Below are 72089 nucleotides of genomic sequence, written 5' to 3' on the forward strand. Positions count from 1 at the left end.
ATAATTAATTAGAGGCTAAAAAACAGACTTTGTTTCAGTATTTGTAAAAAAATATGTATTATACGTATGTATTTATAAAAGTCTACAAGAGAAGAAGAAAAAGAAATGCATGAGATAATTAAAAAATATGGAATTTTGAAAGGTTGTCTTAAATATATATAAAATTTTATGATTTTTTTCTTTTTGCAAAGCAAAATTTAAGAAATTATAAGGAAACTTGGTAGGGTGCAAACGCGATTTTTTTTGTTTCTTTTTGGGTTGGGGCCATTAGGGAAAAATGTATTAATTATATTAAATATAAAACAAAATAATAGAGTATATGTAATTGTGTTTGTGTATATATGTGTTGTATAAGTGAAAGTAATTTTTAGTTGTTGCTTTCATTGCTGCTGCTTGATGTGTTTGTTTTGTATTCTTTTTTGCTGCATGGAAATTTGTTGTTTTCTATTTTCATTCATATTTTGTTTTGCTGCTTCATTTTTGCCATTAACACTCTACTATTCCGATGGTGTGAGATCACGTTCCTGTTCATTTTCATTTAAGATTTGCGACAAGAGATCATGTACCGGTTCAAAGACCTTCTTCGCCCCTGTATTGGTTAGATTCTTATAATCGAACATATCATGATGACTAATGGAATTGTCCGTCTGTACAAGTCCCTTTGTTATATCCACTGTTTGTACACGATTAAGTCCGACAACTTTCTCCTTAACCAAACTATTGACTTGAGCATTTTTATCACGTAATTTATTTGCTTGATGGCCACGAGGTAGAAGAGACTGGAATGGAAAATGAAAACAAATAATTAAATAATGGAAATAATTGGAGATAAATTATGATAAGAATAATCGCCAAGGCATTTTAAAGGTCTTTTAATGAGGAATGTTTTGATAGAAACCCTTCAAACGAGGTCTTATATAATCGGAAGAACTTCTAAAAAGGTCTTCTATAATCAGAAGACCTACTAAGGAGGACTTCCATAAACAGGAGACCTTCATAAGACCTTTTAAAGAGGTCTTCTATAATCGGAAGACCTTCTATGGTGGTATTATATAAAAAGAAGACCATCTAATTAGGTCTTCTATAAATAGAAGACCTTCAAAGGAGGTATACTATAGACCGAAGACCTCCTAGGGTGATCTATAAATATAAGACCTTCTAAGGAGGTTTTCTACAAACTTTCTTCAATAAATAGAAGACTTTCAAAAGAGGTCTTTTATAGGCAGAAGACCTTTTAAAGAGGCCTTCTATAAACAGAAGACTTTCTATAAATTCTATAAATAGAAGATCTCCAAAGGAGATCTTTTATAATCTTCTATAAACAGAAGACCTTCTAAGGAAGTCTTATATAAACAGAAGACCTTCTAAGGAAGTCTTCTATAAACAGAAGACCTTCTAAGGAGGTCTTCTATAAACAGAAGACCTTCAAAGGAGGTCTGCAATAAACAGAACACCTTCTAAGGAGGTCTGCTATAAACAGAAGACTTTCTAAGGAGGTCTTCTATAAACAGAAGACCTTTTAAGGAGATCTTCTATATATAGAAGACCTTCCAAAGAGGTCTTCTACACACTAAAGATATCAAAAGTGGTATTCTATAGACGGACAGATTTTCAGAAAATCATTTATAAATGTTACAACATCTGGAGAACTTTAAGGGATCTTAATCCGAATCAATCCGCATCATATCTGTTGACAAAGTTAAATACTGACATAGACAAAAATTTTTTCAAAACCCTTGTCTTCTAATATTTTGGGCCGATATATTGAGGACTATTTAACATAGTGTCCGAGACACAACAATAAAGTCCATCCTCTTATTCTATATAGTTATCCTCAGATTCCCCATCCTGTGATTTTCTTTATAAAAAATATTCCCCTTTTTTAAGTCTCTTTTTTTCTACTCACAGGCAATACAATATATGTATCCGGTAATCTCGAACGTATTCTTTGTACAATTTCATAAATACCATCGGCTATCTCTTCTGCTTTGCTGTCGACATTATTTGTGCCAACATGGAGGACAACGATTTTTGGCTTGACATTATCCAATTCACCGTTTTCGATGCGCCACAGTACATTTTCACAACGATCGCCACGTATACTAAAATTAAGGCTATGCATTGGGGCGAAATAATGATGCCATGTTTCCGTATCCTGCAGCGTTTCGAGTATACAATCGCCAATGAAAATGACGTCAGGGTCTTTTTCACGGCACTCGGAAATGAAACGTTTGTGTATGCTAAGAAGGGGAAGGGCATAAAGAGAAAAACAACTTAAAAACGAATTTTTAATATTAAAAGTGTCCTTACCTCAGCCATCTATCATCACCATCGTCATCGGTTCTTTGGGTGGGCACGGCACAAGGATTCATATTTAAAAAACAAAAAAGGCTTCCTGTGTTTTCTCTCTCACCTAAAGCCAAAAAGCAATGCAAGAACTGTTGGGATTGTTTGCTTTTTTTGGGTGTTGTCTTTCGGAGTAATATTATGATTTTTTCCGACCCTTTATTTCGATTTGTTTGCTTGCCAATTTCACTTGTATTGACGGAAATTTTTGTTGTTTTTTCTTTGCAAAAAAATGTAGTTGAATTTTATGTTTTTTGCAATAGGCGAGACTACAAAATAGTCTTCTATAGATCGACTTTCGAATAATCGGCTTTGTAGCTATTACAACGATAAATTAATTATCGATTATGTTTTCCGCTAAGCTCAGTGGCGACATATTCAAGCGAATGACTTTTGGTGCAACTTTTTTTAAAATTCCCAGCGGTAACACTGATTGAATTGATAGTGAATTTCCGAAATTCGCAAGATTTGTCATATCACAAAATGCAACCCTGTGACACAACTCCGTTTGTGTTATTACTTCATCGTGAATGGTATGCGCGAACAAAAAGAAGCACTATTGCCATTTCTTTCATTCCCCCACCATTCTTACTAGAATATTTTCATTTGACTTGTCATTAGGCGAAAAAATCTTGAAACGAACGGTAGCAGAACGCCGCGCAAAGCGGAAACTTTTCTTTGACGAGAAAAAAAGAAAGAAATGAAAAAACATAAAAAAAATATTCTATTAAAAGTGCAACAAAATAATTGAAAATAAATGAAAAGCATTACTAAGTCAATGATCAATTAATGAAAAGAATAAATGAAGTAGCGAATTAGTTGGCTACCGGCTATAAAGAAAGAAAAAGTAGAGCAATAAAAAAATCTAGAATTTTGTGATTTCTGATAAAGAAGTGGTGAAGTCTGTGAAAATTCGATATGATTATTGCAACAAACAGACGAATGTGATTGGCAAAAGAAAAAGTAAAGAATAAGTTTGTTGTTTTTATTATAAAAGAAGTCATGTGTATTTTTTTTAATGTGAAGTGTGGTGCCCTATAACACTTAATAATTTTTTTAAGTAAATTTACATTTGACTTGTATAACATACGTATGTGCGTGTGTATATCACGGGTCATTTCAATTCTTTGCGGAAAAAAAAACTCAACCATCAGCAGTATCAGCAACAACAACAGCAAAGACCAAACAAAATATTCTTTGCAAAAAACATTGTTCAAATCAAATTGGTTTGTTGTTGGTATTCTTGTTGGCTCACTGCTGCTGTTTAGTGGGGTTCTCTTCCTCCCTCATACATAGAGAGAAAAAAAAACGCTGTGTCAAAGTGTGTGCTCGTGTGTGTGCGTTTTCGTGTTAAGAAAAAAGAAAACAACACACGAAATCAACCAGCTGCTTTTTGTTTTGTTGTGACAAAGTGTTGTTGTTTATGCGCTTTTTCTCTGTCTCTCCCGCTCACAGTTCGTTCATAGTGCTGCTCAGCTGTTTTTAATTTTACCGGACATTTAGTCAATTGTCATTTGGTCATTGTTTGACAAGTTTTCTATATTTTTTCCACCCCCACAACATCAAGAAAAAGAAGTACAAAAAAAAAAAGAACAACCCACCACCCCTCCGTCTTGCCAAAGAAAAACAACGGGAAAAAAGAAAACAAACAAATAAACGGACTTAACATTTGATTGCTTGCCGCTCTGTATCTCTCTCTCTCTCATTAAAAATAACAACGACAGCTGAACTGTGTTCTCAATCTTTTTGTTGGCAATGGGGGTGCTGCCACAACAAAATTTCTTTTGAATGAATTTGCCAAAATAGTTATTATCATAATTTAAATTTAGACATAAAAAGGAAACAAATAGGAAATTACAATTCTTACGTCTTTATTGGACGGAATAGCAGCATCAGCAGCAACAACTACAAAAATTCATTGCCAAAATGGATATTATTGGTGTGATACGAACAACGGCCCAGGATTATGGTGATATTTTTTCAGATGCCTGGTGGCATCTGCTCAATATGGAGTTTAAAACGGCGGTAAGTGGAAATTGTATGCAATATAAGTTAGTATATACGTGAGTGTGTGTTTTCTATTAGGATTATTAAAATAACAACAAAAAAAAAATAATCTTTTATTTTTTATAAGGGGCTAGTTTTTTGTTGTTGTTGCCTAAAAACTATTGCGTCTTTTTGTTTGCTGCCCCTATTATTGCTCCAATTCTCCTCCAATGTTAAATTGTCACATTTCTTTCTTATCATCGACACTGCTTGGGCGTTTGTGTTTTTATTATTTTTTTCTTCTTTGTCTTTATTATTCATTTTATGGCCTCTATTGTTGTGGTCGGTAGTATTTCCTTTTTCATTGAAAATACTTTGAATAGTTGAATATTTTTTATTGTCGTTTTTTTTTTGCTTCTAAAGTCGGATTATTGCTGCTTCATTCAGTGAATGCTTAGATCTGCGCGAGGTACCATAAAGAAGTTGTGGAACATTTTTAGCTTAGGGTCTCTGTTGATCTATACCGATGAATTGGAATATATAAAAACCTTTGTGGTCTATACAGATCAATTGATATTTATAAAGACCTTTCCTCTATGAAACGATGTCAACGCTGCTGGCTACGGCTACATAATCTCTTTTTAAGTAGTTTCAAAACAGCACGGTCTGGACACTGTGTTTTCAACGATTTAATTTTGTCGAAATCCATATTTCCTGACATGCACCTCCAAATTTTCGTTGAGATTTTACCTCATGCATATTAAAATTAATCCGATGAAATTCTAATTATATAAATGTACTTATTTTTCATGTTGTCCACACTTCTTTAGATATGGTCTTCCAAAATTCCACTAAGATCCTCATATTGATTTCCTCCGTTTTTTTGATTGTGGGTGACGATTTAAGACTTTCTCCTATAGACCGATTCCAACACCGACTACGCTAAAAATAATTAAATAAAATAGTTTCTATGGGTGGTTGGATTTTGGCCAGGGATTTACTTTTCGATTGGACTTTTAAATAGAATAGTATCGGAGAGGACCGATTATCATATTTTTGCAATCAATATGTCTTTACCTCAGATACTGTAATCAGAACTACACTATCTACACACATAAAAGACGAAGAGTAAACCATGATAGGACAACATACCATAAAACTATTTTTACAGCACTTGACCAAAAAGCCTTTGGTACCGTCAACCACGCCAAGCTGTTCGCGGACATAGACAAGACAAACCTCCGGCCTTGTTTGAAACGTTGGCGTCCACATTTGATGGCGTCAAAAATGTACAGAAACAGGAAGTCCAAAGTCCTTAGAGTGAAAAAGGAAGTTCCCCAAAGAGCGGTGACATCTCCGGAATTGTTAAACCTCTTACTTTACCTTCATAGCAGGCTTGTGACAGAACATTTGTTTCAAAGCCAAGCTTAAAAAAAGATTTCCAGAGGTGTCGGTGTTGCCCGCAGCTCTTCCAATTTGAATGGTCATGTTTCGAAATGTTCTCTTTCACTTGATCTTTCCATCTAATTCGTGGGCTTCCCCTTCTGGATGGGCTATCTGTAGACTCGCTTTTATATGCCTTTTGTGCTTGGCCATCCTCATCCATTCTCACAACGAGACCTAGCCAATGTAGCCGCTGCAGCTCGATCGATCCGTTTGACCATGACGATGTCCGAGAATAGATGGTACAACTCATGGTTCGTTTGACGGCTATATTTAACGTAAAAGCATATCGGCCCATAGATCTTTTGGAGAATTTTCCTCTCAAACACTCCAAGAGATGCCTCATATGCCTGCGTAAGTAAGGTCCCATGCTCCAGACCCATATAACAGCACGGTTAGTAGCAACGACTTGTAGAGTGGGAGTTTGGTCTGGCGGAAGGTAGCCTTGTTTCTAAACTGTTTACCATAGTAGCAACTGCTATCGCCTTGTCTGAATACTCGTTCGGCATTAAAGGGTTCCGATAGTTCCTCTCCGACTTTAACTGTTGATATTGCGCCAATTAAAGTTATCCTGCATAGCAGTATTAATTTTACAGGAATTTAGAACGCAGATAAGGCTTTAAACACCTCTGAACGGATAGGGCTGTTGAATTCGATTTATACTCGACGAATGTGTTTTTGTGGATCTTTTCCAGGATTTGGCGCAGAGTGTAAATCTGGTCTATGTTGGATTTGCGGGTCTGAAGCCGCATGGGTATGGTCCAATAATTTCATTGACCATTAGCTTTAGTCGTTCGCACAGTACGCTGGGTAGCATTTTATATGTGATATGAGAAGGAGACTAATTCCTCTCTAGTTGGAACTTAACGCCTTGTCTTCTTTTTTGTGCACGAGACACAGGATACTGAGGTTCCCATCATTGGGCATACATTCCTCTAGGCAAATTGTACTAATCAGCTGATGCATGCTCCTGATCAGCGTTTGACCACCGGCCTTGAATAGTTTCTGAAATTCCACAACCATCGGACGACACAGAACTCGTAATGTATGCGGATGATTGTACTTTCATGGTGTCGGGTCCTATTATTGATGACATTTTTGTGATATTAAACAGGTTCTACATATATCATCTTGTAAATGTCATCCATCTGAGGAGTATGAAAATATCCGTCATTAAATCATCAGCCACTCTGTTCACCACATCGACAGCTGAAATGAAGCTCTCGCTGAACATAATAATCGATGAAGAACTAATTTCGATCACGAACTCCCCCAAGATAATGGATGAAACGTTCGATAGATAACCTTTTTAAGTCTTCTGCACAAGGCAATGCTTTATGCGATATGGCGAGAAGAAAAGGATATTTTGTCACCCTTTCCAATTGGTTCAGGAAAATGCATTGCCAATAAAGATCATAATCCTTATGGCGATGGGTTCACAATGATTGAAGCGGAAGAATTTCAATGATCGCATCAGTCGGGGGCCAAAATCCTACAGAGTAATATTTGGGCAGCGTGTAACGGTTTCATTGGCCGTTTGAAGGCCATAATTCGTGCCAAAGATGATCAATTGCAACAAATCTAAATTTCTTCTAAAATTTGATGTTATTTCTGAAATTTTTCGCGTTTGACTTTGTTGCAGTTATTTAACCCACCCTGTATTATTTTGTTCTAATTCCAATGATTGTGTATGATAATTATTTACATACATATATTGTATATATTTCTAAAATTTCCCACAATCTAAACCTCCTATCCAAGGTCATTATTGTATTCAAATCAATTCCATTCCTTTGATTTAAAATTTTTTTCATAAAAACAACCTTTCTAAACACAACAAAAACCTACGAATGTATTGAAAAAATAGAACAATAAAACTGATAACCCACTTTGGTTTTATTTTTTAATACTTACCATAATCCTTACCCTCCCTCCGTCTCAACACCACAAATAATTCCTACTTCTAACAAAAAAACAATAATAAAGAATTCAAAAGCAAAAAAACTAAATAAAATCCGAACATATCATTATCAGAAATCAAATAAAGTGCATTTTAAATGCCTGTGCAGTTTTCTGCCGGCAGTTAGCTGAAGTTCAATTGCAAATGAAATTTGTAGGTCACGGGTGGTGGAAGGTGTGAATTTGTCGTCATCGACATCAATTAAAGATTAATGTGTGTTATATAATTACTAATTATTATGGGCAACCATTTATATGCCATGCTTCATTGCTGGTGGTAGTAGTGGTATCTCGCCGACTACCAGTAGCTAATTAATTAATTGAATGTACCCATAAATGACAGAATTGTAGTGATAAGAACCACATGAGAGTATTTCACTACATGGGAAATATTTTTTTGACATGATGATCATGAATATGTCACTGTCAATGAAATAACCTAGAAATGGGGTGGCAAATCGAGATGTACAAGAGTCAGAATGAAGTCCGAAAATTCTACCAACGGGTAAAACACCAATCCGAAGACTTTGGTGCAGGCACATAAAGAAGAAAACCTGGTGACAGATACAGACAGCGTGCTAGGGATCTGGAAGGAGCATTTTGAAAAACTTTTGGTATCAAATAGTAGCAGTGAAGAACAATAATAGATGACTGTATAGAGTGTATACCACCTAACCAAGATAAAGTCAGAATAGCAATCAATCGTCTGAAGAATAATAAAGCAGCAGGTGCCGATGGGTTACAAGCCGAGCTAGGTCAAATGCTGGTAAGGAGCATGCACCAGCTGATTAGTACAATTTGGCTAGAAGAATGCATGCCCAATGATTGGAACCTCATCATCCTGTGTCCCGTGCACAAAAAAGGAGACAAGACGATATGTGCCAACAATAGAGGAATAAGTCTCCTACACATCGCATACAAAGTGCTATCCATCGTGTTGTGTGAACTACTGAAGCCAATGGTCGATGACATTATTAGACCATACCAGTGCGGCTTCAGACCTGGCAAATCCACCATTGACCAGATTTTCACTCTGCGCCAAATCCTGGAAAAAAAACCCCACGAAAAACACATCGGCACATTCCACCTATTCGTCGACTTTAAAGCCGCATTCGACAGCCCTATCCGTTCAGAGGTGTATAAGGCCATGTCTGCGTTTGACATTCCTGAAAAATTAATTCGGCTATGGAGGATAACTTTAACTGGCACAAGATCAGCAGTTAAAGTCGGAAAGGACCTCTCGGAGCCCTTTAATATCGAACGAGGATCCAGACAAGGTGACAGTTTGTCGTGTGACCTTTTTAACATCCTGCTGGAAAAGGTCATACGAGACGCAAAAGTGAACATAAATGGAACATATAAAAGCAAACTAGCTGATGGATGGAGAATACGTTGGAAAGATCAAGTCGAAGACAACATTGCCGAATTGGTCTTTCAAAATGGTCCGACGCGCCTGGAAATCTTTTCTAAGCTCGGCTTATGGAACGAAAGTTCTGTCAGAATATTTTTTGAAGGACCCACAGATGAGTAGATTTTGATATTTTTGTTAATTTCTTCCAGAGGTCTAAAATTTTATAAGAATATTTTTTCAAGGACTGCCAATGGTAAAAAATTTTTTAGAATTTTTCTTCAAGGACTTCGGGAGACCAAAAATATTTTTACCAGACGTTAGCGTTAGAACGATGGGTAAATTTTTTAAAGAATATTCTCTCAAGGACCAACAGGAATGAATTTATTATTTTTATCATCTCTTCTGTAGATGAAGAAGGTGCTGTTGAAGTGAATTAATTGCTTAAGGCATTTCTGATCATAGGTCCAGCAGTCATTGGAAAGCATTTTCGTGAATTATTATTTTTTTTTAATTATTTTTGGAGTATTCGATTTTCTTCAGAAAACAGATTGGCCTGCAATTTTTTTAGGAATATTTGTTTCAGCGACTTCCAGAGGCGTGCAATTATCTAAGAATATTTTTTCGTTGAATACCAGATGTATGCAATTTTTTGGGATTTTTTGTCGGTGACTACCAGATTTATTAAGATGATTTTTCAAGAACCAAGTTTTTAAGAATATTTTTTCAAGGACCAACAGGAATGAATTTATTAATTTTTACCATGCCTTCTGTGGATGACAAGAGGGGCTGAAGTGAATTAATTGCTTGAGTCATTTCTGATCATAGGTCCCCAACAGTCATTGAAAAGGATTTTCGTGCAATAATAATTATATTTTCAAACGATTTTTTTGAGAATATTTAATCCAGCAAAAATATTCTTTCTCTTTTAACATTTCCGAGTACAAATAAAATTCAATTATTTTTTAAATAATCCATACATAATTATGTGTCACGTCGTAGGGCAAAGGCTTACACGAATTAAAAAACGGACTGATAAGCGTTTTTTTCGCTGATCAATTTGGCATTTGAAATATAACAACAGTGAACTTTCTAACACCGAGACAACAACAGAAATTAGAAAAAGAAATCGAAAATTGTACTTTGAATTTATCAATACGATGATTATTCATTCTTTGTAATCGAAAACCCAGTGCTTTTGGTTACTTATCAAATTAGAACAAGTAATTATTTTCAGAATTATATTTAGATTCCGAAACATCTGGATCTGTGTGTTATCACTTTTTCTTTGGATTTCTAAAAGCTGGTAGAAATTGGAGCCTAAGACATTTTTTCTTAAACGATAGAGACCAGGGGATTTTTTAAAGGACCATCCAAAGAAGGTGTAAATTTTTTATAGAATATTTTTTCAAGCATCAACAAAATATGTCTTTGGTCTGTTGATCTTTATCTTCGGTCGGAGCATGGGCGCAAATGAGACTGATTATAGCATTTCGCTCATCTACTGGAGTGAATCCTGAGATCAGATTTTTAATTCTCCTGTTAACCATAAATCCGCAGCCAAATTCACGTCTCGTTTTATGCTGTTTTTTATTTTGTTTTCAAAAATAATATAAAAAAATATATAGAATATATCCCAGAAAATGTGTGCCAAAAAATCAGAGTCCAAAATAACATTCCCCTGTCCCCATCAATAACTGTATATTACGAAATATTTTTGCTCTTGAAATAATTGCCCGAGTTCATACAAAAAAAAAAAAAAAAAAAAAAAAACACTCAATATTTTCTATAACATGCCGTGCGAATTCTTCATAAAAAAGTAAATAATATTGGAGCGTGATTTTGCATTAATAAATATACACACATACATACTTGCACACACACATTTATTTTATTAATTTATACCCCATTCAAGTTAATAAGCGTGTGTTTTTTGTTGTTGAAAGAAATATTGACCAATTTGGTGCATGTTTTTTTTGCAATATTGTTTTTGGTTTTGTAATATCATTGCCTTTGATTGATATAATTTTCGATTTCTGACGCCTTCCTTTATTTCCGAGGTTTTGGAGTGTTGCTGGCGTACTTATGGTTGGTTTGTTTGCGGACAAACACCCAGCCAGCCAATCAGCCGGCTAACCAAGTACCCCATTCCTATATTTGTCGGTGCGCTTCGCAGATCATTGAACTTTTGTTGTCGACGACAGCAACAACAACAACATCGCCACCAAAGATATTCTAAATAAAGTCAATGACAATAATTTATTTTCTTGGCGATTTTGTTTATACATATATACATATTGTACATATGCATGTATTAATTTCTTTGTTTATATAATCCAATAATCTATTACTTTTTATATACGACTACAGTGAAACCATTGTAAAAATAATATTCGAAATTATAACAATTTAGAACCCTATTGAAATTGGAAAAAAAATCGGTTCCGATTTAGATATAGCTCCCATATATATTTTCGTCCGATTTTAGGTAAATAGTGCACCAAAGTCCGTATATATCCTTCGATTTGAACGAAATTTGGCACAGCGTACTGAAATAAGTCTAGAAAGATGTGTGCTAAGTTTTGTGAAAATTTGGATTTATAAGTAAATGAAGATCTCAAAATGTGGCCGAATGCGCAAAACATACGGAAATAAGTGTAACCTAACACGTGACGTGAAGTTTCGATGAAATCGGTTTAGATATCGATATTTGACATGTTCAATTTCATGTTAATGGTCCTTGAAAAACGAGACGTATATTAGGATTCCATCTGATGGATATACCTAAAGTGGTGAAGGGTATCATTAGTCGGCCCCGTCGGACTTTACTACTTTCCTTACTGGGTTTTCCTTGACCTAAACTTTTTATGGATAATTTTTCATCGATTATCTAGGACTCTGATATCCTAAAACATTTGTTTGGGTGGCAATGCACATTTCAATATATGAATATTTTAAGGACTGCCAAAGGATTATTTTAAGAACATAATTTTGAGCGACTACCTGATTTTTTTTTAGAAAAATAATTTTATTGACTACCAAAGTCAAAACAATATTAACATCGGTTACTAGAGGCTCAAAATTCTTTAAGAATATATATTTTGTTTGCGACATCAACATCATAGTTGACCCTATGATATAAGTTCTGAATCACTAGCTTTTGACATAAGCAAACCTTTCGCTACCTTCCATGGTCATTTGGATAATTGGTATATAGGTCGGTTCTACTGTTTGCAATTTCTTCTACACTTGCTTGGCCAAATTCTCTTGCTCCACTTCTGCTGAGTCTTCTCTGAAAGAGCCAGTTCTTTCAAAAGTTCCTTCTTCTCTATTTCCCATGAATTTTTTGCTGCCTAGATTTTCTCTGCAGTCGCCAACCAATTCACCTTTAAGTTCCTGAACTTGATATTCCAATTCGATGCGTTTATCTCTAGGCTCTTCATCCTTTTCTGCAACCTCTCTTTAAGGTAACCATTGGCGTCTTCTGATATTTTTAAAGCAAATTCCTTATTACTTGCCCGTAACTCCGCCACGTCACGGATTTTCTCTTCCAATTCTATATCATAGCATTCGTAAAATATATCGGACACAAACTTTGCAGATCTAATATTTCGTCGCACCTCCTCCAATGTACACATTTATATTACCTTATATATGATTGCGGGCAGTGTAGCATATTTTTGTGCCATAACCACTGCCTAATTATTTCCCATAAGTATAATTTATAATCATCATATATTTTGTTGTTGGTAATGTGTTTTTTTTTCTTTGTTTTGGCAAATTCTTTGGGAAATGCTCCCATTTTTTCTTCTTCAATGACAGCCATTGACTGTTTAAATGTGTGACGAATGACATCTCTATTATTTAAATATAGATACATATGTGGGCATATTTATACTAGAAGTTGTGTCAAAAAATTAGTCAAATGAGTAATAACCCTATAAGGGTTGAGTTTTTTTCTAGGAACAAAATAAGCATGGATATATACATTTTTTTTTTAAAGCGAGGTTTTATATTCGAAGGAAAGAATTGTTTTTTAAAAAGTATTTTTTCGAAACCTGCCAGAAACAATGATTTTTTAAAGAATATTGTTTTTTGAAGGCGTGGATTTTTAAAGAATATTTTTTTTTAATGGCCAACAGAAGAGTGTATTTAAAAAATATATATTTTTCAACGACCAACAGAAGTGGTGGATTTTCATTTTCGGTATCAGAGAATAATAGAGTTGAAGCATCTTCTTCGGAAGTATCAACTTTGTCAACAGTTTTACACAGAATAACTAAAAGTTCTACCCATTTGGTTTCAGCTACAAATAATGTTAAAAAAATGTTGGAAGGCCGAATTGGGTGATCATGGCCACGGCTTTCTTTTCTCCTTCCCAGTGAGCTGGTGTAATTATACCTTATTAATATGGTGTTATTATACCTTATTTGAGGATGCGATAGCCATCAACGTGCTGAAAAGGACTACTCATATTTGACTCGCCTAAAGCGTGCCTGGGTGTAACATTTGCCGATCGCGGTTTTTTCTCCTTCCCAGTGAGCTGGTATTGTTTTTATACCTTTGAGGATGCCATAGCCATCATCGTGTTGAATAAGACTATTTATATGTGACTCGTCTAAAGCTTGTCATAACACCGAAGCTCTGAACGCATAATTTTCGAAAAAGTTTCCGTACAGGAACGTTTTTTCCGCAATAAATAGAAGGAAAGGCCAACTCTTCAGAATCTGTATCAATTATCATGTCTATTTTACGACGACCATCGCCTAGAGCCATTACATTTTCAACATCCCTACGTTCAAACATTGTTTGTTGTACATCAGTACTGAGATTCGCTATTGCATATTCATCGACATGCGGAATATCATCCACAGTGGCTTCAGTAGATATCTGGTTTTCGAAAGTATTTAGGATTTCTTCTTTCTTATATAGGAATTCTTTTTTTGTAGCTATATAGTATTATGTCAAATCTGCAGAATCGCCTATCATAACACCGAAGCTCTGAACGCACAATTTTCGAATAAGTTTCCGCAATAAATAGAAGCAAAGGCCAACTCTTCAGAATAACAATAACAATTATCAAGTCTACTGGACGACGACTTTCGTCAGGTACCATTACAACTCATTGGTGAGGTACAATTTCAACATCTCTACATTTAAACATTGTTTGTTGTACACCAGGATTGAGATTCTCCATTGCATATTCATTGACATGCAAAATATCATCCACAGTGGCTTCAGTAGATAGCTGGTTTTCGAAAATATTAAGGACTTCTTACCGATCTTCTTGATTAGCCACAAACGTTACGATCTGTGAAGAATTAAAACCTTCAAACCAACGTTCATCAATTGTAATGCCAGGTTTAAGATACAGCTCTGTGTTGATCAAGTATCTGACTGCATAAATTACATTCACTACTCTGATTGTTTCACTCACATAATCATGCTGATATGCCATACGGCGATTAAGATGTAATTCTTGGAAGGGGAGTTACTGGTTCATTGACGGATATGGGCATGTTGACTACTGTTCCACGAATAGCTCTTTGTCTTTCGAAACCCAGCGCAATGATTATAATGAAAGGCAATCGTGCTGTGACCAATTATTCTTTTTTTCCATTCTTTATAGCTCGGCTGCAGGTTTTACAAAAAATATATAAACCATTGACCAAGGAAAATCTCTCCGACAAGTGAAAAATTCTGTTCTGAAAAATTTAAATTTGACATATCTTTGTTTTTGTAAGGTTCCACTTAGTGGGAAAACCATAATCCGCCGCAACACGTACATATTGGTCTTTCTTTAATAGTGTCATTATACGGCTGGAACTTCAGCTGATTTCGTCGTACAATTAACCGTGTTTATTCATTTTGCCTTTCTTCATGGGAAATACTATTCCTATGCCTTCTGCTTTATTCGGACTGAAGCATGTTGTTCCTAATCCTATTACTGTGGTTACGTCTTTTTATATATTTGTCGTAATAAGAGTCCCTAAACTAGGACAATTGCAATTTTTTTTTAATTTATTCTTAGTTCTTCATTCTCCATAACTATTAATTAACCTCGAAAGTGCAAATTAATTCCAATTTCCATATTTCAACGAAAAAAAAAAATGCCAATGGAAATTAAAAATCAATACCCAATCGACAATCAATTGGCTGTAGATGATTGACTTCTTACTGGCTGACTACTTGTCGAATAATTTCCCCCATTTCATGATTGTCTGGGAACATTTAATCGACAATGTCATCGTTTATTCAATTTAAATGTTTGTCATTTCAATTCAGCCGTCCTTTTGTGAGTGGCTCTGTGTGTGGGAAATAACAGAATTGGAAACACGTGAACGTGAACTACAATCGAACGTTTCAGCTGTTCTAGTTATTATTTATATTTTTGTATTTTGGGGTTTTGATATTATTATTTACGAATTAAATCTCGAATCGAAAAAAATCAAACTGGTTTACTTTTAGTCAATCGCGTATTTGATTTGGGAAGTGTGCCATATGCTTTATGGGGATGACGAGATTTGGAACTGGTTTTTTTTTTATTCTTCCTTTCTTTCATTTACTTTTTTGTTTATGAATTTTTTATTCAATAATTATTACTAAGTATTGTGTTATTGAACTGTTTGTGTTAATTGTTGCATGATTGCGGTTATTATTATTTTATTTCTTTGATTAATATTTTGGATTTTGAGGCGTGGTTGGGAAGGTTTGATTAAATTATTAATTTTGGGGGAAAAATCAAAAACAGCTGGGCAAGGTTTCACTATTGATAAATTTTCGATGGAAAATGTATAACAGCTGATTCTTTTCTATGGGAAAATATGTCACTGTATCGAATCTGAGACGAAAACGAAGTGTATAATTTAAATATGTCTATAGAATGAATGTTCCGAAGCTGTATAATTAACTCAAAATTAAAAAAATAACTAGTAAAAGATTCATTAGGTGTGGTCATCTAAACATTTTCTACCCTCCAACTGGTGGTGTGCATGTTGAAAGACAGGGCTACCGAAAATTACGCCTCTATATGGGAGATATATATTGAGAATTTTCTTCGAAAAATTTAAACTCTAGGGATATGCGGTTAAAAGCTTCGAAATATACAAATTGGAACCGAACCTTCATATGGAAGCTATGCCAAAATGGGGATATATATATAGGTATAACCAGAAACCCTAAATTATAACCTCTCATCTCTGCAAATGCGGGTAAAATCTTGAAAATACTAAAATTACTGAAGATGATGGTGTTTCTCACCCTTCATAGAATGCAGAATGCCAAATTACAATTATTTAGATGACAAATGGTCCATCTGAAAGGCCACCTGACTTTTTTAAGTTGACCTATTATGAAGATTAAAAATTATTTTAAAGTGACAATCGCAGTTTATATTCTTCGACTTATTTTTACAGGAAGATCTAGAGAAAATTTCAAGTTCATCGCGACAAATTTTTCTCAATTTGTACCAACATTTTTGCCCTCCGTATTTCCAAAACACGATACAAAAAGACCAGCAGGCCTTTATAGAGGTTTTCTATAGGCAAATGGAGTTTCTAGAAGTATTTCATATCCGGAACAACTTCTACATCCCTTACATAGACAAGAATACCTTCGCAGAGGTTTTCTATATGCTAACATTCTATAAAATTGAGAACTTTTAAAGGCCGAACACTTTTTATAGATTTTCGATTGTAGGCAGAAGAATTCTCTGAGAACTTCGGTCCACAAAAGCGCTTCCCGAGTTCTTCTATATAGGTAAAAACTACTAGACGTCTTCAATAATTACTATGGTTTAGTGGCTAATGAAACTTCTAGAAGTCTTTCATAGCCAGAATTAGTTCTACATTTCCTTTATAGACATACATATCTTTTCAGGACAGAAAGTCTTCCAGAGTTTTTTTATATATCTATATCTACTAGACGTCTTTTATAGACTGAGCAAACCTCGAAAAGACAGAAAAACTTTCTTCTTAGAAAAAAACTAAGACTTTCGAGAGGTATTTTATAGGCAGAATACTTTATACATATCTTCTATGGATAAAAGACCTTCAAAACTTTCCAGAAGAATTCCAAGAAGTCCGATAATCCGAAGAAGACATTGTGAAAGTATTAGCATATGTATACAAGTAAAAATCATCATAAGATCATATATCTTATTGTGTCTGATGTATGTATACACTTGGAAATAGTAGTGTAAATATGGAGACTCTTGAAAAAAGTAATAATAAAATAGTTCTGATGTTTGATGCTAGATTGTGCTATCCAAATGTTATCGTAGCGCAGGCACACACACACCAAATGAGAAATTATTTGTAATGTGTGGTAGAGACCCAAACCATAATGTTGATAAGATTGTAACTGAAGTATAGATGTCGCTATTTGGTCAAGTGGGCATAGTCAGTTTGGTTAGAAATAGGTGTAGATAGCCAATACAGAAACCTAATGGAAACTTCACCACATTTACCCTACTGGCATTTCATAGAAATTCTAAATTCCCAGAAGTCTTTAATAGACTCAATAAATAAATCGAGTAAGTTAAAAATTGAGAAATGATTGATGATTGTGGTTCACATTCGCTGACCCAAAATATAAAACCCGATTGTAAATACCAGTAGTATAAAAATGGATCATTATTAAAAACAATCAAATATTGTTCACACCACAACGCTATATTGCGAGGCTAATATTTTACCAAAGGTACGCACCAAATATTGCTGTCGTCATAAAGGCTAATCTTTATTACATTATTATGAAATCCAGATGTCGCTGATGTAAGGTCAAGTTCATGTGGTGCTGATATCGTAGCCAGCAACCTAATGCAATCAGAGTATTAGTAGATTCATCTCACCACATTTGATGTGTGCCTAAGCTACGGTAAACTATGAACACTAACATTTAACTGCAAAACATCTGAAACATCTATTATAGTATTTTTAAATTAGAGCCATAGGGAAGATTTTGATAACCCTTTTTTAGTAATATATTTTTGTAATATTTTACTATTAAGCCTTTCCCATTTTCGTACCAAAGGTTCTTTTCCGCACTGTACATCTCTGCGGAATGCACGTGCATTTATCCATGAAGAAGAGTAGTTGCAATAGCAGATTACCTGTTTTATTCTCAAGAATATCAATACTCAACTTCGAGTCTTTTGTGACACTATGAAAATAAACACTTCTGAAACCACTGCAGGAACATTGGTTCACTGTTGTTTAGAAATAAATGCTGTTGTTGTTGAATTTCTTTTCCCGCTGTCAATAATGTAATGTTACAGTAACCTCTAATTGAATAATTGTTCATATTATTGCACAACAAATTGTTTATGTTTCTGTTTTTTATTTTCTTAACAATATTATTAAAGATCGCTTAGTTTATAAATAATTTGCATACTTGTTGTTTACATTTTGAAGATAAAAAAAAACAAGAAAAATATAAAACACCACCTCTCACAACAGTAAATAGAAAAACCAGAATTTTTTTCTTCCTTATTTTTTATACGATTAGACAAACAGGGTTGCCAGTGTCATTATTTTTCGAAGACAAATGTTTGGTTTTTTTTTTTTAATTTGGAAATCAAAATCTCCCAGTTATTTCCTTTACTTTGGTGAGATTCCTCTATATGAGAGAGTTATCAATATAATGAAACTAGATACAACAACTTCGAGGAAGTATAGAATTTATTCTTTGAGTTCGATTGACTCCTGAATATGTGTAGAATATTGAATCTATATGTAAAAATCAGTAGTGTAAATATGGAGGTACATGAAAAAACAATAAGGAAGTAGTTGTGATGTTTGCTGCTAGATATTGCTGTCTAAATTTTACCATAGCGTAAGCACACACCAAATGTCGTGAAATATGTTGTAATAGATAGCAAAGACATACACCACAACATATCGTGTCGATAACATTGTTTCTGAAGTGTAGATGTCTCTACTTGGTCAAGTAGAGGCAATATATATTGATAGCGGATGCAGAAACCTAGTGCTATGATGATGTTTAAAGCTTCATTTCATCGCATTTGGTGAATATCTGAAATGCCATAAATTATGAACTGTAACATTTAGCCACAAGCATATCAACTATTTTTTTATTACTTTTCTGCAATGAGATCCCATATTTACCCTACTGATTTCCATAGAAATTCTGTATTCTAGCTTAAAAAAATTCGATCTTGATGTTTATAGCTAAATTTCATCACACTTGCTGAATGCGTTGAATTATGAACAGTGACATCTAGCCACAAGCATATCAACTATTTTTATTGCTTTTCTGCAATGAGTTCCCATATTTTCCCTACTGGTATTCCATAGAAATTCTATATTCTATGTGCCTTCAATATACAGAATTTTTCCCTTCTCAAATTTTTTAAACCACCCACAAGTGAATATCGTTAGAGCACTCCAGCATTTAAATGTGAACAAATCATTTGTGTCTCGTACCATCGCTCGTTACCGTGATACTGGTAGCGTAGCCCAACGTCAAGGAAGTGGACGGAAGATAACAGCAACATCAACATCGGCAAATATTGAAAAAAAGAGCTCGTGGTAAAGCCATTGAAATTCCAAAATGGGCAAGAACTTACACCACAACAGAAAGAAATAGGAAAAAAAAAAGAGCTAAAAAGTTGCTTCGCTTGGCCGAAAATGGTGAACTGCCGAATTCGGTTTTCTCCAATGAGAAAACAATCGTTGTCCAGCAGTTTGAAAACAAACAAAATGATCGTGTTTACTAGCCAAAGAGGTCAGCTGAAAATGTGCACCTTCGGTTGGTCACCAGAACTCAAGCGCAGGCCATGGTGATGGTGTGGGCCGTCATAACTGCCGATAGTCGCTCACCGCTCGTATTATTATCGCGAAAATATTCTTGAGGGTGTTTTAAAGCCTTGGGCACGTAAACATTTTGGCCGCAGACCTTGGACTTTTCAACAGGACTCAGCAACATCGCACTCAGCACGCGCCACCCAGCACACCAAAATCTCCGGATACCAATCCGTTGGACTGTTGTGTCAGGAGTATTTTGGAAAGCATGGGTGGCACTAAAAATACCAAGGTGTCGATCACATCAAGCAAGCGCTTCGCCGGGAATGGGTCAAAATACCGCAGAGCAATATTCGGGGCAGCGTGTTACGGTTTCATTGGCCGTTTGAAGGCCATAATTCGTGCCAAAGGTGACCAATTCGAACAAATATAAATTTATTCTAAAATTTGATGCTATTTGCGACATTTTTTGCATTCATTCAATAAAATTAAAAAAAAAAAATAAATTATGGCGTTTGACTTTGTTGCAGTTTTTTATCTCACCCTGTAATGGTTCAGATTTTTGTTGCGGAATAGTGCTTTCGAAATTGTACCGTGGTGGAAGCATACACCCAATTTTGTGTGTTGTGATCGCCAGCGAAAACACATACCACGACGAATAATTTCGATAGCATTGTCACTGAAGTGTAGATGTCTCTGCTTGATCAAGAAGAAATCAATAGGTATTGATAGAAAATTCAGAAACCTAATACAAGCAGAAGCATTATTGCTTTTCTGTAATGAATTCTCATATTTACCCTAATGATATTCCATAGAAATTCGGTATTATAGTAATGAGTTCTCATATGTGATGATATCTCTTATTTGCCCTACTTGTTTGGTCGAAAAGAAAACTGCCCTCAAACAAAAATGTAGCAACTCTTCATTTTACAAAAAATAAAGAAAATTGAAAAGTAAAAAAAGCAAGTGCATTTTTTATTACTATTTTTGTTTGTTTTGTTTTTGATATTTTTTCTTCTTCTTATTTGTTTTGATTTTAGTTTGTTTATCAAAATAAATATTTCAGTTGCATCCACAGCAGCAGCGGCAGCGATGTTTATGGCAATGACAATAACGCCTCGTTGCGGCATTGCCATTGAAAATTTTACAATATTTTTGTGAAAAAACTACAACAACAATTGTGATAATAATTGTCAGCAATAACAACTCATAGACAGACAACGTCATGAAAAATGTAAACAAGAAAAAAAACAGCAGAACAACAACAAAAACTCAACCTGAATAATTGACAGACTATAGCCGGCCCATTAAATTTTGTTTACCGTCAAACGTAATGTTGCGTGTCCGAGAAGCATCGAACAGTGTCGTTTAGCTAATGTAAATATCTTAGAATCAATTTGAGACACATCTATATACATATACATATGTATGTGCCTGTGGATTATTGAAATTTTGACGTTGTTGTTGCAGGTGCTATAAAGTGCTCGGCAGGTACAGTAGTCTGCAGCCAAACATTGGCACAATTTTTAATGGAGGCACATTTCTCTCGAAATCCATTTGTCTTCACTTACAGATAGGTGGTTTAGGGGGCATCAATAATTTTTGAGTCCTTCCAAAGGTATCATAAAAACAAAAGACCTTCTGGAGGATTCCAAGAAATTTAAAGTTATTCTATGGACGGACGACTCTCTAAAGAAGGTCCACAGACTGAAGTTTTCAACAAACAGAAGACCATTTTATAGGCATAACATCTTCCCAGGTAGACATATGATCTTCTAGAAGTATAAACATATCTTTCAACAGATAGAACAATCTATGGTACTTCATTTACAATTTTTAGACCCATATACGATATTCTATTCATAAAATACATCCTACAGGTTTCCTATACATAAAAAGACCCCTCAGATATCCTCTATAGATAGAAGGCTTCGCAGAAAATCTCTACAAATAGAAAGTCTCCTATTGAAAAAAATCACCTACACATTTCTATATATTTATAATATATATGGTGTTTGATGCTCGTATACATTTTGAACAAGTAGTGTAAATATGGAGGCTCATTAAAAAGTAATAAAAAAATAGTTCAGATGTTGGCACACACACACATACCAAATGAGAAATGATTTGTGATATATAGTAAAGATACAAACCATGATGTCGATAACAATGGAACTGAAGGATAAATATCGCTATTTGTTCGAGTGGACATAGAGTCAGTTTAGTTAGAAATAGATGTGTTGATAGCTAATATAGAAACATAATGCAATAATTTCACCAAATTTGCCCTACTGACATTCCATAGAAATTCTAAATTTCTAGAAGTTTTGCATTGACTTAAGAAGACACAAATCGAGAAAGGCTCCGTAGAAAATCTGTACAAATAGAAGGTCTTCTATTGAAAGAATTGAGATATTGAAGAATTGAATATTGAAAATTAATTAGCTAGAGAGTTTTTCCAAAGACAAATAGGAAGATTACCTTATTGTGGTCTTAATAGACTATAATTTTGTAGGAAGATAAGATTGAGAGATATTTGAAGAAGAAGTTAGCTATGAATCAAACACGAACCAATTAGCAAAATAAGTTGCATTGAAGACAGACAGACAGAATCCGATATATTTACGAAATATGACATTCCGGAGGTTTTCTATACAATTGAGATTATCTGAAGGTTCTCAATAAACAGAAAAGTTCTATAGGATTTCCTCAGACAACCAGCTATCTATGATCAACAGATAGAATACCCCTAACATTTTTGTAGAAATATTATACTTTCTAAGGGAAACATACCTCATAGAGTCCTCCATATATAGAAGGCCTATTATTAGTACTTTATAGACAGAGATCTTCTACAGATCTTCTACAGACCGTAGATCTACTACTAGCCTTCTTTAAATAGACCATTAGCTAGTGGTGTGTTTAATAGAAGAATAGAGGAATTCTTCAAGGGATAGATTAACCCATGATTTATTTTATTAATGCAGTATTCCCCGCTTAATTACCTCCACGCATAATTACCTTCCACGGTTAATTAATCCGATTTCAGAATACCCAGTTATTTTCAGTAAAATTCTTTACAAAATTGCACGTTTAATTACCCCCTTTTAATTACCCCTTTCATTTATTTGCCCCTAAATAACCTACTCCAAAGTAACCGTACCTTTAAATCTGTCCCATGTAATTACTCAATGTATTTTTTAAATCTGGCAACTTCACTTAAAATGGCTTACATTTGCTAGTGCACTTACCACACATGTGCACATAAAATTTATTGTTTTGAAAGTTTTCGTGAAATGTCTCCCAGAAATACATCTTTGTCTATCAAACTAAAGCTCCAGTTAATATCTCAAACAAAAAAAGAAAAAACAAAACACCAATGTCCACCGATATTTACCATTGCTGGGTAATTAACCGGGGTCCACATATAATTACCCTAGCGAGGTAATTAACCGTGCACGCTTAATTACCTTCCACGGATAATTACTCAAAAATCTTGAAATTTTCACTAAGGTAATTAATTTTCACTAAGGTAAGAAATCTTCCATTCATACAAGACCTCATAGAAATTTTCTATACATTGAAAATACCTTTTAGAGTTGCTCTTTACAAAGAAGGTATTTTATAGGTTATATAGATTTCCCCTTAGAGGTTTGCTACAGACAGAAGACCTATTAAATGCCCAGTTTAAACAAAAAACTTATCAGTGGCCTATTTAAAGAAACGTTCTCCTAGAGAACATCTCCTAGAGATCTCAATAGACAGAAAACCTTCTAAAAATTTTCAATGGACAGAAAGTCTCATAAAAATATCATTCAAGAAGGTTTCTATAACATCGAAATCTATCATAGACCTAATAATATATAATAAATTATCATCTGAAAGTCTTCTATAAACAGAAGAGCTTGTAAATGGACAGAAAACCTTGGGGATAAAATCTGGAGAGGCTTTCTATATAATTAAAGTCTTCTAGAAATTGTCCATAGTCAGAATAAAAGGTCCTCAATTATAAAAAGAAAAGTTTTCAGAACATGGTCTTATAGTATCAGAAGAACTTCTACTAATTCTTAATTGTCAAGAGGAAAAATACCAGAAAACATTCTGAAGATTTTCAAAAGCCAGAAGGCCTTATAGAAATCTTACTCTAAAGGCTTTCTATACCATTGAAATCTTCTATCTTAGACTGAAGAATTTGTAATCAAAGATCATCTGAAAGTCTTCAATAGGCAGAAGAGCTTATAAATTGACGGAAAACTTCGGAGATCAAATTTCGAGATAGTCCATAGTCAGAATTAAAGGTCCTCGATTATAAAACGAAAAGCTTTCAGAACTTGGTATTTTAGTATCAGAGTACTTTCTGCTGAATCTTAAGGAAAAGGAAAAATACCAGAATACCTTCTGAAGATTTTCTATAGACAGAATATCTCATAGAGATTTCATTTTTAGACGTAAGTATTTATAGTAATCGACCATATTGAAGTATTTTATAGGCAGAATAGCATATAAACCTAAAACCGCTGAGATAAAATGACGAGAGGCTTTCGATATAAATTAAATCTTCTAGAAATCGTCAATAGGCAGAACTAACGATCCTCGAATATAAAGATAAATGTTTTCAGATCCTTAATAGTCAAAAGTTAAAAGATCTAGAAGTTTTCCACATACATAAGTCGTTTTAAAGAGATTCCATTGGCATAGTATCTTCAGAAGTCATTCTAGAGGCAAAGATTCAATAAATAAATTAATTTGATTTTTGGCTAAATTTTTGTTCATTGTGAATAGAATAAAAAATTAAAATATAAAATTTCACATTTTTGTTTTGATATTTTGAATTTGTTACATAGATTCTACTTAAATTACCTATAGCAAATTTAGGTCTTATATGAGATCTTAACAATAAAATAACACAAGAAAGAAGACTTACACAATGCATTCTATTTTTCTAAAGTTCGACAATTTATTGAATATATGCAGAATATAAAAAACAGCAGTGTAAATATGGAGACTCATTAAAAAAGCAATAACGAAATAGTTCAGATTTTTATTGCTAGGTTGCTCTGTTCAAATTTTGTCGTAGTGCAGACTCCCACCAAACAAGTTGTGAAGTGATTTATAGCAAAGACACATACCACAAGTAATCATATCGATAATATTGTTCGTGATGTGTAGATGTCCCCTGTGGTTGCGTAAAAATATGTATTAAGAGCAAATGCAGGAACCTAATCTAGATCTTGATGTTTGTAATCGAATTGCCACACATTTGGTGAATATATGCACTGCGCTAAATTATGAACAGTGACATCTAGACACAGGCACGTGAACAATTTTTATTGATTTTCTGTTATGAGTTCCCATATTTACCCTACTGGTATTTTATAGAAATTCTGTATTCTAGGTATATTTAATAGACATACGAAGTTCGAGAAGATCTCAATATCCTCTATAGTTATTATTTTTAGATAGATAACGAATTGCCACTTATCGATGTACATATTACACATTTATTTCGGTTGTTGAGTGTAATACAATCACTCGTTCACACTGTCTATCTCAGCGGAATGCATTTGCATTTGCCCACAAAAAACACACCCAATCGTAACACAATTATACACACATTCGCAACAAGATATCGTATATTTATAGACACATAAAAAATAGTAAAACATGAAATCTCAACAGTATGGTCGTTGTTTGTTGTTTTTTTTTTTCAATGTTTCGGTCGGTGGTCCCTCAGTGGTCGATTAGAAAATTTCCGCCTTTTTTGTCTTCAATGTAAAGGCAAAAACAACAACAAAAAATGTTGATAGATTCCTGCTGTTGTTTTGAAAAAAACTTGATGCTGTTGTTGACAATTTTGTTGTGTATTTCTGTTTTTTGCATTTGCAGATAATGCAAATATGTAACTAAAAAATGCAAAAAAATAAATAAATCATTACAAAAAATTCAAATACAAATTGCAATTAACCCATTGGCTTTAAAAATGGATATATTTATATTAAAAAAAATCAATAATAATGAATTTCTATAGATTGCCAATAGTGTGATTGTGGGGACCCATCAGTAAACAATAAAAAATACTTGAAATGTTCGCCGCTAGATGACGCTTTTCATATTTGGCCGTAGTGTAGATACGCACCAAATTTGTGGAAATGTAGTAATTACCCTTTGATCTCACCCCAAATGTCGATAAAATTGTTAGTTAAGTATAGATGTCGCTGTTTTCGGATATTGAGTTATGATATAATAGGCTAAACATATAAAATAAAATCACTCCGATAATATCATCGTCGACATTACTCACATATTTTCATTTGCATTTAAAAATTAAGAATATGAGGATGAATACATAAATCGATATATTTGCCACTAGATGGCGCTGTGTTTACATTTTACCTCAGGATGATACTCACCAGCATATCACAATACTCCATTCGGCAAATATTGAAAAATTAGATCGGGGTAAAGCCATTGGAATTAGAGGAAGTGGAAGAACTTACACCGCGCAAGTAAAAAGAAAATAGACTAAAAAAAGAGCTAAAGAGTTGCTTCGCTTGGCCGAAAGTGGTGAACTGCCGAATTTGGGTTTCTCCGATGAGAAAACATTCGTTGTCCAGCAGTTTTTAAACAAACATAATGATCGTGTGTGTTTCCTTGCCAAAGAGGTCAGCTGAAAATGTGTATATTCGGTTGGCCACCAGAACTCAAGCGCCGGCCATAGTGATGGTGTGGACAGCCGATAGTCGCTCTCCGCTCGTATTAATCAACCGTGGCATCAGAATAAACGCCGAATATTACCGCGAACATATTCTGGAGGGTGTATTAAAGTCTTGGGCACGCAAACATTTTGGCCGCAGACTTTGGACAGTCCAACAGGGCTCAGCACGCGTCACCCAAGACTGGTTACAACATTTCCAGCTCACAATGGCCACCAAAAACTTCGAATACCAATCCGTTGGATTATTGTGTCTGGAGTATTTTGGAAAGCAAGGTTGGCACTAAAAAATACCAAAGTGTCGATCACCTAAAGCTAGCGTTTCGCCGGGAATATTTCGGGCAACGTATGACGGTTTCATTGTCCGTTTGAAGACCATAATTCGTGCCAAAGGTGACCAATTCGAACAAATCTAAAGTTATTCTAAAATTTGATGCTATTTCCGACATTTTTTGCTTTCATTGAATAAAAAATACCAAAGTGTCGATCACCTGAAGCAAGCGTTTCGCCCGGAATATTTCGGGTAACATGTGACTGTTTCATTGTCTGTTTGAAGGCCATAATTCGTGCCAAAGGTGACCAATTCGAACAAATCTAAAGTTATTCTAAAATTTGATGCTATTTCTGTAATTTTTGTCTTTCATTGAATAACATTTAAAAAATGTAAAAATTATGGTGTTTGACTTTGTCCTCAAGTGTCTGGTGCATGCAAATAATACTTCGATTTTCGTTTAAAACCCAAAATTTAATGAATCTCTTTAGATAGGTCGATAGGGTGATTGTGGGGATCCATCAATAAACAATAAAAAATACTTCAGATGTTTGCGGCTAGATGTCCCTTTTTATATTTTGCGTAGTGTAGATACGCACTACATTTGATGAAATATTCGATTAATAGCAAAGAACAAAACCTCAAAGTTTAAGTAACTCATTTTTGTGTGAGGTATAGATGTCGTTGTTTCGTCGGGTGAGTTTAAATTTGGTATGGTGAGAAATAACTTTATGTTAGGCTAGGTTTTAAATTCGATGAGTCTTAGTATGAATCTGTTACACAGATTCTGTTTCTTAATTTTCATTTGTGTCCCACGAGGGACCCTATATCCAGTGTTAGGGTTAATATTGTTTACACATCTACGTAATAATTACACTGCGTTACGTGCTATTTATAATTTTGCATTTTTTGTTCTCATTAAAAAAAACGTAATATGAATAATTTATTTAATTTGATAAACCACAAATAGAATTAAATTTCCGTGATTACAAGTGGATAAACTCAATATAAAACCGAATCGAGATAGAGACAAAGCAAATAAGAATAACAACAACAAAAGTATACGGAAGATATATAATCAGTTTTGAATATGATTATTATGGGGTTGTTCTAAAAAATAGGTTCTCCTTATAGAAGATATTCTGGAAACCCTTATAGAGAATTAATTTATTATTTTTTTAATAGTTCTTATGGTACAATGTTGTAAGATAAAATCAGAATTTAAATAACAATCGAACCTTTAAGGATGTCTGTTTTAGACCATGCTTTGATATGTCGTCCTCCACTTGATCTTTCCATCGAATTCATGGCCTTCCCCTTCTGTAAACCATCAGTAGGCTCGATTTTATATGCCCTTTGAGGTGGGGCATTCTCACAACATGGCCGTAGTCGCTGCAGCTCGATACGACTGGGTAGTATCAGTGGTGGCCTTGTTTCTGAATTGCTTACTTAACTGTAGCATTTTCAAGTTGTCACAGTATATAAAATGGTCGAAGCTGTAGTTTTCAAGTTCCACAGTTGGTCCGAGTCCACTTGGGTATATTTTTCCTAGGAAGTATTTTTGTTATTGGCATCTTGATTTTAGTTTGGAAGACCTTATTTGATCTGTAAAACAAGTCTACAGGTATTTATTCTAATAAAAACTTATGCATAGGTTACTTAGAAGGCTTTTAGAAGTACATTAAAAAGTAGATACATTATAAAATATTTCTGGAAGGGTTCTGATCCACATTTGAATATCTTTCAAATTCCTCTGGATAGTCTTGTGTCAGGAAAAGTCTGTAGCAATCAGAAGGTATTATCACTATAAAAGTTCTCCTTTCATCTTTAAAATGTTAGTCTACAGGTATTTTTCCGTTAAAAGCTTATACATGGTTACTGGAGATCTTCTAGAGGGAGTGGGCACATTAAGGACCGCAAAGTAATCTGTAAGGCATACGCCTGGGACCGCACGTTTTTTGACAAACTTGTACGTGCTAAAATCATCATAACTTTATTATATATGAAGCATTGTGAAACTGCAATTTTTATCTTCTTCAGTGTCGGAATCACTTGAAAACACTGCCACCTGACTCTTCTTTACAGGTCCAATAATTTCACTGTCACTGGAATCATCCTCGCAATCTTCAAAAGAGTCATCCGCATCTTCTTTCTCACTAGAAACGTCTGATAAATTATCTTCGTGTCGGAATCACTTGAAGACACTGCCGCCTGACTCCTTACAGGTCTAATAATTTTACTGTCACTGGAATCGTCCTCGAAATCTTCAAAAGAGTCATCCGCATCTTCGTTCTCACTAGAAACGTCTGTATTTCAACTTCGTTCGTTTCCATCTCTTTTAGAAAGGAGGCCATTTCAAAAAGCGGCGAGGAATTTGAAGACAAAGGCTATTCGAATCACCAAAATGCAATGCAAGGTGTCAAATTCTCTTTGAGATTAAGTCGTTTTTATTTTGCGTTTGTGCATGTATACAGTTTTTCGTAATCCAGTGACGAATATGGTCCATTTTTTCTATTCAAGATCCGCAGGAGGTTCTTTTAAAGTAATCTGAAAGCTATTTTCATCGATAGGCAATTTATAGAATGTCTTCTATTCATAGAAGAGTATCGATTCATATTCTATTCAGAAGAATTTAGTAGATCGTCTATCCATAGGTTGGACATAAATGTTTCTTATCTTCAGACATTCTTCTGTAAGTATAAAGGCATTATAGAAACTTTCCATGATATATTTTTCATATTTGTATAAGGTATTTCATTTATGGAAAAATTTCCGATTGTTTTTCAATCTAAGTCTTCAGAAGATCTAATTTATATTAAACCCATTTCATTGAAGAAAATTATACATTTATATAAGGTCCTCGGGGTATTTAATCTATTTAAGTTCCGCAGAAAGTCTTTTAAAGTAATTTGAAAATTTTATTCATCGATAGACAATTTCTAGACGTGGATTTATTCATAAAAGAACTTCAGAACATATACTACATTCTCTAGAAGTTATTTTATTTACATCAATGCATTCAGAAACTCGTCTATATATCCAAAAGTGTCATCATCGATAGAATAATTCTAGAAGGCTTTCAAGTATCTTCTACCCATCAAAAGAAATTCTTTGCAAAATCGTATTTCTATATAATAAATCTAATTACGGATAGAATATCATTAGGTTGTATGTGGGGATTTATTAAAATACAATAATTTTATTCAGATGTGTGCCTCTAGATGTCACCATTCATATTTTTTTTGCCGTAGTCTATGTTTGCACCAAAGTGGGGAAATATACTCACCAACAGTATAATTACACATGGTATATGTCTTTGATAGTAGTTAACATTGCCAACTCAAACGTCGATTACCATGTGTTTGCATCGGCAACTAGCAAAGACATAAACCTAATGCGATCAAGCTATTTGGTAACACTATTTTTCACCACACTTGATGCATGCCTTGACTACGATAAAAAAATATGAATAGTGACATCTAGCGACAAACATCTGGACAATATTATTGTTTGGTTTTATGAATGCCCATTTTAACCTACTGGCAATTTATATTGATATTAACTCTAGGATCCTTAGGATTAATATACGAATTTTAAGAAGTATTAAATATAATCTAGAATTGCTGACCACGGCATTCTTTACAGAATTTTCACTACTTTACAGTGAAAATTAGTGTGGTGCGGAATATAAAGTATTCCAATGGAATTTTTGAATTGAATTTAATTGAAATGTTTTGAATAGCATCAGGGAAAAATATAAATTCGTCGTGTATACAAATAAGTTCTGAGCTGTGCTCTTTGCTTTTCCTATTTTTTAAAGAATACTATTTTTTATAGAAGATCTTCTTTTAAGTTCTTCTGTCTTAAAAGGATGAAATAGCAAGGAACCCCTTCTTTAATTAACTTCTCTTATAACTTACTTCTATAATATATTTCATTATGTTAAATTTAATTTTCTCTCTCTTGTCCTTCTTCCAGATGACGTTGTACATAACAGTGGGCCTGCTGACATTAATCCTAGTAATCTGGTATATATTCTATCGTCGATATATACGAGATAAAGAACGACAAAAACTGTTACTTGCTCAAAGTTCATCATATGCCACGGCCGATATGCGCGGCCTGCGGTTTCGTAAACGTGATAAAATGCTCTTCTATGGTCGGCGGATGTTGCGCAAAGTGAAAAATGTCTCCGGCCAAGTGTATGGTGGCCAGGGACGTAAACGTCGTGCTGTTATGCGTTTCGCCAAACGTCTGCTACAGCTGCGTCGTGAAAATATCCCTCTACAAATGAAAACAGTCGAACCTCCGGCGGAGTATTTAGAAGAAACTATGGAGGGGTCAGATCGTGTACCACCCGATGCCCTGTATATGTTGCAGAGTATTCGTATTTTTGGTCATTTTGAAAAGCCCATCTTTTTGAAGCTTTGTAAACACACGGAAACCTTGATGTTGGATCCTGGAGATTTTCTCTTTAAGATAACCGATGCGGATGATAGTGTTTTTATAGTGCAATCGGGTCAAATCAATGTTTTCATATCGAATGCTGATGGTAGTACATTATCGTTGAAGACGGTGCGCAAAGGAGAATCTGTTACGTCGTTGCTGAGTTTTGTCGATGTGTTGTCGGGAAATCCGAGCTATTATAAGACAGTTACAGCTAAGGCTGTGGAGAAAAGTGTGGTTATACGGCTGCCAATGCAGGTGAGGGGATATTAATTTATAATAAATTATCTATAAAGATAAAATATCTATAAAGATAAACTATCTATAATGATAAATTATCTATAAAGATAATTTATCTATAATATAATTTATCTATAAAGATAAATTATCTATAATGATAAACTATCTATAATGATAAATTATCTATTAATGTAAATTATCTATAAAGATAATTTATCTAAAAATATAATTTCTCTATGAAGATAATTTATCTCTTAAGATAATTTATCTGTTAACATAAGTTATCTATAAAGATAACTTATATGTTAACATAAGTTACCTATAAAGATAGTTTATCTATAAAAATTTATTCATATCGAAAAAATATTTGTGAAAAAAATTAATTTATGTAAAAAACTATTTTCTCTCTCTATCCCCCTCTCCTAGGCCTTCAAAGAAGTATTCGATGAAAATCCCGACATAATGATACGTGTCATCCAAGTCATCATGATACGCTTGCAGCGTGTCCTTTTCACAGCCTTGCGGAATTATTTGGGTCTAAATTCCGAGCTGGTGCAGAATCACATGCGCCATAAGAAATCTCAAAATAATGCCCAACAAACACCACAATCTGCATCGCAGCAGCAATCACAATCGCAATCGCAACAACAACAGTCAAATGCCACTGCAACACAACAACAAACACAAGTTAAACATTCACCCGGCCATCGACGATCTCAGGGTGAAACCCCCATCTTGCATCAACATAGTCTTTCAGATCCTATACCACCACCTGATATGTTACAGGATGTCGCCTGTTATGAGGCATTAATTGCCAATGGTTCGGCCCAGTATGTGGCCCAGAGTAGTGTTGGCAATTTATCGACCAGACGTTATTCGATGACACCGGCTGAAATCAATGTTAATGCCTCTTCCATTGATATGCAGCTGGTCAATATGTCTGCGGTGGATAGTTTTCTAAAAGAACTCGGTTTACCCGAAGAAGATCGCTCGTTCCTGGAACCATTTGTTGAGGTTCGTGAAGTGGATGTTGATGTTACCCTAATCACGGAGGGTAATTCCGATGATATTTGTGTTTGGTTTGTTATGACTGGTGGTTTGGCTGTCTATCAGAGTGGTGTCGATCCCATACGCAATTTCCAAAGTGATCGGGTCGATTGTTTCATACATCACGTCCATCCCGGTGAAATTGTGGGTGGTTTAGCTGTACTAACCGGAGAGGCCAGTGCCTATACCATTACCTCACTCTACCCCAGTCGCATTGCATTCATACGCCGTCCCGCCATCTATCAGATAATGCGTGAACGGCCCAAAATTGTCCTGGACCTAGGCAATGGTGTGGTCCGACGTCTCTCGCCATTGGTGCGACAGTGCGATTATGCCCTCGACTGGATTTTCTTGGAGTCGGGTCGTGCTGTCTATCGCCAGGATGAAATGAGCGATAGCACCTACATAGTGTTAAGTGGTCGTATGCGTTCCGTTATCACTCAATCAAGTGGCAAGAAGGAAATTGTGGGCGAGTACGGTAAAGGTGATTTGGTTGGTATTGTTGAAATGATAACGGAGACATGTCGTACTACAACTGTAATGGCCGTTCGAGACTCAGAGCTTGCCAAATTGCCGGAGGGTTTATTTAATGCCATTAAATTGCGTTACCCCATTGTGGTAACGAAGTTGATCTCTCTGCTAAGTCATCGTATTTTGGGTACAATGCAATCACGTTCGGCCGGCAATGCGGCGCCATTGGAAGCGAATCCGGTAACACACAAATACTCCACCGTGGCATTGGTTCCAGTCTCAGAAGATGTCCCCCTAACCGCCTTCACCTATGAACTATTCCACTCGTTGTGTGCCATTGGACCCACGCTACGCCTAACCTCCGAAGTTGTACGTAAACAATTGGGTGTACACACATTCGAACAGAGTAATGAATATCGTTTAACCTCTTGGTTGGCCCAGCAAGAAGATCGTTATATCATTACTTTGTATCAGTGTGACCCATCGTTGAGTGCCTGGACGCAACGTTGTATGCGTCAAGCTGATGTCATCCTAATTGTCGGTCTGGGTGATCGTCCACCCACTGTGGGTAAATTTGAACGTGAAATTGATCGTTTGGCTATGCGTACCCAAAAGGAGTTAGTGCTACTCTACTCTGAGACTGATAGTTCGAAGCCGATGAACACCTTGCAGTGGTTAAACGCTCGGCCGTGGGTAACCAAACATCATCATATACAGTGTGTTAAGCGTATGTTTACGCGGAAGAGTCAATATCGGATTGTGAGTATAAATAAAGCATAAATGATTTTTTGAAATTAATTATTATTATTTATTTGCAGAATGATTTGTATAGCCGTGTTCTGATGTCCGAGCCAAATATGCATTCAGATTTCTCTCGGCTGGCCCGTTGGCTAACCGGCAATTCCATTGGCTTGGTATTGGGCGGTGGTGGTGCCCGCGGTGCTGCCCACATTGGCATGATGAAAGCCATACAAGAGGCTGGTATACCCATTGATATGGTCGGTGGTGTTAGTATAGGTGCTCTAATGGGTGCTTTATGGTGTTCGGATCGTAATATCACCACAGTTACACAGAAAGCAAGAGAATGGTGTAAGGTAAGATTTATAAATAAAAATGGTATAATTAATTTTTATGGAAAGGGTCATAAAGTCTTAAATAGAAAATATGTTATACTGCGTACTTAATACAGTTTTATTGGAAGAAGACTGAAATAGGCATTTACAATGAAGCTGTTGTTATCTATATGAAGACCGGTTGGTCTCCCTTGGTTTGACATATCGTGAAAACCATTTTAATACTCGTCTATTATTAGTACACCTTTTTGCCTTCTATGCGAAGTCCCTTTCTTTGGCCAGAGGTAGTGTTACAATGTTGCCCTTTTATACAAAAACACCATTAGATCTTAATTTTTTCTTTAATATTTCAAATTTTACATATGCCTCCTCTTTTCTAGAAAATGACAAAATGGTTCTTGCAACTCCTCGACTTAACATACCCGATAACATCAATGTTTTCGGGTAGAGAATTTAATAAATCCATACGTGATACATTTGGTGATGTTAGTATTGAAGATTTGTGGATACCCTATTTTACGCTAACCACAGATATTACGGCCAGCTGTCATCGGGTGCATACGAATGGTAAGTTTGTCTTTTGTTTTTTTTTTGTGTTTCCTATCTGTCTGTCTTCTCTTATGCTATCTCTACTACTACCACCAATTTTATTTTGTTAAATTTGTTGTACAGCTAAATGTTTTTTATTTTTTGCACAATTTTTTTTTAAATCAACCTAAATATATATGTTTTTTTTCCAATTTTTATTATGTGGCTATATTTAAAAAAAATGTAATTAATGAAGGCATCATTTTGCCAAAAGAAAATGTATTTTAATCCATCAATTGATGCCTTTTATTTTTGAGTGTGTTCCCACCACCACCATATTTTTTTGTCATTTCTCTTACCACCATTGGCTAATATTACCTATACCCCACCATATTACCTCCACCCCTTCAACATACGTTGTTGTGTTGTTAATCAATTCGTCTAAAACAAAATCATATTCTGAGATTTTTACATACCTAAACTTAAGTATTATTTAGAATGAAAATAAGGATAATTTCGTTTCTTTTAGTAATTTTGAAATTATAAATGAAATTGTATATTTGTTTTTTTCTTTTAGTTTGTTTAATTTAAGTTATTATGTTTTATTGTTTGTTGGTTGGTTGGTTGGTTTGCTTGTAATATTTTCTTATTTTTCGATGTAGAGTTAAATTAAAATGTATTGTTCTTATTTCATCTACAGTGAGAATTTTGGTTATTTGAGTTCAAATAAAAGGGGGGAAATTTTCTCTTAAACATGTGTTGTATATAACTTTGTAGATAGTAGTCCCTTAAGCAAAAGTTGTCTAATTGGAATTTGTTTCCTGGTGTGAATATGCGTTGTTTCTAAACCATATAGAGATTTTTGGGAATGTTTTGTTCCCAAAACTAGTTTTTTCCCAGCATTGTAGTTAATAATGTACATTACAGTAGATTGGTGAACATAGCTTGCTCGTAAACACCAAAAAGCTATGGAATAATCTTATTTTCATTGTCATTACTTATTAATCATTATTCCATTATAATTAATAAAGTTGGCAATTAGTTTTCGGTCACTACAAAAAAGATGTTTTTTAACCTCCATGCTGATAGATGAACCTCGAAAAATACTATATACAGTATTTTTCGGTTAATTGACCCTACGGTTAATTGGTTTCCACGCTTAATTGAACCACATGATGGGGCAACAAATTTGTTATAGGAAAATACATGTAAATTTTCTCGGATAATTAAACCCTGTCAATTGATTTTCCCGCTTAATTGGTTCAAAATTCATGTCATCAAAAATAAATTTCCTTTTACTTTTCATCGGTTAATTGCATAATAATAATTGAAAAATAATCTTCCATTTTTTTACATACATATTTGACATAATTTGTGAAAAAGACTAGGTGGCATCTCTACTAATCAAAACATATGTTTATTGACATTGAATTTTTTTTAAATCATTAGTAGTTCCAATTATACGTGATTACTGTAATTGAACAAACTATTCAATTATGCGGGTTCGGATAATTGGTTCCTCGGTTAATTGAACAAAAATTTGTGCAAATTTTGATGTGCAATTAACCGAAAAATACTGTATAAATCTCACTATTATTAATATTGAAAACATATTAAAAAAATCACCGCCGGAAGGTTCTTGAAAAAATATTAAAAACATTCACTTATGCGCTTTTAGGGGTCCTTGAAGAAAATATTCTTCAAGCTTTAATTTTGACAGCCTTGAAGATGGCAGCCATCGGCCCCCACGGCGTGTCAAAATTTTGAAAATTTGCTAATTCAATATCAAACGCATGGAATGATTGGTTCTGGTAACTCCCTCACAAACATTCAAACATACATTTCTATAGAGCAACCTCTTTTGGTACTTCGCCACAGATGGTCAACTATTTTATAAAAACATATATACCCTATATAAAAAGAATAATAAAATATAAAAATAATTCCGTAGACTTCCACAAACCATAGGTAGGAAAGAAAAATATATATAAATCAGCAATACCGGCAGACACCTTCTTTCTACACACATTCTCTAACTGAAGTTGAAACATTCTTGCGAAATTGTTAAATATTGGTATTTCTCACTTTATCCACATTTCCCGAAAGAACGGGCAGTAATTTGACCCTCTGACTTCTTGGAGGATATTTGTGTCTATAATTTCACATTCCGAGTTCTTTGTCCTGTGTTTTAGAGACAAACCGTTAGTGTCGCATCTATGGTTACCAATGTTGACGGCACAGCTCATTTATTCGGTCAAGAATGATCCCGATTTAATTTTGTGGAAATAGGTCCATATAGTATATATTCGTTCGATTTCATGGACATTTTGAAACCAACATATGTCTTATTCGGTTTATATTTAGATATAGCTTCCATATATATTTCCGGCAGATTTTATTTATATGGTGATCCATATATTCAACGTTTATCGATTATCGAGAAGAAATTTTGTATCGTGTGCAGAATTGAGTCTAGAATGATCTGTATGAAATTCTTTTCAAAACGCTTCAGATTTTAATAGAGCTCCCATATAATCTAAACCGATTTGATGTAAATTGTGCACCAAATATTAAACATTTGTCCTATTGGTATCTGTTTTGTTGAATCGGCCACATTTAAAAAAAAATCATTGTACACCAAAAAGTCCTTAAGTCTGCCAAATTTCGGTTCATGTACAGATATGGTCACACATTTAATTTCGTCCGGTTTTATATTAGGGATGTAACGAGTTATGCCCTTAATGTAATGACTTATCGTCTTCTTAATCACTTTTTTTTAAAGATCACATCATCCTGGTGGTAATTGATGTCACTATCAAGTGAGATGACACGACTATTCAATTTGTCGAACCATTATTGTGTATGCTGCGACACGCAGCTGAAAATTCGAGGTATAAAATAGCAGTCACTGCCTGACCGATCTCTTTATACGCTTCACTGCCTGTGGTACAGGGTATTATGTCTTTGTGCATATGTTTGTAACAAGCAAAATGAATCGAGTTAGACACATGGTTCCTTTTGATGATAAGAGAATCACTTTCTGAGTCGATTTACGCATGTCCGTCTGTCCGTCCGTCCATGTATATTAGTTAACAAAGTACAGATCGCTTTTATTACCCGATTTGGATGAAATTTGGCTCAGTTCACTTATTTGGCACAAGGATGAACCCTATCGAAATTGGAGAAAATCGGTACAGATTTAGATATAGCTCCCATGTGAATGATGCACCAAACTCCGAATATTTGTCCGATTGGCACAAAATTTTGCATAGAATTCTGAATCAGGCCCCGACTGATGTCTGCGAAGTTTTGTTAAAATCGGTTTAGATTTAGATATAGCTCCCATATATATATTCTTCCGATTTTTGGTGAATTATACACCAAAATACAAATATTTGTCCGATTGACAAAAAAAATTTCTGCACAGAGTACTGATTTAGGTCCAGATTGATGTCTGTGAAGTTTTGTTAAAATCGGTTCATATTTAGATATAGCTCCCAAATATAGTTTCGTCCGATTTTATGTGAATGATGCACCAAACTCCCAATATTAGTCCGATTGGGACAAAATTCTGCACAGAGTACTGAATTAGGTGCAGACTGATTTTTGCGAAGTTTTGTTGAAATCGGTTCAGAGTAAAATTGTGCATAGCGAATGCTATTGAGGAAAAAATGAGCGTGATAAGGTATGTTGTAATCGGTTCAGATTTTGATATAGGTCTCATATTCGTTCGATTTTTGTAAATGGTGCACCATTAGTATATGTTTGTTGGATTTAGACGAAATTTGGCAGAGGGTATTAAATTAAATATTGAGTGATTGCAAAAACAAATGTTGTATGCAACGGTTATGCAATTAGGTCCATGTGTTTATATATAGCTCCCTTACATAATTTGATTGGTTCAAATAAATATCTAGATAGCACATTTAATTTCGCCCGATTCCATCTCAATGGTTCTTCAAAAATTCTATGACCGTTCTATCTACAGGATATTGAGGATAATAACATGTCTTGCATGTACCCAAAGTGGTGAAGGGTATCATATAGTCGGCCCCGTCCGACTTTTGAACTTTCCTTACTGTTTTTTTTTTGGCGATGATGCGGTCAGTTTATTAATCGAACCAAACTATTTGTTAGTGATTTTTCAGATCAGTGTATAATATTATCAGCCACATATTGTTGAGGACAAAATGTGCATCATCAGCATTGTCGTCCAGAAAAAATTGAACATTGGAGCTTAAAATATATAAACAATATTTATATTTCTTACCATGGCATAACTATACAAGGTAGTCTCATGCAGTCATATGTTTCCAATTTTTTCATAAATTTGCCTTTAACAGTATTCAGGTTTCAAAATTTAAATGAAAATTGAAATTTCATTTCATTTTTTTTTTCAATTTTGTTTATGTGACCTGTCTTCTTTACGCGTTCCATTTTTTTCCTTGGGTGGATACATTTGTCTCTGGCCCCTTTAAAATCGGATTATATGTATTTCTATGTCTACAAACTCTGTACTTGTTGCTATATGTGTTCGTGTGTGTCTCCTATTGTATTCCATTTGTAATTTGATCCATTTACTATGAAAACAGAATCGAAAACAAAATTAGTGCTACAGGAAGTATAGAATTCTATGAAGTAATTATTGCCTGTCCAGAAACAATAAATTCTTTATTTTAGATCTTAGATATCGAAATCCTTTTTAGTTAGTATTTGTATATCTCTATCATTGTGTTTTGTTTTCTCTCTATCTCTCTCTCTTTCCACAAAAAAATCCGCCTCTTTCTATCTTTCTTTTTCTTCTTCTTTTATTTTTTGACTACCCCCTACAGGATCTTTGTGGCGTTATGTACGTTCATCCATGTCACTTAGCGGTTATATGCCGCCACTGTGTGATCCCAAAGATGGACATTTGCTATTGGATGGTGGCTATGTAAATAATTTACCAGGTAAATGTTTCATTTCATTTTGTTTTCTTGTTGTTATTGTTGTTCATTTTTTTCTTCTTATTATTGTTGTTATTGTTCTTGTTGGTTAATTTTTGTAATGTGAGTTCTTCACAATATCAACAAAGAAAATTTAGCTTTAAAGCAGAAAAACAACAGTGCCATTAGATAGAAATATTAAAAAACATTATTTAGTAAAAAATAAACAAAAATGCAGTAACGGAAATTTTCAAGAAATTGTATTATTTTGTTTTCCAACCTTTTTTCAAAGTTTTGTTTTTTGGTTAATGGAGTTCTATGGGGAATTCCCTAAGTATTTATTTGTGTGGATTTTCTGAAAAAATCCAATTAGAAGGATTGGAATCATAATAAGAAGAGTAAGTATATATAAGTATATTCATAAATATTTAAATTGTTTATTTTTCTTTTAGATTAATCTTAGTTTTTGTTTGATTGAAGTTTCTATTATTTTTATTTATTTTAAATTTAGTATAATAAAATGTAAAAAACTCAGAATGTGTCTCCGAAAATTAATTTATAACTTCAAATTTATTTATTAACAACTCTTCCCCTCCCCTCAATTAAAAAAATTCTTACAGCAAACCACAAAAAATAATAGTAACACTAGTTTACAAAAATATATATATATATATATTTGAAATCGGATTTTCATGAATGTTATCAGATCCTTGAGGTTGAGTGAGTGTCTATTAGATATATTTATTTATTATTATTCTACTTATAACTAACCGAAATAATTTCAATTCTAATCTCATACAGAATTTGCTGACCAATTCCTTGGTATCCGGGTAAAGGATTAAATTACATGGATTTTTTTATTATGTCACACTGAATTTTGCAAAGGAAGAAGTTAATGATTACCTCTCTCTCTCTCTCTCTCTTTATAGGTATACCTGACACAAATAACTGTGCAATGAAAGGTATCGATTAGCCTGTCATTTGACATGTCTGAATCCCAGCGAATATACATATTCCGAAAAATGTAATTTCAATCCATATTTCCCATAATTATCAGGCGTTTATGTCCTCCCAATGTTTTGTATAGTGTCTTTGTGAGGAAAACTATAGATTGGGATGTTCATAGATGAGTATCGTTTGGTCCTTGTCCACATATACCCAGCACGTGCTAGGTATTGTACCCAATACGAATGGAGACGGTTGAACCATCCTAAAACAAGTAAAAAAGTGTTAGTCGGTTATGTCGATAGATATATACCCTCAGCCTATGGTTTGCGGAGGTCTTCGGAATTACACTCAAGTTTTATTATTCGCTTTAAATTAAGTATATGCTTTCATCAACGAGGTTTCGGATTTAATGTTGATCATATCGGTTATCCAATTTGTTTCAAATTAAATTTACAAGCTTATCAAATATTGGCCCCTTGTGAGAGACGTAGCAGAAGGAGAAGAGAGTCTTTGAACATGATCTAGGCTTGGTAAGGTTATAGGTTGTGCAAAGTTTGGTTCAAATTAGATATTTAAATTCGACTGATATTGGATTTATAAATAAAATATTTTAAATCTGGCATTCCATTCGCCTGATATTGGATTTGTAAATATTGAAAATTTTAACCAATTGTGTGGGAGGTACCAGAAACCGTTGACCAATGGGTTCCATCTTCTGTCATGGTGTAGGATATTTAAAGATAATATATTGTGCAAAGTTTGGTGCAAATCGGACATTTCATTCGCCTAATATTGGATTTGTAAATATTGAACATTTTGACCATTTGTTTGGAGTCGACCAATGGGTCACATTTTCGGACCTGATGGAGGCTTGTTAAAAATGACAGCTTATACATAGTTTGGTTAAAAATAGTCGGTTCTCATGATATTACAAAATTAATTGTTTGCACAATTGTGACCATTTTGTGGTACGGAGTGGACCTATATTGCTCATCTTCGAACTTGAACTAAGTTTGGAAGAAATATTATCATGTGCAAAGTTTGGATGAAATTGATAACTCCTTTCCAGGGTTGTCGTCCGTACCAGTTGGCCAGACGGACGGACGTACATTTGTAAGTAGATTTCGAATGGTCTGAAATGTCACATTCTTTTCTTATATGCCCTCGGTAGCCATAACGCTGAGGGTGTAAAATACTCGTATTGGTTGGGGGATGGTATCCGATTATAGCATTCATTCGGTAATGTTCTGCTGCCTGGCAAAGGATTTTATTTCCGCCTCAATATTCTAAGAGCGAACAGCCCACCTTGTGTGCGTTTCTCCTGCCTGTACAACAGAAGTTATATGAATACTATTCAGACCTACTTGATATGGCTGTTGACTTAGAGGTTGGTATTTGTACTTTTCGAGGTCTCCCATAAGTTTTTGACGTGCTTGGATAGGGAAGTTTGTGTAAAAAGCTCTGAAAGGGTTGTTCATGTCGATAAAAGCTGCAAAGCTGCAAAAAAGAGCATTTATCGGGTCCGTGCTTCGTGTCCACTTGAATATGGTTCACTTGTATCATAAAGAGACACCCTTTTCTGTACTGCATTTCATTGAAAATAAATAATTTCGGAGAGGGCTAGGGGTCCTGCATCTTCTGTGTACGTAACAAGTTCTGCATACACGTTGAAGACTCGGACTATTCTTACATGCTTCACTGAGGAGCTCAATCTTCAAAATAACATTCGGTCAGCCCAAAAAGACATTTCTCAGAAGTCACAAGTTTTTTAATAATATCTTTAATGCTACCGTATTTAATTTTCTCAAAAGTGACCCTGTTCCGACACTGGATTGGTCGGATGTTTTTTTCTTTTTAATTTTTAAATCTTTTATTGCTACTGTATTTGATTTTGACAAGTCATAAGGGGATTGTTGGAAACGGAAGCAGTGGCTGAATTAAACAGAGTTGATCTCTGAGTTTCTCATCGATTTTTTACTACCAATACAAGGTTTATTTAACCTAAAACTACACAATCACGACGAGAAAAATCTACGGATAGTGGGAGATCTTATTAAAATACTTATTACATTAGGAAGGTTATAATCACAAATAAAATACAACAGTCATCACAGAGGTTGTGCAATATTTTAATGCGGGTCTGTAAGGGCTTAATAAGCAAAAGACCAAACACGAACGATAGATATCGAAAATGTCTCATTTGTAATTATTTATGTATGACTTTAAAAAAATCCGAATTTTAGGATTTCAAAAAGCAAAAAAAAAAAAAAAAAAAAAAAAAAATTACGCAGATCGTCAAATACATTCATGAAAATCTGAATTCATAATCAAATAACAAACAATATTTTTTTGTAAACTAGTGTAAAAAAACTCCCCCTCGTTCGTCACTTCACAAACAAACCGCACACTCACCGAAACAAATGTTGTACAAAATACTATTTTTTTGTTTGTTTCATTAATAAAATATTTTAATTTCTAATACCACTCCCCTATATTCCTCAATTATTCAATATATTCACCTCTTTTCCCCCACTTTATTTTGCAATATTTTTATTATGTTTAATATATTAATTTCCCACCTTTTCTTTTGTATATTGTGGTGTGCTGTGTTATATACTTCACTACTTTTTATTTTAACTTTCTTCTTATTCTTCTTCTTCTAATGTATTGTCATTGTGTTGTTGTGTCCTTCTATAAATTTAAATTTCCTTCTTTTTATTTAATTTTTTTTTCGCAAAAATTTCAACATACACAAATTAAAAATGAAAATATAAAATGAAATCACACACACATACACATATATAGGTCACTTGTGGCGTTATGTACGCGCCAGCATGTCCATTGCTGGTGTTTTCCCACCGTTTTGTGACTATAAAGATGGCCACCTATTACTCGATGGTTGTTATACAAATAATGTTCCAGGTAAACACAGTAATGTTTGTTAATTGTTTTAAATTTTAATTTAAATGTTTGTCCATTAATTGGTTATTAAAAAATCAAAAAACAAATAAAAATTAATTAATTTATTTTATATTTATACATTTTATGTAATTTCTTTTTTTGTGAATTTCCGCTGCACTGCATTTTTGTTTAAAAAATATATTTCAAAAATATTCTAGATAATTAGAAAATTTCGTAAGTTAGTTTTAAGTTTAAAAAAATATTTTATATTTATTTAATATATATTAATTTATAATAAATTAAAAATTATTTTTAAAATTTTTAACATTGTTAAATAAATATTATTTAATAATTTGCAACATTTCGAAATATTCAGCAGAGACCCCATAAAGTATATATGAATGTTCTTATGTATGTACGTCTATCTGTTCTAAATCGACAAATTCACGACTTTTTTAAGAATTCGACATGACCCCGGTCACTTTATGCCACATTTTAACCCTTTCAGATCCAGCGTAATCAATTGTGAGATCTGACAATTCGTAAAATAAGGTAGTATAAACATGTGTATTGGTCCATTAATTAATTTTTATACCCTTCACCACACTGTGGTACAGGATATTATGTCTTTGTGCATATGTTTGTAACAGGCAAAAGAAATCGAGATAGACCCATGGTTCCTTTTGAGAATATGCATAGAATCACTTTCTGAGTCGATTTACGCATGTCCGTCCATGTATTTTTGTGAACAAAGTACAGGTCGCATTTATGATCCGATTTGGATGAAATTTGGCACATCTAACTTAATTGGCCCAAAGACGAACCCTATTGAAATTGGAGAAAGTCGGTTTAGATTTAAATATAGCTCCCATATATAGTTTTGTCCGATTTTATGTAAATGATGTACCAAATTCCCAATATTTGTCCGATTGGGACCACATTTGACACATCGCACTGCATCAGGTTCATACTTATGTATAGTTTCGTCCGATTTTATGTGAATGATGCTCAAAACTCCCAATATTTGTCCGATTGAGACAACATTTTGCACATAGTACTGAATTAGGTCTACACTGATGTATGTGAAGTTTTGTTAAAATCGGTTCAGATTTAGATATAGCTCCCATATGTAGTTTTTTTGTGAATGATACACTAAACTTCCAATATTTGTCCGATTGAGCGAAATTTTGCATAGCGAATGCAATTGAAGGAAAAATTATGTATGATATAGGTCTTGTATATATTTTCGTTCGATTTTATGTAAATGGTGAACCGAATGGCCGATTCCATCTCAATGGTCCTCCAAAGATCCATATCTGCCCTATCTACATGATATTGTGGGTATTAACATCTCTCGTATGTACCCAAGTGGTGAAGGGTATCATATAGTCGGCCACGTCCGACTTTTTAACTTTCCTTACTAGTTTATTAATTATTTTTATTCCTTTAGAACAGACAAATTATCACTGTCTTTGGATCTGAAAGGGTTAAATACCAATTGGAGTGATGCATATTCGCTTAGCATAAAAACATTCTCTTATAAGGACTCCTATTGTGTGTCTAAGGAGGATTTATAGAATCCTCCATATATTCTCCTTAAAATAGGAGCCTACACAATTCTACAATAGAAATACTTTTAGACTCTTTAAGGCGAATCTGTTAATTCGGTTTTCTAGACTATAAGTATTAAAATTCCTTAAACATTTTAAAACACTTACTTAGCTGGCTTGTGGCAGAACATTTGTTCCATAAGCCGAGCCTCTCATCCAGAGGTATATAACATCATTATAGTGCCATTTCTATTCACATTTGCATGTCGCATGACCTTTTCCTGTAGGATGTTAAACAGGTCACACGAACTGTCATCTTGTCTGAATCCTCGTTCGGTATTGAAGGGCTCCGAGAAGTCCTTTCCGACTTTAACTGCTGACATTGTACCAGTTAAAGTTATCCTGCATATCCGTATTAATTTTGCAGGAATACCAAACACAGGCATGGCTTTAAACACCTCTGAACGGATAGGGCTGTCGAATGCGGCTTTATACTCGACGAATCGGTGAAATGTGTCGATGTGTTTTTCGTGGTTTTTTTTTTCAGGTTTTAGTGCATTGTAAATATCTGGTCTATGGTGGATTTACCAGGTCTGAAGCCGCATTGGTATGTTCCAACAAGGTCATTGACCATTGACTTAAATTTTTTCAACAGCACGCTGGATAGGACTTTATATGCGATGGTTAGGAGACTTATTCCTCTATATTTGGCACATATCGTCTTGTCTCCTTTTTTGTGCACGGGAAGCATGATGCTGAGGTTCCAACCATTGGACATGTATACCTCAAGCCAAATTGTACAAATGAGCTGGTGTATACTCCTGACCAGCATCTGACCACCGGTCTTGAATAGTTCGACTGGTAATCCATTGGCAACTGCTGCTTTATTGTTCTTCAGTCGATTAATTGCTATTCTGACCTCATCTTGGCTAGGTGGTATACACTATATACCGTCATCTCTTATTGGTTGTGGGGTATCTTCTTCACCGCTACTATTTGATACCAGAAGCTTTGAAAAATGTCAGGACAAATTGTTTAAGGGAAAAGAAGGAAAAAAAGGCTCCTTTTTTCCTCCTTTTTCCTTAAAAATTTGTCTGTATCTGTCACCAGGTTTCCTTCTTCATCTCTACAGGAGGATGTGCCTGCATCAAAGCCTTCGGTTTGGTGTTTTACTCGTTGTTAAACTTTTCGGACTTCATTCTGACTCTTGTACATCTAGATTTGCTCACGCTCACGTTTGTCTTGTTCTTTCTTCTTTTTTCTAAAAATACGTTTCTCCCCAGAAATTCTCCCTAGCATTTCGTGCTGCTACTGTCTGTAGGGATGCCCTGTACGCTGCGCTTTTCGTCCCAGTAGCATTTCTTGATGATTTTTGGTACCCAAGTGTTGCTTTTGCTGCAGTTTGTGAATTTTTCCGACCAAGGGGCCAAAAATATTTTTCCCTCCGATTTTTGCATTAAAATCTCCTAGCAGAATTTTAATGTCATGTACAGGGCAGCTGTAATATGCTGTTTCAAGGCGCTCGTAAAATATGTCATTGGTCTGTTCATCTTTGTTTTTGGTCGGAGCATGGGCGCAAATGTGACTGGTGTAGAAGAACTTCGCTTATATACCGATTATAGCAATTCGCGCACATGAGTGAATCTGGATACCAGATCTTTTATTCTCCAATTAGCCGTAAATCCTCTGCCAAATTCACGTCTAGTTCCATGGCAGCTATAATACAGGGCGTAATAGTCTGATTTACTTACGACTTTCCCGCATCGGATTTCCTGTAAGGCAATAATATCGGTTTTGTACTTTTTGAGTACATACGTCAAAGCGGTTCAGTATAACGTGCGCACATTCCAAGTGCAGATTCACCGATCATGGTCCTTTATACGTTTGCGAGGATCGACAACATTGGGGAGGTTTGCTTTTCGTTCCTTTTTCATAGTATTGGCTTTTTTCAAGCCACTAACCCGAAGCCTCAACCCATTTTTTCTTATGGTTGAACTCGCGGCACATATCAGCTCACTATTCCAACGGATGATGAAAGTTGCTACCCCAGGTGACACCAATCAGAGCCGTTGCTTGGTATCTATCCTCCCACCCAAAACTACCTAAGTATCCGAGTAATTAATTTTCTATTAAACTTCTAGTATTTTTTAAGATATATTTGTATTTTATAGGTTAGAGCACAGAATTTAAATTTTATTTAAAAAAATAATTGAAAATAAATTGAATTCGATGTATAACTTTTGATTGTAATAATCTTTATTTTTTAAGATCGTAAGATCGTGGAATCAGCTCCCTTTGAGCCTTCGTAAGTTTACCTCTTCCACTTTTGCGTATAGGAGGGAATTGTTTGGGCATTTGTCTCGTATTTGATGAAGTTGGCTTTGAAGAAATCGCTGATTACAGGTTGCATAATGTTACTTTGTTTTTTTTTTTAATTTTTGGCTGGGGAGCCATTTTTATTTAATTTCGTTAACATTTATGTTATAGATTTATACATATGGAATTTAATGTCTGTGGTTCTGATATTGCTCTTGGGCTCGAGAGGAATATATAGTATATTTATATGTATGATTCCTTAAGCTTCCTTTCCCCTTCACTTTTCTTAGCAACAGTTAAGTAGAGTGCAGTGGATTGGGGTTCTTGTTTGGAATCTGTTATGTTAGGGGTTTGCATTAAATTTCATTATGTAGAATTCTTTTTTTACTGTTATGTATTTTTAATTTATTTAGTTTATTCTTTGTTTGGATTTTTATTTTTTATATATAAGTTATTGGCCATGCTGGCTTTTTTATATTACATTGTATGAAATAAATGAAATGAAATAAATGTAGTTTTAAATTTAAGTGGATTAGGTTACTGGTTCTGAGCCAAAATATAAATTTTATCAATTTATAATACAGTTATAAAATATACTTTTATTGTGCTATAAGTAATATCTATTGAATAATGTAATTTTAAAATTGTTTGATTTATTTTCCAACATAAAATATATTGCTCTCCAATAACACCACCTATTTTTTCACACATCGTAGCCGATGTAATGCGAAATTTAGGTGCTGCTCATATTATAGCCATTGATGTTGGCTCACAGGATGATACCGACTTAACAAATTATGGTGATGATTTATCCGGCTGGTGGTTGCTCTACAAGAAATGGAATCCATTCACATCGCCCGTAAAAGTACCCGATTTGCCTGATATTCAATCACGTTTGGCCTATGTATCCTGTGTTAGGCAATTGGAGGTATGTTCCCAAAAGTATTTTATTTAAACCATTTCTGGATTAACCAATTTATCCCTTCGTCTCCTTGCAGGAAGTGAAAAATTCCGATTACTGTGAATACATTCGTCCGCCCATTGACAAGTACAAGACTCTGGCGTTTGGCAGTTTCGATGAAATTCGTGATGTTGGTTATGTTTTTGGTAAAAATTATTTTGAAAATATGGCTAAGGCTGGCCGTTTGGGTCGTTTCAATCAATGGTTTAATAAAGAACCACCCAAGAAAGACAATCATGCCTCGTTGAGTGAATACACGTTCATCGATTTGGCACAAATCGTTTGCAAAATACCCGATTTGGATCATCCATTGCATACAATGGATCAACATCAACATAATTATTTCTATAGTGAAGATGAAGATTATGATGGTTATATATCGGAGCCATCCATATATAATAGGGTGAGTAAAGAGGAGGCGGCGGTATGGGGCATTATAAATTTAAAATAATTTAAAAGAAGCGTTTAAAGGGGAGTCTTATTTATGAGCTCTATTAAGAGGTATTTGTAGGGCCAGAAAAAGACACTATAAGTCCTCAATGGAAGCATATAAAGTCTCCTTTATTGGAGCTTATAAAGTCTACTTAATAAGGGCCTATAAAATCTCCTTTATATAAAGTCTCTTTTATAGGCTCCAATAACGTAGATTTTATAGGAGCCTATAAAGTCTCCTTTGTAGGAGCCTATAAAATCTACTTTATTGGAGCCTATAAATTATCTTTTATAGGAGTCTATGAAATTTTATAGGATACTATAAAGTCACTTTTATATGAGCCTATAAAGTCTCATTTATAGGAGTCTATGTATGGTCTGTTCCCGTACTGCAAGAATTTACTAGATTTTACTATTTTCATCGATATCATAAAGGAAAATTCGTTATCGTAGTAAAAAGTAGTAGATTCTTGCAGTACGGGAACAGACCAATAGTCTCCATTATAGGCCTATAAAATCACTTATAATGTCATTTTTATAGGAGCTTATAAAGTCCCCTTTATAGTAGTCTGTAAAGTCTAATTTATATCAATCTATAAAGTCTCCTTTATAGGAGCCTATAATGTCTCCTTTATAAATGTCTATAATGTATCCTTTATAAGAACCTGTGAAGTCTCCTTTACAGAAAAATGTAAAGTCTCCTTTATAGGAACCAGTAAAGGCTCCTTTATAGGAGTCCATAGAGTATCCTTTATAGGAACCTGTAATGCTTTTTTAAAAAAGCCTGTAATGTATTCTTTATAGAATGCTATAAAGTGGTATTTATAGGGGCCTGTAATATTTATAAAGGACATTAAAGTCTCCTTTTTATGGGACTATAGAGGGGTACAACAATTCTTTTTATAGGGGGTCTATAATATTTTTTATGGAAATATTTTACTTTATAACAAATAATTTCTAATCAATTCCCTTTTTTATTGTCTCTCTCTCTCTTCCAGAATCAAATCAAAATGAAACGTACTGGTACCTCATTATCCCTATCGGAAAACGAAATGGATTCTGACATTGAGGTAGATCTCAGTTTGGCCATACGACAACATCAAAATTTAAAAACTCGTAGCTCACCACAAACTCCCGTCAACTTGCCACGTTCGGCTATGTCCTTGATCGATAATATCGATGGACGACACAACAACGTTAGTATCCCGGCAACACCCGAAGATGATGTCGGCGGTGGCATAACAATGCAAATGCGTTATAAATCTTTGGATAATATGATGTCAACGAATACAAATACAACGCCAAAACAAATAAACGATATCGGCGGTGGCAATGCAGACAATGCTGACGATGATAATAATGGCAATAATGATAATGCTGCCGAGGGTAAAAAATTAAATAATAGCACCGAAGATGATGACAATACCAATAACAGCACAACAGCCAAAGCTAAGACATCATAACGCTTAGTTTTAAATTTTTAGATGTAATTGTCGATTTTTTATTTGGTTTCTTATTTGTTATGATTACAAAAACCCCACATACATATTCATGAAAAACACATACACGCTCCCACCCGCACTCCACAACGACATTTTAACTTTAAGGATACAAAAATCTTGTAAGAAAAAGAAAAAAACGAGACTGGCATGTATCACCACTTCATTTCATTATTCTTTTTCTTACCAACTGAGTTTATTTGGTCTCATTTACAAAACTAATTTTCTTTGGCTTTGAGAAAAAGTAAAAGAAAAAAGACAGTTCGAAAAGCCAAAAATAAGCAGTTTGTACTGATTTAAAAATATATATCTTTTTTTTGTATATTTTCCACTTTAATTGCCATCAAACAAAAGCGAAATTGTTGAACAATTTTCAAAAGAGTTTGCTTAACAACAACAAAAAAATCATATTTAGTTTTGTAAGTTTATCTAATGTTATTTTTCTATTATTCTATAAGAGTTCCGAATTGTTCGCCTTAGTTACTTCGTTTAGTTTATTTTCTAATTTACTACGCCAATACCCCATTTGGAGGTTCTCTTTAGTTTGTAAGCAATGTTAGAGTTTATTGTCTACTTCTCTCCTTTCTGCTTCATTTTTTCTAATTATTTTTATATACTATGTACATAAGGATTGTTATATAAAAGAATTAAAACAACAGAAAAAAACAATGCACAAGATATTAATAGTTTTTTAATAAAACTAAATAACATTGGATAACAATGAAGATAGCAAAAATGAAACTATTAGCCAACATTACAACAAAAAAAGTTCTTTCTTAAGTAGTTTAAGCTAATTATTAATTATAAAGAATTAAAAAAAATATTAAAATAAAAAATATATAAAATTAAATGGAAATTATTTTTTAAATTGTAATTATTAAAAATCATTTTAAATTCCCACAAAGTTGCGTTTAGTGACTCCTACAAATGAGTCTTTAAAGACTCCTACAAATGAGTCTTTATAGACTCCTATAAAAGAGTCTTTATGTACTCCTATAAAGAAGTCTGTATAGACTCCTATAAAGGAGTCTTTATAGAGTCTTTATAGACTCCTATAAAGGAGTATTTATGGACAGACTCCTATAAAGGAGTCTTTATAGACTCCTATAAAGGAGTCTTTATAGACTCCTATAAAGGAGTCTTTATAGACTCCTATAAAGGAGTCTTTATAGAATCCTATAGAGGAGTCTATGTAGACTCTTACAAAGGAGTCTTTATAGAATCCTATAGAGGAGTCTATGTAGACTCTTACAATGGAGTCTTTATAGAATCCTATAGGATCTTTATAGAATCCTTCTGTGGTTGTTTCTTTGAAAAAATATTCTTTAAAAAATTCACGCCTTCTGTGGTTGTTTCTTTGAAAAAATATTCTTTAAAAAATTCACGCCTTCTGTGGTTGTTTCTTTGAAAAAATATTCTTTAAAAAATTCACGCCTTCTGTGGTTGTTTCTTTGAAAAAATATTCTTTAAAAAATTCACGCCTTCTGTAGTTGTTTTTTTGAAAAAATATTCTTTAAAAAATTCACGCCTTCTGTGGTTGTTTCTTTGAAAAAATATTCTTTAAAAAATTCACGCCTTCTGTGGTTGTTTCTTTGAAAAAATATTCTTTAAAAAATTCACGCCTTCTGTGGTTGTTTCTTTGAAAAAATATTCTTTAAAAAATTCACGCCTTCTGTGGTTGTTTCTTTGAAAAAATATTCTTTAAAAAATTCACGCCTTCTGTGGTTGTTTCTTTGAAAAAATATTCTTTAAAAAATTCACGCCTTCTGTGGTTGTTTCTTTGAAAAAATATTCTTTAAAAAAACCACGCCTTCTGTAATTGTTTCTTTGAAAAAATATTCTTTAAAAAATCCACGGCTTCTGTGGTTTTTTTTTTGAAAAAATATTCTTTAAAAAATCCACGCCTTCTATGGTTGGTTGTTTGAAAAATATTCTTTAAAAAATCCACGCCTTCTATGGTTGGTTGTTTGAAAAAATATTCTTTAAAAAATCCACGCCTTCTATGGTTGGTTGTTTGAAAAAATATTCTTTAAAAAATCCACGCCTTCTGTGGTTGTTTCTTTGAAAAAATATTATTTAAAAAATCCACGCCTTCTGTGGTTGTTTCTTTGAAAAAATATTCTTTAAAAAATCCACGCCTTCTGTGGTTGTTTCTTTGAAAAAATATTCTTTAAAAAATCCACGCCTTCTGTTGTTGTTTCTTTGAAAAAATATTCTTTAAAAAATCCACGCCTTCTGTTGTTGTTTCTTTGAAAAAATATTCTTTAAAAAATCCACGCCTTCTGTTGTTGTTTCTTTGAAAATTTTTTTTTTTTAAATCCACGCCTTCTGTTGTTGTTTCTTTGAAAAAATATTTTTTAAAAAATCCACGCCTTCTGTGGTTGTTTCTTTGAAAAAATATTCTTTAAAAAATCCACTCCTTCTGTGGTCGGTTCTTTGAAAAAAATATTCATTAAAAAATCCACGCCTTCTGTGGTCGGTTCTTTGAAAAAAATATTCTTTAAAAAATACACGCCTTCTGTGGTCGGTTCTTTGAAAAAAATATTCTTTAAAAAATCCACGCCTTCTGTGGTCGGTTCTTTGAAAAAATATTCTTTAAAAAATTCACGCCTTCTGTGGTCGGTTCTTTGAAAAAAATATTCTTTAAAAAATCCACGCCTTCTGTGGTCGGTTCTTTGAAAAAATATTCTTTAAAAAATCCACGCCTTCTGTGGTCGGTTCTTTGAAAAAATATTCTTTAAAAAATCCACGCCTTCTGTGGTCGGTTCTTTGAAAAAATATTCTTAAAAAAATCCACGCCTTCTGTGGTTGTTTTTTTTTTTTTTTTGAAAAATTTTTCTTTAAAACTCCATGCTTCAACAGGTCAATAATTTGTTTATTACAAAAATCATTTTTTTTATTATTTTTTATAAATGTATGATATTTCAGGTGTAGTATTTTGTTGATTTCCCCCTCCCCCTCTATATTTGTTTGCCAGTATCGTTATAACAAAGTTTGCTAAAAAAAAAACAAAATAAACAAAATTTATTTCTAGGTTATGTTGAACCTGATTTTAAATTTTCGTATATTTTTTTTTTGTTTTTTTTTTTTTTTTTTGGTAGTCATTTCATCAGCTATTTCCTCTAGGAACAAAAACATCCTGCCGTAACAGTAACCGTTTTGAATTTCCATATTTGCCTTAGATCATCGGGAAGCCATGCCAAAGTTAAGTCCTTTTGCATATTATCCATAAGTGTACGAAATGTTAAAACTTTCACTTTATATTCCAGTGGACGACACACCGAACCGCTCCAACATTTTGCAGCCAACTCATCAGTTTGACAGACGGCATTCAGTAGATAGCGTGGGAAATGTTGTTGCCCCAAATCCACTAAATCGTTCTGTTACAACGCGGATTCAAAGAGAGAGTGGTAGAGAATATACAAAATTAGTCTTTATGTGGTCCTTGAAAAATATTCTTCAAAAATTAAAGTCTTTATCTGGTCCTTAAAAAAATTCTTGAAAAATCTGCTTCCATATCTAGTCCAAAATTTTTTTTTTTAATTCTCATCTATTCCTTTAAAATATTCTTTAAAAATATGGTCCTTGAAAAAAATCAAATCCCCTAAAAACATTTTTTCCCTCTACTTACCTTAATTTTACAATCACAACCTCGAGTCGGTGGTGTACCCAGCGGAGTACCAATGGCATTGCCATTACGTTTCATATCCATTTGTTTATTCGAATCCGCAACAAGGTCATTATAGAATTCATTAAAATTAGCCACTGGTAGCGAGGATAATTTAGGTATCACCAATTCATTTGGTCGTCCTCCACCATCCAAATTTTTCTCCTCATCAAGAACTCGATTACGCCCATAAGATTTAAATGGCGGAAACTCTTTAAAACTTGGCATATTCTCCATCAAATCTTTATCCGAATACAATTGCTCGTCATCCTCATTATCACAATTAATAAAATTCCTCTCGGGCTTTAGAAAATCCAACCATTGAGTGTCTTGGCAATTTGAGGTCTTGCGTGGATATTGAGTTCGCGGCTTATCCTGAAGGTCTCCTTGGAATTTTGGTATAAAATCCAAAAAATCATTTGCGTTATTCAAGCTGCTGGGTGGTGGTGGTGGTTTAAATGGTTGTCTAGGGTCATCATCGCCATAATGTCCCATACTGGAATCCGAGGAACCCGAATGTGCTGATATGCTTCTCATTAAATTCGTATCCATTAAACGATTGCCACAGATAACACTAAATAACACGGTAGCCAATACTAAAGTGGTCTGTTGGGAACACAGGAGGAAAAACCAAAATTCACTTAATTTATTTTTTTAATAATTTCTTAGCACTTTTTTCTCACCCAAGGCATCGTTTTGCCGATTCGTTAGCAATACTTTTGGTCACACTTTAGTAGAAGGACTATTTGAATCTTAACTTGCGGCTAAGCTTTTATAGCCAATTTCACACGACATGGCCACTAAGAGCTCTATTGTTTTCAATCGAGGAGTGTGTTTTTATGCGAAACGTATCGAATTTCCTTTTGTTTCTGTTTGGAGTCTGTATAATGAAAGATGCTTGCATCAATCCTTTAATGATGCTATTTAATGGGTTAATATGATGACGTCACCTCCTGTCACCTGGTTGTTATAGCAATTATGAATGAAAGTAAATTTGCCAATGGTATTGAAATCAAAAAGGGGATGCTGACGGCTATTAAAGAATATTTTTTCAAACTACCAATCACAGAAGGCGTGGATTTTTTTTAAAGAATATTTTTTACAAACTACCAATCACAGAAGGCGTGGATTTTTTTAAAGAATATTTTTTCAAACAACCAACCATAGAAGGCGTGGATTTTTTAATGAATATTTTTTTCAAAGAACCAACCACAGAAGGCGTGGATTTTTTAAAGATTATTTTTTTCAAAGAACCAACCACAGAAGGCGTGGATTTTTTAAAGAATATTTTTTCAAACAACCAACCATAGAAGGCGTGGATTTTTTAAAGAATATTTTTTTCAAAGAACCGACCAAAGAAGGCGTGAATTTTTTAAAGAATATTTTTTTCAAAGAACCAACCACAGAAGGCGTGGATTTTATAAAGAATATTTTTTTCAAAGAACCAACCACAGAAGGCGTGAATTTTTTTAAGAATATTTTTCAAAGAACCAACCACAGAAGGCGTGGATTTTTTTAAGAATATTTTTTCAAAGAAACAACCACAGAAGGCGTGGATTTTTTAAAGAATATTTTTCAAAGAACCAACCACAGAAGGCGTGGATTTTTTAAAGAATATTTTTTCAAACATCCATCCACACAAGGCGTGGATTTTTTAAAGAATATTTTTTCAAGGATCCTTCATCCACACAAGGTGTGGATTTTTTAAAGAATATTTTTATCAAAGAACCAACCATAGAAGGTGTGGATTTTTTAAATAATATTTTTTCAAACTACCAACCACAGAAGGCGTGGATTTTTTAAAGAATATTTTTATCAAAGAACCAACCATAGAAGGTGTGGATTTTTTAAAGAATATTTTTTTTTCAAAGAACTAACCACAGAAGGCGTGGATTTTTTAAAGAATATTTTTATCAAAGAACCAACCACAGAAGGCGTGGATTTTTTAAAGAATATTTTTTCAAACAACCAACCATAGAAGGCGTGGATTTTTTAAAGAATATTTTTTCAAACAACCAACCATAGAAGGCGTGGATTTTTTAAAGAATATTTTTTCAAACAACCAACCATAGAAGGCGTGGATTTTTTAAAGAATATTTTTTCAAACAACCAACCATAGAAGGCGTGGATTTTTTAAAGATTTTTTTCAAAGAACTAACCACAGAAGGCGTGGATTTTTTAAAGATTTTTTTTCAAAGAACTAACCACAGAAGGCGTGGATTTTTTAAAGATTTTTTTTCAAAGAACTAACCACAGAAGGCGTGGATTTTTTAAAGATTTTTTTTCAAAGAACTAACCACAGAAGGCGTGGATTTTTTAAATACATATTTGTTTTAATTATTTCTATAACTGTGGTTTTTAATAAATATTAGTTTGCCAATTTATCGCTGACCCTTGTGGTCATCGTTTGATTTGAAAGACATGTGACCCAGTTTCGAACTGAAATAATCAATTGAAAGGAAGTAGGTTTCCTTTGCCGGATATACAAATGTGCAGTCTAGCTATCAGTCTCATCATGTCTATCCTGCAGCTAAGTATTCCAGTCATTTTGTTGCTCTCTATACAAAACACCAATGCAAGTGCCTATTGTCGGGAAACATTGCAGGATCAATTATTGCAACAAATAAAATGGTCATATCTAAGGCAGTGTCTGTTGGAGGTCAGTGGCGAAGAGAAATCGGCAAAAATGAATGAAAATATTTGGCGGCTAATGAAGTTGGTGAGTAGAATCTTAAAAATATTTCCCTTAATAATTTGAACTAAATTTTTCCCTATAGAGTTTTGAATCCTCAATTGAAAATATACCCTACGAAGCCTATAGGCTAATGGGTTATTCCCTTACCGCCATACCCTTGGAAGATTTTCGTAATATTAGCATGGAAAATGTGGATATGATTGAAATATTTGGTTTGATAACAAATAATATGGCCCTGAATGGCCATCAACAAGGATTCAGTGAGGAACAATTATCGCTATTGGCTCAAAAGGTGCGCAACGAATGGTTGGGTAAATCACCAGAAACCTATTCGGAATATGATTTAAGGGTAATGGGTGAAATCGTATGCCACTTCAATGTCACAGATATTGAGCAAATACACACCGATGCATTTATGTGAGTGTGGGGAAAATTATATATCCTCCATATATATATATATATATATATATATATATATATAAGTAATAGCGATTTTGATATAGGGAAGCCATTGAGTGGATTGGTTTAATAGAAAAATGCCCAGAGGATCGCCTACAGGCATTTGCTAATTTTGCGCGACGACCCGATGCCTTTGGTGAGCCAAATACATGGTCCAAATTGGAGGTAAGTGGAAAAGGAAACTTTTGAAGAGAGCAACTCTCGCCCTCTCTCTCCTTCTATACTCTCTTACAGGTCACCATAATTGGTAATATATTAAATGGCTTGCCGACCACTGAAATCTCTAAAATCTCCAAGGATAAATTACAATTGAATCATTTATATAAAGTCAACAGTGGAATACAGCAACAACAACAACAGCAGCAGACGGGAAATACAACAAATCACAATTCCACCACAGACAAGGCTTTGGAAGAGCATGAAGCCTTGCCAGGGGGAAATAATAAAAATTAAAAAAATTGGAAAAAATAATAGACCTATTCGAGTGTAAAATTAAAGAATACTACAATACTTGATATATTTTCAATATATTTATTTTTTAAATATTTCTTTTATTTAATATTATTTTTAGTGCAAATTTTGGTTTTTTTAATTACAATATTTTTTTTTAAATTAATTTAAAATTAAACTAAACTAATTTTTTTATTATATATTATTAAAGAAATCGAGATTATATTACAAAATTGTTCTATTAGCTGGGGAGAAAATTTAAATATAAGAGAAGGGAAGGAAGATAGAAAAGCATAACGTTCGAGAATAATCAAACACAACCTTTACATAGATATGAGGACAAATAACTTTATTGGAGATTTCTAATTTTTTGGGACTGATGGATTTTCTATAGAAACTTTTGTCAGGACCCTCCTTTTGCGGGTCTGGTGGATTTTATATAGAACATTTTTCCATGATCCCTTTGTGGGGGACTGGGGGAAACTTTAGGAATTCCCTCCAACCCTTCAAATAATTCTGAGACACTTGGGTCGATAGTTTTTTTTCTATAGAAAAAATTCTGAGACCCTTGGGTCGACAGTTTTTTTCTGTAAAAAAAATTCTGAGACCCATGGGTCGATAGTTTTTTTCTATAAAAAAAATTCTGAGACCCTTGGGTCGATAGTTTTTTTCTATAGAAAAAAATCTGAGACCCTTGGGTCGATAGTTTTTTTCTATAGAAATTGTTTCAGAAATTGTTTCTGTAGAAAAAAGACATAGACCCAAAATCGCCGTCGACACAAGGGTCTCGATATTTTTTCTTTAGAAAAGATCACCATCGACCCAAAGGTTTCAAAATGTTTTCTATAGAAAAAATCACCATAGACCCAAGGTTCTGAGACCCTTCTATTGTCTCTGATATACTGCAAATATTTCCTAGGTTTATTTTAGGTCCACCGAGAAGTCCTGATCATTGGTATTCCGTTCAATATTTATCATCCACCAAATCATTGATACCATCCACACTGATATTAAGCGACAAGGGTTTATCCAGCACCAAACGGGGAGGTGATTTCGAATCCACCATGGAGGTTAGACCAAATCCGGGCAGATCTAAATTCAGCGAATGCAAATGTTGCTGCAAGGAATCACCAACATTGAGATGAGAATTCACCGGCAATTGCATGGGATTGCTGATGATATGACCTTGAGATAAAATATATGGATCCTGATCGGGTGAAGATGCCTCCAAATTGAATAGAGATATACCAGAGCTATGGGGATTATGGAGATTTTCATTTAAGTTCTGTTGATCCTGAAGCGAATGCTGCTGCTGAGCATGATGATGATGGTGCTGTTGCTGCTGAGGATTATAGTGCGATAAATTTAAATGGTGAGTATGAGGAGATTTATCCTCCACATCGGTGGCTTCATCACCCAGTGAAAGGGTCTGATCCATATTTAAAATACATTCCGCTTTTAGCTGTTCGATGGTGTATTGATCGACATTAAGGAATTTCATTTCATCATAGGTTGAGGTGGAGGTGGCATTATCAACCAAATCCAAGGAGGTATTGAAGCAGTTGACTGTAATTAGACTGTTCGGAACGTGATCCTCGGCGTTGTGACTCAACTCGTGTTGGTGGTGTTGGTGAAGATGCAGATTTTGTTGGTGTTGTTGCTGGTGGTGAGGATGATGCTGCTGATGTTGTTGTTGCTCATGATGACTATTGCTGTGCGATAAATGAAGATTTTGTTGTTGTTGAGAGCCTTCCTGGTGTGGGTCCGGCAAATCCAAAGAGGCCGATTTCAGTAACGAAGCCGTTGAAGAGGTAGGTAAATTGTTGTTGTTGTTCTCATACGTCAGCTGAGGTGATGCTGGTGATTTATTCGTCGATGTCGATGGTATGTCCTGTAAGCTATTGCCTGTTATGGCGTTGGGAGGATAAGTAGACCATTCCATGGATAAGCTGCCACCTCGTTCCAGACCCATATGATCGATATTTAGATTGAGAAAAATATTTGGTGACATACGTGAGGGTGTGGTGAGACCACCATCACAGCCCAAGCCCGAAGAGCCACCACCGCTGCCATCACTGCCAAAGGGTGTTTTGCCTTCATTGTCCAGGGAGTTGGAGGATTGAGGAGGGGTATCGGGTAGTAAAGTGGAACCTATTCCAAAAATTGAAAAAAATATTAAAAAACAGTAATTTTTAAAATTATCTTCTACCTACCCAACGGCTGATCCAGGGGCACCAAAACATTATCCTCATACGGCTGACCCTGCGAATTAAGCTCTTCACCATCCTTCAGATCTACCTTTTCCTGTTTACGCCACTTGGCTCGACGATTTTGAAACCATACCTGGACCCGGGCCTCGGTTAAATCAATGCGCACGGCTAACTCTTCACGAAAGAAGACATCGGGATAATGGGTACGTTGAAAAGCTCTTTCCAATTCTTGTAGTTGTACTGTATTGAATGTGGTTCTGGAATGCAGGGCAAAGAACAACAAAAATAAAAAATAAGAAACCAAAGCGAAAAAAGCAACAACAACAAAAACATAAGTGACACATTATTAAGGTGTAGTAGCAGTTCATTGTTATTGTTGTTATTTTTTGCTATCGTCATGTCTGCAACATTGTTTTGTTGGTGTCTTTTTGGCTGGAGAAGCGAAAAACAATAACAACACACCTCATCCATCCACCCCCTCATTGGAAACAACGATATTCACCCACACATCACATCACAGCAAAAAAGAATTTGCCCGACAATATCCGGTAACAAGTCGTCTATAGTCTTCGCACACCTACACACCTACACACACTCATACATGTGTATCTATGTCGGTAATCTTCACACATGTATATATGGTAATGTATTGTATTGTTTACCTATATTATATACCACCTCTTGCCTATGTACATGGATTTGTATACATATGTACGGTAAATACCTGTCACTATGTGTGATGCAATTGGGCTTTTGCCTGCCACTCATTCATTTATCGGCTTCTTTCTTTAGTTTTACATAAGTATCGAAAAATAGACAAAATACGCACATTCATACATATTAAATAGGTATTTATAAAAAATATGTAAATGAAAGTTATTTACATCTTATATATATATAGGAAAACTAACCTTAAAAAGTTTATACAGAATTTTTGTCAAAAAAAATCATTTAGAGCCCTTGGAATTTGGGAATTTTTATATAGCATTTTTCAGGACCTTCGGACAAGGAATTTATCTATAGAAAAATATTCAGTTCTATTAGGACCTGAGTTTTTAATAAATAAAAACATATGGAGACTTAGGATTTTTATAGAAACGATTTGCAGGAAAATAAGTCCTCATTCTCCCAATATTTCAAATTTTTGAGGAATTGTGTCTAATTACAGTTTTGAATTAGAGTAACTTCGGGTAATGTGGACCAGGCGTCTAATGTGGACCACCCCCCGCCTTGATAAATGTTTTCCTAATTAGCGAAAACAAACATCAAGCTTGGTTTTTAATAAATAATTGGAAAGTTGAAAATTTAGTAGTAGAAAATGTAGCCCTGATTGTAAAAGTGTGATTTGAAAATTTTTTAGCACAATAGTCGAACGTTTTTGCAAAATAGTCGAACACTTGTTTTTTCTCGAATATAAAGAAGTTATGTGGTTTTCTTCTTTTCTTTAACAAAAATATACGTTTAGCAGTAATTATAATCGGCGATTTTTAATTTTTATTCATTTTTTGAAGCCGATAATTATTTTTAAATAAAAATATGCAATGTCGGGTAATGTGGACCACTATAAAAATTGAGACCTTTTTATGAGCAGGAGTTCGAAATATGGGCGTATTTAATATGCGAGGAGGTATTCTATCCTCTGAAAACTCGATATGCGAAATTACAGGTGCTTCGGTTGGATAATGAAGCAAGGACCTCAAAAATACCGGAAATGGGGCGGTACCCTTAAATGGGGGCTATTCCAAAACATAAACCCATATATTTTTGCATTCATTATTACCCAAGAGTGCAATAAATTGAAATTTATCACAACCAATCCACAACCTACCTTTAACTTACTGATCCTCATTACCCACATATAGTGGTCCACATTACCCGCCAAGTTATCTTTATTCGCAGTTCAGAGTTTTTTGAAATATAATGCAATAAGATTATTGTAGACAAATATAAATATTATTTGACCTGGAATATATTTAGCCAACAAATCTACTATATTGTGAAAACAATTTGTTTTTATTTTTTACCGTTGTTACGCCCACAATATCAAAAAAAGAAAATGGTGGTCCACATTACACGAAGTTACTCTAAATAACTTGTAAAAACTTCGTTAATTCCGACATGGACGAAATTGTGGTATTTTTGTGGTATTTTTGGCCAATGTGGTATTTTGGTTGAAAGCCAAAATACCCCAGATTTGCGAAGTTCGGTTATATTTGCGTTTAGGGTAGGCTCATGTAACTGTACTTCCCAAATGGGACCCCTAATGAGAATCCATCATATAATATTACTACATTTTGATTTAAAAATATGCCCAATAGGGTATTGGCTACCAAAAAATAACCAAAAATACGAAATTATAGCCAGGGATGAGGGTGTCACCCCCCAAACTTGACCCAATATTTAAAAGGTTGAACAAATTCCGGCTTGAAGGTTTCTTATATACTAGCGAAGTGTGCGCTACTTTGTATGCGGAAAGGGAACACAAAACAAATAAATAGTATTCTATTTATATGGAAATCGTGAATACTGTATGATTTTTTTTTGTACTATAATTCCGAATTCCACCACTATTCCTACATCTATTATCAAGTATATTACTATTTAGTACTCTCCATACACATTTGCACTAATTTCCGAAATCTTGTTCTTATTTCCATTATACAGATTCAAAAGTGATAAGAATTTCAATAATATATTTTAGCAAACACCTACAGGTTCCACATTTTGTTCCATTCAGCATTTTTCGAACACATAATTACATATTATCAGGACTACATCCATATTTCAATAGTACTTTTAATTTCACTAAATGTAGTACTTTTCGTACCCATAAGTATGAATTTCCCAAATTATCACAATCCCACACTCCAACAGTAATTTTTTATAACTAAAACCAGGAATTCAGTTCTATCCATTCACACAAAGTCAAATTGTACAAAAACCCTTTTGTACATCTTTCTAGCTTTACACCAGTGACCCACATACCAAATTTCAGAATTCTAGTTCTTCCCGTTCGCCTAATTCTATGGGTACCATATACCATGTTTGGTACATTTTAGTACTTTTCGTACCCTTCTAGTTCACAAAATTTCAAGTTTCTAGCTTTAGCTGTTTCGTCTGGGCGATGATCTGTCAGTCACTTAACACGAAGCTCTTTTATGGGGTCCCCCTCATTCTCGGTGTCAAAAAAATTTATTTAGTTTTTCGAATCTACACTAATTCAAGAATGTCCCTACAAAATTTCAAGTGAAAATCTGAAGATCTCTTGAAGATATAATCGATTGAATGTATCAGCATCAAGTGACGACAAAAGTGATTCTCAAACTTTAAACGCATTTTTCCTGAAGCAGTGTTTTACGAATGGCGGCCACGATAACTCAAAAACTAATAATCCAATCAGTTTCAAATGTTGACACATTTCTCTGGGAGTGTATAGCTATCGTATGGACTAGGATAAAGTCAATCGATGAAGAACTTCCTTATTTGTTAACTTTGTGTGTGGTCAAAAATAGGTGATTTTCCAAAAAAAAAAAAAAAAAAAAAAAAAAATCAATGTTCGGCCATTTTGTTAATTGTTGTGCGAAGTCAATAATCCTAGTTCATACGAGAGCCAGGCCGCGAAAAGGTAAACCAAAGTCGAAGAATTTAAAAGTTCAAAATATTCACACAATTCGCAGAGTTTTTCCATTATTAGTAGCTATGTCTAAAGTCATGTATATTTGAAGTCACATGAGTGACCGCTTTTTTGTGGCCTTTGTCTTAAAAGTTAAAAACTAGAGGCTCTCAATTTTTTTACCACTGATAGTACTCCTAAAATTCTACAAAAAATTATTAAGGGAGAATTGTAAAAAATGTAATTGTTTTCGATTTATTTAAGATTTAAAATTTGATTTTGCCTCTGAAAGTCGTGTAAGTGACTGCGGAAGTGCCCATATGTGAAGTTACAAACTTTAACAGGTATTCATTTACCAACACAATGAAAATCTTGAACATGTAAAATCGAGAAAGGGGAGGCCCCTTGTATATTAATACATTGTCAGTATTTTAAAAATTGTTGCTTATTTTCCCCATTGGACATTAAAGAAATCTGTGGGGAAAATTGTATATGTGGATCCATAAAAGTTCTACCCCTTTTTCAGTATTCGGTACTACCGCTTAACGCAATTATATAGTCCCCATATAAATGTCCCGATTAACTTATGAACTTGTTAATGCGCTTCACGTTCGACCCGGCCGAACTTAATAAACTGTTTACTTTCGAAAAATATATGGGAGCTTCTTGGCATAGCTACAAATATTCTTTATTTTGGGCACATTTTATATTTTGGACCATTGCATAGAATATCTCCCTACCAAAAAATAATAAATATTTGCCCAATTTTCGGAGTAACGGTACAACCTATTTTTCGGTATTTCTTTGGGAATCAGGGAAAGTTTTCCAGCAATTTGCCTTATAATATACCCTACACAACAATGTTGGCAGGGTATTACAGCTTTGTGCAGCCCCAAGAATTTGTAACGCCGTGAAATATTGATCCTAGACCCACCTTTAAGTATACCGATCGTCATATCTCGACTAGCTGAGACGATTTAGATATGTGTGTCCGTCCGTCTGTTCATTATAATTTGTAAATACGATACAGCCCACAGTTATCGACCAAACTTCACGAAATTTTGCATGTAGGATGGGTTCTGGCCAATGTAGACAAACAACTTTATTTTTGTCTGATTTTCTGGTCGTTCTAGAGACATTAATTATGTCCCGAACACCGCGAAATTTTACATGGAGAAGGGCCAAAGAATAAGCATGCCTATTTTGATAAAGCTGGTCAAATGAACCCTGACTTTTGAGTGAAAGATTACAAAATTTGTATTCTATGGCGTATATATTTACACCTGATGGACATAGACCCGAAAAGTTGATGGTATATACAAGAGAAGTGGTTGACCTTTAAATTGATACTAATTATATTGTCGTATATACTCGGGTGTGGGAGTTAAACTTAAATATTAACAGGTGCTTACGTACTGAGATATTATTTAGTAACCCATTACCACACTAGAGGGCGGAAATATAAAGTGATCGCATTGAAATATTCCATGAGAATCCAGTTATGGTCAAGGACAACGCCTATAATTTTTGGATAATAATTTTGGGATGAAGTGACCGGAAACTTATTTTTTGTGTTTTTTTTCGAGTCGTTCTATAGGCCACAATTATAAGCGGAACATCACAAGACCACCTGCGGTGAAGGGAATCTGGACAAGTAATTAGAAGGGCTGTACTGAATATTAGTATTATTCGGAAAATATGTCAGTGTATGAAAGATGTGCTGTTGACCTCTGATTGGTCAATAGGGAGCAAATATCGCGAAATATTGCCCAAGCTCAGAATATAGAACCACAGAAATTTAGATTTTCGTGGAAGTTGTGTAGGGTATAATATGGTCGGCCCCATCCGACTATACTGCTCCGCTCACTGGTTTTATATATTTAATATCTTACCAAATGTTGCTACCCCAAATTAATTATATTGGTCCACTATTTAAGGTATTTTGATATATTTTTCCAGTCGATAAATTTTTTAGCCGAATATACTGTAATATGATATTGATCCCCGATGCTGTGAAAGATTTTATGTCCCGATCAATTTTATATATTTTAATTGTCCACCTCTTAGTGGAGGATATCAAAAGTTCGAGGCCTATCCGTTCACCAAGTATTGTCTGGGTCCAAACGAAAATTCAAATGTTATTTAAAAGCCATAGGTCGTGGGTTAGGATATATGTAGATATGTCGGTTAAATTGTGTATATAAAAAGTGACCATTTACCTGTAACGTCTCTGCTTCCTTTTCATAGTTGTGCCTTTTTCCATTCAAAAATAAAATTGTCGAATAATAAAACTAACTAATTTTTTTCCTATATATGTAAGTATTTATGTAAAAATTTAAAACTAAAAAACCCGATATTCTAGACGGTACTTTTTACATTTACATACATGTATATTATGTACATATAGATTTTAAATTTATTTACAAAAAAAATAGATATTTTATTTAAATCGTTGTGGAAGTTGCGACTTGTAGCTTCATTTCTAAGCAGTGTTTTGATTTTTTTTTCGAATTGAATATTATTTTTTCAATTTAAGTTTAAAAGGCAAACATTTTTTCGAGACTACATTACTAAGGTTTCTTTTGTATCGTTGGTACGGTCGGTCGGTAGGTAGGTTCACACTAAGGATTTTCGATTCACCACTAAGAGAGGGCAGAGAGCAAAGATATTATTAAAAATAGATTTTTTCTATGGCACGTAAGGAATTTTCGCGTTATAAGATTTTGAATATTGAAATTATTATTTTTTATTTTAATTTTATTTTCTAGCAAAAATCATTTTCCATTTTTTTAGAATTGTTATGCTAAGCAATTCACTTTTTTTCTTCAAATTTCTTTGGATTTGAATTGTATTTTTCTGTTTTTGTAAAAGTTTTTCTATTGCTCTGTCCACAGCACCGACTAGACTAAATTAGGGAATTGTTTAGTTTCTTTAGAACCCCAGAACGCAGTGTTCAGTGTTTGACTAGTTTTTCTAATTTTTCCCATCTATTTTTTCTGTGTTTTTACCGTTTGGCATTAGAGAAGCCTTAGGAATTAGTTTTTCACCATTCTATGGATTTGGTATTTTGTTTTTATATTTTTTTACCATTTTCCATTTCATTTCGATTTTGTCCAAGTGCGGTGTCGTGCTCTGCCGTTAGTCGACCACTTTTCGTCATTTAAATTTTTCTACCTACCATCGGGCTTACTACTATGTATTGTCGTAAAACGCTGTCCCACTATGTCGTAGGGTATTATAATGTTTGTCATCTTATCTACCCTCCCACCCTCACCCATGTGAGAAGCAAAACAAAATCCAACCCCTGTACCTGTGGGTGGTGGGAAAAAATTTAAATATTTTTTTTAAAGGTATTAATAACAAATTATGATTTCACTTTTGGGGGAAAATATTATTTTTTTTTCTTAAAAGCGAAAACTGTTTTCGAAAATTTTGAGAAGTTTTGTTCGGCTTCGTGGATTTTTTAAAGACCAACAGAAGGCGTGGATTTTTTAAAGACCAACAGAAGGCGTGGATTTTTTAAAGACCAACAGAAGGCGTGGATATTTTAAAGACCAGCAGAAGGCGTGGATTTTTTATAGACCAACAGAAGGCGTGGATTTTTTATAGACCAACAGAAGGCGTGGGTTTTTTAAAGGACCAACAGAAGGCGTGGATTTTTTTAAAGACCAACAGAGGGCGTGGATTTTTTTAAAGACCAACAGAAGGCGTGGATTTTTTAAAAACCAACAGAAGGCGTGGATTTTTAAAAACCAACAGAAGGCGTGGATTTTTTAAAAATATTTTATTGATATTATTATAGTTTAAATCGATTTTTCCTCCGTTGCTTAGAACATTTTCAAAAATGCATTCAATTTACAATCATATGTCTCAGTGAAATCCGTCAAATGGCCAACGGCAAAATCAATATGATGATCGCTGCTGGGATACCATTCACAATAGTAATGGATGGCATTGAGGAAGAACATTTGTTTGATTTCTTTCAGGGAACTTAAACTGAACATTGTCTGATAACGGCTAATATCGTCGGCTTGCAGGGAGGAGAAGAAGATTTCAAAGGCCGCATGTAGACCCACAACACCAGCCAATTTGTGGACACCCTCTCTATCCATTACTTGCACCGTAGTGAAACCTTCAAAAATACCAATACCCATTAGGGTACCCAAAGAACTCTGCTTGAATATATCCTCATAACCGACATGATATACGGGTGTACGCAGAAGACTCAATGGTATAATCAGCAAATTCATCGAGGGATAATATTCGGGGTGTATATCGGTATCATATTTATGCATGGGCGATTTGAAGAAGAATTCCTTGTTCGCAGCCAAATTATCGCCATAGTGGCCATAGTCGAAGTAGCTGTGTTGCAATTGGAAATAGAATTTCAGTAGAGACAAATAATTGCCGTAGTAGTTGTTGGGAGTTAGTTTCAAATTGGCATAGTATTGATCCAACAGTTCCTTGGCATTTTCTTGTGGCAAATTTCCAATCTTCAGTTGAATGGTTTCCAATATTCTAAAATAGGCCTGGGGTATAAAGCCATACTTGTCCATGTGCAAAGTTTTGTTAATATTTTTCACAATGTTCTCGAACATTTGTCGGATTTTGGGCATCTCTTGCAGCAATTCGGGATGTATATGTCCGTAGATCCATTCATGGGCCATGGGCATTAGACTTTTGGCATTGGTCATACATTCATTGGGCGTATCCCGTTTATTGGCCATTTCCAAGTAGTGGATGAAACGCAGCTCCAAATAACGGACCAGGAAAATGTTATCGTATTCCTTGAGTACACTATCCAAGGCTTCCAAATAGGGAATATTGTCAATGGTGATTTGCATATTGGCTACATCTTGAGGCTTCATCAGAACGGTTAAATATTTTTTCAACCAAGGATAGGGCAATTCGCTGAATTTGAATATTTTCTCTTGCTTTTCCACCACCTTGATTTCATTCAATTTATCCTCAAACTTATCGACGATTTCCCACAACTTCATAAAATCCATGGTGCCCTGAGGCAGGGGGATGCTGCTGTTATATTCCTCCATGTTGTAATTATTGATAAATCTGAATGTCTCTTCAAAAGGTTTGCTCAGATAAATCATAAACTTATTGGCATCCTGATAGCTAATGGCCTCCTTAAGGAATATGTCATTGAAACCATATTTACGGAAAATGGCCAAGGTGGTGGGCCAGTCGAAAACCACATCCTTGTTATCGTTGGGTGTCAGCAATGCCCATTTCATATTTTCTTCCCGCTCCAGCCAATGCATATAGTCGCGAGCCACAAATTCTTGCTTTTCCATACACGAATCATAGAAGTATTTAAACATTTTCACAAATCCTGGCATAACCTCCAAGGATGTCTTTTTCAAATAGTCTATCACTTCGATGTTGGCCTCATAGTTCAACATATCAGCAACGGTGGTGAAATTATCCCTTGTGTCTTCATGGTGATCGGACCATTTGTAACAGGCATATTGGAGGAAATTTGAACAGGGTGTATAATCCTTGTCCAAGGAGTCCATTAGAATGCTGCGTTGTTTAAGATTCAGGGTCTTATAATCCTCAGTGCCCCGCACCACAGCAAGGCAGCCGGCCAACAGCAACAAAAGCTGGATAATGATTTTCATATTTTCACTCCTCTCCGGCCAAGCTTTCTTTCTATTTAAATTTCAAATCAAAACTAATTTTCAAATCAATAATATTCCAGCTTATATACCATCGAATATTTTCTAATAAGTAATAATATCAGTTTCAGAAGGTTAAATAGGACGAAGCTAAATATTTTTTTCTTTTTTCAGATAATCTCAAATTGAAACAAAAATTTCTTATCACAAAGTCAAGTCAAATGAGTCCGAATTGCAGCTTGCGGTCTTCAATGCATTTGTTTAAATTCGAATAAAACGATAAAGACAACAAAAAAATATAAACCAAAGCTTTTCAAAGTGGTGTCATATCGTACCAAATTTTTGCATTTTGTGTACCATTCCCCCAAAATACAAAAAGCGGAAGAAAATATTCAAATTGGATTTTAAATCTCCTACTCATTTTGTTGGTCCTTGAAAAGGATATTCCTTTAAAAAATCCACGCCTTCTGTTGGTCCTTGAAAAGGATATTCCTTTAAAAAATCCACGCCTTCTGTTGGTCCTTGAAAAGGATATTCCTTTAAAAAATCCACGCCTTCTGTTGGTCCTTGAAAAGGATATTCCTTTAAAAAATCCACGCCTTCTGTTGGTCCTTGAAAAGGATATTCCTTTAAAAAATCCACGCCTTCTGTTGGTCCTTGAAAAGGATATTCCTTTAAAAAATCCACGCCTTCTGTTGGTCCTTGAAAATGATATTCCTTTAAAAAATCCACGCCTTCTGTTGGTCCTTGAAAAGGATATTCCTTTAAAAAATCCACGCCTTCTGTTGGTCCTTGAAAAGGATATTCCTTTAAAAAATCCACGCCTTCTGTTGGTCCTTGAAAAGGATATTCCTTTAAAAAATCCACGCCTTCTGTTGGTCCTTGAAAAGGAAATTCTTTTAAAAAATCCACGTCTTCTTTGAGTCCTTGAAAAGGATACTCTTTAAAAAAAATTAACGTCTTCTTTGAGTCCTTGAAAAAATATTTTTTTTAAAAAATCCACGCCTTCTGTTGGTCCTTGAAAAGGATATTCCTTTTAAAGACCAACAGAAGGTATGGAGTTTTTAAAGACAAACAGATGGCGTGAAATTTTTAAAGACCAACAGATGGCGTAGATTTTTTAAAGACCAACAGATGTCGTGTAGTTTTTAAAGACCAACAAAAGGCGTGAAATTTTTAAAGACAAACATATGGCGTGGATTTTTTAAAGACCAGACAAACAGATGGTGTGGAGTTTTTAAAGACCAACAGATGGCGTGGAGTTTTTAAAGACCAACAGATGGCGTGGATTTTTTAAAGACCAACAGATGGCGTGGAGTTTTTAAAGGCCAACAGATGGCGTGGAGTTTTTAAAGACCAACAGATGGCGTGGATTTTTTAAAGACCAACAGATGGCGTGGAGTTTTTAAAGGCCAACAGATGGCGTGGATTTTTTAAACACCAACAGATGCATGGTGGATTTTTCTAAACAAAAATTTTTTGGAGACTTATCGTGTGAGTAGGGTCCCTGCAAAATACACAACAACAATTATGATTTGTATTTCTATAAATTGTTATGGTTTTAATTTTATTTCCGTTTTTAATCACTTCTAAAACATGATAGCTAATGGTCTCCCTAAGGAAAATGCCATTGAGGTCATATTTACGGAAAATGACCAAGATGGTGTGCCAATCGAAATCCACATCCTTACAATCGTTGGGAGTCAGCAATGCCCTTTTCATATTTTCTTCCTGTGCCAGCCACTGCATACTGTCGAGAGCCACAAATTCTGGTTTTTCCCTACACGAATCATAGAAGTGTTTAAACATTTTCACAAATCCTGGCATATCTATGGGTGTCTTTTTCAAATAATCTATCACTTCGATGTTGGCCTCATAGTTTAACATTTTTGCAACGGTGGTTATACTCCATATTCAGTGGAATCCATGGAATCCATTAGAATGCTATGTTGCTTAAGATTCAGGGCCTTATAATCCTCAGTGCCCCATACCAGAGCAAAGCAACCGGCCAACATCAACAAAAGCTGAAAAATGTTTTCATATTTTCACTTTCTTGCAATCTCTCTATTTAAATTTCCAATCAAAACTAATTTTTTAAAACATATATTTTTTATAACTAATAATATCACTAGTAGGAGATTAAAAGGGTTATTCTTTTCTATTTCGAACAAGACAGATAATCTCAAATTAGAAAAAAAAAACTGTTATCACAAACTCAAGGCCACTCAAATCTAATAAAAATGAGCCTGAATTGCATCTGGCCGTAAATGAATTTATTTCTATTGAAATAAAATGATCAAGATCGAAACATGCAGTAAACCTTTGCAAAGTGTTGCCAAATTGTATCAAATTTAGAGGAGTGATAAAACGAAAAATTTTTTTTCAAGAATATTTTTTCAACGACCAACAGAAGGCGTGGATTTTTTAAAGAATATATTTTTTCAAGGTCTATAATTGGAGTGGGTTTTTTAAAAATACTTAAAATACTCTAATAGGCATGGATTTTAAAGAATCTTTTTTCAAGGTATCTAATGGGCGTGGAGTTGTTAAAGAATATTTTCCAGGACTATAAATAGGCGTGGATTTTTTAAAGAATATTTTTTCAAGTTTTCTAATAGGCATGGACGTTTTAAGGAATATTTTTCAAAGACTCTAATAGGCATGGATGTTTTAAAGAATATTTTTCAAAGTCAGGCGTGGATTTTTTAAGAATATTTTTTCAAGGTATTTAATGGGCGTGGAGTTTTTAAAGAATATTTTTTTCAGGACTATAAATAGGCGTGGATTTTTTAAAGAATATTATTTCAACTTTTCTAATAGGCATGGATGTTTTAAAGAATATTTTTTCAACTTTTCTAATAGGCATGGATGTTTTAAAGAATATTTTTTCAACTTTTCTAATAGGCATGGATGTTTTAAAGAATATTTTTTCATGGTCTCTAATAGGCGTGGATTTGTTAAAGGATATTTTTTCATGGTCTCTAATAGGCGTGGATTTGTTAAAGCATTTTTTTTCAATAATCAACCAAAGAAGGCGTGTCTGTCCACAAAATTTTAGTCACTAACGCAACTACACTTTTCCCTTTAACCAACAGTGAAGGTTTCATGGAAATATTCCAACTCATTGCTGAGATATAGCGATTTATGAAATTTATTTTAAGTCAAATATAGCTGCTATAGAATTCTGGTTGCCTGTT

General features: G+C 34.3%; 4 protein-coding genes across 4 annotated transcripts; 1 reads left to right on the forward strand and 3 right to left on the reverse strand.

Moving 5' to 3' along the window:
- Nucleotides 1-497: 497 nt before the first annotated feature.
- On the reverse strand, nucleotides 498-2372 carry LOC133331110 (platelet-activating factor acetylhydrolase IB subunit beta homolog). The gene is made up of 3 exons (XM_061539517.1): nucleotides 2311-2372; nucleotides 1907-2240; nucleotides 498-779 (listed from the first exon to the last, which is right to left on the reverse strand). The coding sequence occupies exons 1-3, from the start codon at nucleotides 2370-2372 to the stop codon at nucleotides 498-500; spliced, it is 678 nt and encodes a 225-aa protein (XP_061395501.1).
- A 1892-nt stretch (nucleotides 2373-4264) lies between these two features.
- Nucleotides 4265-50129, forward strand: LOC133331111 (neuropathy target esterase sws). Its single transcript, XM_061539518.1, has 9 exons — nucleotides 4265-4371; nucleotides 30807-31532; nucleotides 31941-33791; nucleotides 33851-34126; nucleotides 34486-34672; nucleotides 39466-39582; nucleotides 47990-48201; nucleotides 48272-48637; nucleotides 49665-50129. Exons 1-9 carry the CDS (start codon nucleotides 4273-4275, stop codon nucleotides 50127-50129), a joined length of 4299 nt encoding a protein of 1432 aa, XP_061395502.1. The 5' UTR covers nucleotides 4265-4272.
- Nucleotides 50130-58400: 8271 nt separating this feature from the next.
- On the reverse strand, nucleotides 58401-65561 carry LOC133331113 (homeobox protein OTX1 B). The gene is made up of 4 exons (XM_061539519.1): nucleotides 65479-65561; nucleotides 59650-59903; nucleotides 59116-59587; nucleotides 58401-59043 (listed from the first exon to the last, which is right to left on the reverse strand). The coding sequence occupies exons 1-4, from the start codon at nucleotides 65520-65522 to the stop codon at nucleotides 58401-58403; spliced, it is 1413 nt and encodes a 470-aa protein (XP_061395503.1). The 5' UTR covers nucleotides 65523-65561.
- A 1525-nt stretch (nucleotides 65562-67086) lies between these two features.
- On the reverse strand, nucleotides 67087-70779 carry LOC133331114 (uncharacterized). Its single transcript, XM_061539520.1, has 2 exons — nucleotides 70480-70779; nucleotides 67087-68877 (listed from the first exon to the last, which is right to left on the reverse strand). Exons 1-2 carry the CDS (start codon nucleotides 70777-70779, stop codon nucleotides 67087-67089), a joined length of 2091 nt encoding a protein of 696 aa, XP_061395504.1.
- Nucleotides 70780-72089: the final 1310 nt, after the last annotated feature.

The sequence above is a fragment of the Musca vetustissima genome, unplaced genomic scaffold (assembly GCF_032173495.1).
Source record: "Musca vetustissima isolate MV318-11 ecotype Yass unplaced genomic scaffold, APGP_CSIRO_Mvet_v1 utg376, whole genome shotgun sequence".
Classification (NCBI taxonomy): Eukaryota; Metazoa; Arthropoda; class Insecta; order Diptera; family Muscidae; genus Musca; species Musca vetustissima.

Coding starts and splice junctions, on each gene's coding strand:
- LOC133331110 (XM_061539517.1), bottom strand. CDS start 2,372: ATGAATCCTTGTGCCGTGCCCACCCAAAGAACCGATGACGATGGTGAT. Junction 2,241..2,310: donor GGTGATGATAGATGGCTGAG/GTAAGGACACTT, acceptor TCCCCTTCTTAG/CATACACAAACGTTTCATTT. Junction 780..1,906: donor ATACATATATTGTATTGCCT/GTGAGTAGAAAA, acceptor TTTCCATTCCAG/TCTCTTCTACCTCGTGGCCA.
- LOC133331111 (XM_061539518.1), top strand. CDS start 4,273: ATGGATATTATTGGTGTGATACGAACAACGGCCCAGGATTATGGTGAT. Junction 4,372..30,806: donor ATATGGAGTTTAAAACGGCG/GTAAGTGGAAAT, acceptor TCCTTCTTCCAG/ATGACGTTGTACATAACAGT. Junction 34,673..39,465: donor TCATCGGGTGCATACGAATG/GTAAGTTTGTCT, acceptor TACCCCCTACAG/GATCTTTGTGGCGTTATGTA.
- LOC133331114 (XM_061539520.1), bottom strand. CDS start 70,779: ATGTTAAACTATGAGGCCAACATCGAAGTGATAGATTATTTGAAAAAG. Junction 68,878..70,479: donor TTAGCTATCATGTTTTAGAA/GTGATTAAAAAC, acceptor ATCATTATCCAG/CTTTTGTTGCTGTTGGCCGG.
- LOC133331113 (XM_061539519.1), bottom strand. CDS start 65,522: ATGGAAAAAGGCACAACTATGAAAAGGAAGCAGAGACGTTACAG. Junction 59,904..65,478: donor AGGAAGCAGAGACGTTACAG/GTAAATGGTCAC, acceptor CCTGCATTCCAG/AACCACATTCAATACAGTAC. Junction 59,044..59,115: donor GAGCAACAACAACATCAGCA/GCATCATCCTCA, acceptor ACACGAGTTGAG/TCACAACGCCGAGGATCACG.